Below are 72,089 nucleotides of genomic sequence, written 5' to 3'. Positions count from 1 at the left end.
CGGAGGCCAAAACTCATATATATATATCTATATATATATATATATATATATATATATATATATATATATATATATATATATATATATATATATATATATATATATACACACACACACACTATCGGAGGCGGAAATCATAGGTGTATTGGAAATTATTACAGGTGGAAGTTTTAATGCTATCGGGCCCATAGAACCCATATAGCATCACCCCTGTGTACTTACTTGTTTATCACCAAATGCCATTTACACAGAGAAACCATGCTAAACACTTAGCGGATTCGGGAAAGCGGACATGAAATTTTATGCACGGGAGTGTTGAATCTTATCGGGTCCGGCACATATTATCGCATCACTATAAGTGAGTGGCCTACGTTAAGGTCTAGACCTGAACCTTTGCGATTTGTGATTGTTGACATATATCGCATCGACACTTCAAGAGTGGGAGTTATAAAGTGTTAAGTGCCACATTGCAATCACCAATAGCGATTAGCGATATCGCATCGGACCTCTGCCAGGGGATAGCGCTGATATAAGGGCCTTGCGACTGTTGATTGTTGATATGGCAATTAAATCCTGACCATCCGATAGGCCAGATCTCGATCCGCGGCATTAATACATATAATTGGTTAAAAAGGCCAAAGATGCATATAAAACACACCCGATAGTTCAGGAGGCCTGAACAAAAGGCCGACTGTGATTGCGATGGTGACGTGGTAGGTAGGGGCCATCCTGATTGGTATAGTCTCTCTGTTAAACTACAAATACCTGTGTATGTCTATGATGATTGGAACAAGGAGTGTTGCTAGAGTTTTAACATGGAATATGTGTTCTCTGTGTATTATCCGGTCCTCGCCGTTGAATCAATGTGTCCCAGGAGTGTGGGTGAGCACGAAGAGGACAAGCTAGCGGAGAGGAAACCAAAGTGACGAAGAGGACAAGCCAGTGCAGAGGAAACCAAAGCGTTGAAGAGGACAAGCCAACACAGAGGAAGCCACAGTAACCGAAGATCAAGTGAGACAGAGGAAACTACAGAGATCGAGGAGGAAGCCAAAGAGCCAATGAAAAGAGGAAACCGATAGTCAGAGGATTAGGAATGTATACAACAAAAAAAACAGAGAACAATGCAGTAAAATATGTTGTTGTTGTGTAGTTGAACACTATTGAAATAAGTCGGAGGAAACAGAGGAAGGAGGAGGGTCCAGCAGAATAGGAAAGGGCCGAAGGACCAATAGGACAGGAGGCACTCAAAGGATGAGCATCTCTATTGATTGTATCACCCTGTGAAAGACTCAAACCTATGATGAATTAATCAGGTATACAATGGAGTGTGAAGAATAACTCTGTGATGTAGTGAATAAAGTTTTTTCTAACATTGTTTGAAGGGAGAAGTAGCCAGTAAAGAAGTAGTCATGCTGAAGCATTCACTATGACATTAGAACAGATGCTTGAATAGAAAGTTGTTCTTTATGCAGAGCTTAGTGCAGCTAAGAGTTGATTGACTAAAGTTGTGTGAAGACATTATCAGAGAGCATGAATGCTATTGGAGACTCTGTGTGGAAAGTATGAAGAGTTGTAAGGACTCCTTCATAAGAAGACTAGTTGTCATTGATGCTGTAGCATGGAGACTATAGTGAAGCTATAAACAGATAAAACTCAGTAAAGAAGAGTTCTAAGAGCATAACATTACTATCAAACATGCCTTGACAAGATTGGGTTGGAACCCTTAGGGCTGATGCCTCTGAAGTAAGAAAGATCAGAGTCCTTGGGGCTGATGACTAAGAAGTAAGAAGGATTGGTGTCCTTGGGATTGGTGCCTCCGAAGTAGGAAGGATAGGTGTCCTTGGAACTGGTCTCTTAGGAACTGGAAGGATTGAAGTCCTTGGGAGTTGGTGCTTCTAAGTCCAAGATTGGTGCCTTGGCGAAATAAAGTTGGAGCATTGGAGGTTGGAGCCTCACAAAAGTCCAATTTGGTGCTTGGAAACTGATTGCAACCACTTATATATTGTATCTATTTTACTCCAAAGATTATATTAATAAAAGCATTTATTCTTGTTGTTCATCTTGTGTTCTGAATATAAATGTTTTAACTAGTAAAACAATAGTCGAAAAAGGAAATACTGATTCACCCCCCCCCTTTTAGTATTTCCAACAATTGGTATCAGATCCAATACCTTCATTCAAAGCCTAACAACTTGAAGGTTGATCTTTAGAACACAAATGGCGAAGTCAAGGAAGAAAGTCTGCAATTCTCCTAAGGGTGTGTCTCCCTCTACTACTAAAATAGAAGACAATCAATTTGAGGAGGATACAAGGCTCAATGGGAACTTTAATATATGGGAAGCAAGAATGAGGAATTTCTTATAGACTCAAGGCATTGAAATCTGGAAACCAATGATTTTTGATAGCAGGATAGATGAAGAATCCAAGGAGTACAATGCAAAAGAAATGAAGGCAATCTTGAATGGGCTACCTGATTCTATAAAGAACAATCTAGGAAAATATTCATCAACAAAGGTTATATGGGACAAACTTCATGACCTCCACTCAAAAGGAGCATTGACCATAACCATTAGTCAAGAAGATGGTGAAAATCAAGAATGAAATCCAGAAGCCATCATAGAAGCTGAAAACGAGAATGATGACATCAAGGCTAAAGAATACCTAGAAGACAAAGAGAATGAAAAGTATTTTCTAGAACTCCTCGCTCAACTTATGGTTGCCATGGAAGAGATTACAAATTTGAAAAAGGAAAATGAGGAACTTAAGAAGATAGCACTAGTTGGTGACCAAGATCAAGCAAGGGAGAAAGTTGACCTTGTCAAGCTTCAAGTACAAGAAAGGGATGAAGAGCTTGTCAAGCTTAAGAAGGAATTTCATCAAAGGAAAAGAAAGCATCATGAAGAATTCATATCCATGACAAATCAATTGGATAAAGCAAATAAACAGGAAGATACCTTGTCAAGTCAACTTTAACAAAGGCACAAGAGCTTAAACAAACTTGAAGAAGAGATTGGTCAGTACAAGGTATAGGTCTCCTCTCCCAAATCTCAACTACAAGAAGCAAGGAAACAATCACAAGGAGCTAAAAAGACCATGGAAGCATTGGAAGTCATAGAAGGATAGGTTTATGAAGCAGGAAATGTAAGAAACACCCTGATCTGTCAACTAAAAGAAAAGGATGAAGGAATCTTCAAATTAAAATCTAACATCAAGCTTCTCAAAGGCTGAAACATGTAAAGCTACAAGGATCAAGGAAAAAATGGAGAGCATTGAAGCAAAGAATGAAGAAATCTTCAAAATGAAGTCAGATATCATCTCCCTTAAAATAGAAGCAGATGAAGCTACTCGTATCAAGGAAGAAACTGAGAAACAACTTGCTAAGAAGAATAATGAGTGTGAAATATTGGAAGAAGAGATTGTCTTTCTCAAAAAAAAGGTTGAAGGGATGAACAAAATCTTGAAGAGCTCTCAAGCCTTGGATGACATGCTTAGCTATCACATATTTCCATTTGATAAACCATGTCTCGGGTATGCAGGTGAATCCTCAGACAACAATGATAATGCTTCAAGCAAAATGGATATGAAGAAGCCAAAAAGAAATCGTGATGCTCCCAGTTCCAGCAAAGGCAAGGACAAACATCATGGCTACAATGGAAGAAATCTTGCTCCAAGAATAAATGTAGATGCTGTCAAAGATTTGAGAGGAAATGGTTATCATCAAAGGATCTCAAGACAGAAAGGATTCAGAAGTACAACAAGGAAATCTCCATCTCCCAGGTACCAAAGTTCATTTTTTGGCTATTGTTATTCTTGTACAAACTTTGGTCACATGGAAAAAGACTGTAAAGAATATCATAAAGATAGATTTTATGGTCCCCAACCATCTCATGGAGATAGATATTACAGTCCCAAACAATCTCCAAGAATCAATTTTGCAGGAAGAAATCATGAATTCTTATTCATGAACAATGTAGAATGCTTCAATTGTCATAACATTGGTCATATGGCACGTGATTGTAACTTAACTTGGGCTCTTACACAAGCTAGAACCATGAAAAAGAATAAAGTTACATAAGTATGGATAAGGAAGCAAATACAAATCAAAAGTCCCTCGAACTCTCCATCCAACAACATATGTCACTGGCCTAAATTTTAACAATATAAGCATTTGATGGAAAGACTCTGCCAAAAGAGATGATGCATACACTTAGGGTGAGCCAGTGATTCTTGATCATTATTGCAGAAGCTATTAGTGAAAGGGTTCTATGAAATCCTTGTTGAGCTATATTAACAGTCATCCTTGGATAAATATCATTTCTCAGTGGTACTCCATTGAAAAATATGATCATGTAACCATTATTTGGATTGTTGTTAAAGATGATTTCCACTTAATCACTAAGCATTATTTGGAGCAACAGAGAAAGTCATCTAATGCTAGAGAAATAGGGCAAATAACTATGGTGCTGATATTACAGATGCTAAATGTCTTGACTCAGGGATTTAATGTGATAATAGATAAATTATGGACACTAATAGAGGAAATATTCAAACAAACAGATACATCTGTAATGGAGTTTGAAGTAAGAGCAACTGGAAGAATATAACAAAACTGAAGCATTGCAAGAAGATGAAAATCAACAGAATGATTTTAAAAGACAGTCACAGATTGGATATCTAAATCTGTTAGGGAAATAACTTGCTGAGATATGTACAAGAACACAAGGAAAAGATGGCTCATAGAAAGGAGAATGTTGTGCTGTCAAATATAACTTATGCTAAGACTGGTCACTAAGAAAATATAGCAACAATAAGGCACAACCTCTCACCACTTCATCCAAATGCAGTGATGTTGAATACTGGATGGCAGTAACTTAAGGAGAAGAACAAAGACACAAAGGAACTCGGATATGAAGAAAGATGACAAGAAATAAAATTCAAGTGGAATTTTCTCTTGATTCGGACTATGAAGGCCTCTCAATTCTGACTATGGAGATAACAATCTGGATCGAAGCATAAAAAGTTGAACTTGGACACTTGGTGTATGGCTATTTTCAATTTGATTGAAAGCATTTAAGTAGAGCATCTTTAAGCATTGTTGAAGCCATGATAAAGTAGTTCCAAGACATGAAGAGGGAATAATGTGCTAATTGATGATAAAGCATCAATCGTTCTATCTTGAGTAAAAATAATAAGAGCACTATGACAGGGGGAGTCACAGACCCATGAAGATCTACCATTCATGAAGAACAAAAGCAGTTTGATAGGGGGAGTCCCAGAGCACTCCTTTGCCATTGCTATCAAAGGGGGAGAGAAGAAGAATATTTCCATCAATAAAAAAGGGGGAGATTGTTGATATAGGTTGTCATTGATGTCAATATGGCAATATTCTAGATACTAGATGATGATATGAAGCCAAGGGGAAGAAAAGTAGATCCATGAAGAGACAAAGCAAGGCCATCAGGATAGCCAAGCAATAAGCAGGAGTTTGTTAACGAAGCAGTCAACAAGAGAGGCATACTGCAGAATATCAGAGTAAGAGAAGCATATCAGAAAAGGCAAAAGCCATCAAGGTATGAGGTATCAGAGGAGGACTTTGAAAGACATTGCCAAGCTAGAGGAGGCACATTGGAGCAAGAGGAGCCATAATCGAAGCTACAAGAGAAGCCATATATATATGTCATATATATATTCCATAGAAGAATATATCGAAGGATCAAATGGTATACAGGGAAGTAAACAAAGCCATTGGAGGAAGCAAACGGAACTATCGAAGCAAGAATGCCAAAACTCATATATATATGCATTAACACTATCAAGAGGCCAAAAAGTGTATATGTATATATATATATATATATATATATATATATATATACATACACACACACACATATACAAATACACTATCGGAGGTGGAAATCATAGGTGTATTGGAAATTATTATAGGCGTAAGTTTTTAACACTATTAGGTCCATAGAACCCATATAACATCACCCATGTGTATTTAGTTGTTTATCTTTGAATGCCATTTACACAGAGAAATCACGCTAAAAACTTAATGGATTTGGGAAAGAAAACTTGAAATTTTATGCATGGGAGTGTTTAGTCTTATCGGGTCCAGCACATATTATCACATTGCTATAAGTGAGTGCTCTATGTTAAGGTCTAGACCTAAACCTTTGCGATTTGTGATTACCAACATATATCACATTGGCACTTCAAGAGCGGGAGTTATAAAGTGTTAAGTGGCCCATTTCAATTGCCGACAACGATTAGCGATATCACATCGGACCTATACCAAGGGATAACACCGATATAAGGGCCTTACGACTATCGATCACTGATATGGTGATTAAATCCTAGCCGTCCGATTGGCCAGATCTCGATCTGCGGCATTAACACATATAATTGGTCAATAGGCCAAAGATGCATATAAAACGCACCTGATATTTCAGGAGGCTTGAACAGAAAGCCGACTACAATTGTGATGTTGAGGTGGTAGGAAGGGGCTGTCTTGATTGGTATAGTCTTTCTGTTAAACTACAAAGTCCTGTGTATGTCTATGATGATTGAAAAAAGGAGCATTGTTAGAGTTTTAACATGGAATATGTGTTCTCTGTGTATTATTTGGTCCTTGCCATTGAATCAACGTGTCCCAGGAGTGTTAGTGAGCACGAAGAGGACAAGCCAGTGCAGAGGAAACCAAAGCACCGAAGAGGACAAGCCAACGCAGAGGAAACCAAAGCGCCGAAGAGGACAAGCCAGCACAGAGGAAGCCATAGTGAGCGAATATCAAGAGAGGTAGAGGAAACTACAAAGACCGAGGAGGAAGCCAAAGAGCCAGCGAAAAAGAGGAAGCCGATAGTTAGAGGATCAGTAATGTATACAACAATAAAAATAGAGAATAATGCAGTAAAAGATTTTGTTGTTGTGTAGTTGAATGTCGTTGAAATAAGTTGGAGGAAACAGAGGTAGGAGGAAGGTCTAGTAAAACAGGAAAGGGCTGAAGGACCAACAGGATAGGAGGCACTCAAAGGATGAGCATCTCTGCTAATCGTATCACCCTATGAAAGACTCAAACCTATGATGAATTAATTAGGTATACAATGAAGTGTGAAGAATAACTCTGTGATGTCGTGAATAAAGTTTTGCATAACATTGTTTGAAGGGAGAAGTAGCCAGCAGAGAAGCAGTCATGCTAAAGCATTCACTGTGACATTAGAACAGATGCTTGAACAGAAAGTTGTTCTTTATGCAGAGCTTAGTGCAGCTAACAGTAGACTGACTAAAGCTGTGTGAAGACATTATCAGAGAGCACAAAGGCTATTGGAGACTCTGTGTGGACAATATGAAGAGTTGTAAAGACTCCTTCATAAGATTACTGGTTGTCATTGATGCTGTAGCATGGAGACTACAGTGAAGCTATATATAAACATAATTCAGTAAAGAAGAGTTCTGAGAGTAGAACATTACTATCAAACATGCCTTGACAAGATTGGGTTGGAACCCTTGGGGCTGATGCCTCAGAAGTAAGAAGGATTGGAGTCCTTGGGGCTGATGCCTCAAAAGTAAGAAGGATTGGAGTCCTTGGGATTGGTGCCTCTGAAGTAGGAAGGATAGGTGTCATGGGAACTGGTGTTTCAAGAATTGGAAGGATTGATGTCCTTGGGAGTTGGTGCTCCTAAGTCCAAGATTGGTGCCTTAGCAACATAGAGTTGGAGCTTTGGAGGTTGGAGCCTCACAAAAGTCCAAGTTGGGGATTGGAAACTTATTGCAACCACTTATATATTGTATCTATTTTACTACAAATACTATATTAATAAAAGCATTTATTCTTGTTGTTCATCTTGTGTTATGAATATAAATTTTTAGCTGGTAATACAGTAGTCGGAAAAAGAAATACTGATTCACCCCCCCCCAGTATTTCCAACAGTGTTGGGGCATCTTCTCAAGCCTAGTGTAGTAATATGGGCTCTGATACCATTTATCATGAACCATCCTACACTAAATTTTTTGTTTTTTTCTCCTAGTTACTATTTGTGTGATAGTGTCTATTGGCAACATGGTTGGATATTATTACTTATCGTAATCCCTTGTTACTTGCTTACATGGATTTCATGATGTGTTCTTTATAAATATATGATTCACTACAATTATCTAGCTATGACTCCAATATTAAACATATGTGTAGGTTAGGTGCCATCATACCTTGGCCATCTATGATTAAACCTTCATTCCTGTTCAAAATACTAGGGCCACCATTGTGCTATATTTCATTTTTCCTAGTTGTTGTATGTGGTGTAATTGTTTCCATAGTTTATGTCAAGTAATATGCATGAATCAATGCTATGCAAATGTGTACACCTTTTTTGAATTATTCCATTAACTACTTCCATTGTTGATCCCTTATGTTACATTATTATTTTTATAAATATGTTGGTGATTGAACTAATACCTTAGTTTATGTGGGATTAGAGTATTGACACATCTATTCCATGGTTGGGATTTAATGATTCTCAAGTGCTGTTAATCCTCGTGCCTTACTTGGACCCTCCTCCTCGTGACATTTTTCCTTCCGTGCCCACCTTCTCCTACCATATTTTTCCACGTACCCTAGATAATGTGATATGGTACCTAGGCACATGGCCTCTGTCCTCGCCAGAGAGATGGAACTTCAACGATCTAGATTCATGGTTTCACATATACTATGAACCTTTTTTTAACTCAAACCCTATCCCTCCATAGTGTTCTCTATGCCCTATTTCAGTTCAATGCCCTGTTGCTGGAGTTGAGACCTTGGTCACTGTGATTCATGCATGTAACCCTATTCTCTGTTCACCAAATTTTGTTCTTGTCACCTTGTCCACTGCCTGTTACGATTGCCACCAATAGTAGCCAAAATCCTAGTCTTTCATGGTGTTTTTCTTTTTTTGGGGGGATTTTGTGATCTTCTTGGCTTATCGTCAATACATGTTCCTCATTACCAAGGCGAAACTAGAAAATAAAAACCACACATCTCTACAGGTATCTTTCTTATGCCTAGGTAAACCCTGAAGTAAAATATCAAGTTTTCTTTTATATTTTAATCCTTACATGCAGGACCAAATGCTATTTGTATATGCATAGTTTAGGGGAATGAATTCATTGGAATTTTAAAATGGGGACTCAAGAGTCCCATTCGTAGCTGCTCTCATTCCTAAGAAACTGTGTGATATTCTTCCCTGGTCATTTATAGTTTTCCTAGCAGTGGATTTCTACACATAACCACTACTTTGTTTCTCACATTGACCATTTTTTCTTATGTTCTCTGATGCCTAGGTTCAACTATCTCCAGATCTTATCTATCATGTGCCCTTGTATAGGCGTGACTATACTAGCCTCCCTAGGGTTAATGGCTTACTACTTATTTGTTGAATTGAATCATGGGTACTACTGATTAACTCCTATTTCCCTGTTTTTTGACAGGTCTAGGTAGTCCACAACTTTTCATCCCACAAATGTGATAGTTATCTTATATTCTCACCTACTAATATAGTGCTCAGCTCCCTCTAGGTTGGTTCTATTGCTTGAACCCCATCCTTCTGGAGTGCCTTAATGCAACTGCAAAGTCAAATTTAATGGTTTCATTATGCTTGTTGGGTTCAATAGGTGTTCAATTTTTTTTGTAAGATTTCAACCCAGATGTACTCCTGGGTCCTTAAATGGTGTATTGTCCAGACCTCATCAGGGTTATACCTTGCTTCTGGACCATGAGACTTCTCTTGGTTTCTAGGTGTATTATAGTTAAGCTGACCTCTTGTAATGGGCTACAATTGTAATGAACTTGCTATTAACTGGTAGTTCTCATTTTTTTGTTTTTGCTGGATATTTCTATAGAACCCTCTCTTATGGAGGTACCATTTTCCCATTTCCTGTATATGAGACACTGCCCGTGTTATGTCGTTCGATTATATTCATAAGCCTCTAAGTGAATTTTTCCGATGTTGTTTATATTTACTATCAAGTACTTTTGGCTCATGTATGTGTCAGTACTGATATGTTTTTCTTTCCAACCAATTATCAGAGAAAATACCCCTATAGGCTAGTTGGGATTCTCCACAATTTTTGTAATTCCCTTGATAACTATACTCATTAAATTATGCATCTGTGATAGACAAAATATGGGTTTGATTATGAAATAACCACTCAAGGATTTTTAATTTGCTGCAGCACCTCATAATTTCATGTACCTGTTATGCTCATGGTTTTCCATTTCAATGAATGGTTTTGCTTACCCCTTTTCAATGTTGGCATTTCACTTTGTTAGGATATTCCGACACATAGGAAATGGTTAAGTACAACTTGGTCTAGTATAGAGTTAGGTATAGAGTTAGGTAAAGTGTGTTTCTTTTCTATGTACATTTTGTAACTTACAATCCGACGGTCACGATATGTAGTGATCCGACGGTTCATTCTCTCCTCGGTATTACCGACACTTGATCTGTGGCTTAACACCCGATTGGTCCATGATCTCTATTTAAAGAGCATGGAGGGTCATTTGTAGGGTAATCCGTCTATGAGAGAAGCATATGTAAATTTTCATTCTTTTATTAATAAATTTCCTGAAGTGGCCGCGTTGGCTCAGGCCGTGGACTGTTTCCCTCTTTGAGGGTTTTAACCACATCAAAATATTCGTGTATTGATCTGTGATCTATTTGTGAGAGGTGTCCTTTGGTGTTCTGTCTCAGTAACTTACCCTGTAAATTCCTACATGGTATCAGAGCTATTTGAGGGCCGCGTCCATTGGTGATTCAAATCTGAAGCCGTAGAACTGCATCCGACTGTTTCCTAGATCTACTGTTTCTGACTGCTTTCGGGCCAAGAGGACTACTCTGTTGTGTTGGGAGAATCTGTTCCAGTGAGGAACCCCTTTCGTTTCACGCGAAAAGGTTTGCGGTAGCCCTAGCTGCATCATTTTTAAGATCTGGAGGTATACAGTGTTTATTTGCAGTTTACAGTTATTTTCTCTCTGTTTATTTCGGTTTCGATTTATTTAGCTTTCTTTATTACCGGATCTATACCTTTCATTTATGCATATGCTCTTTGCCCTACGACTCTGTGTGATCTGAGCAAATCAGAAACAGAAACGAAGGATTTTTCTCATGCGTATGCTCTTTTTCGCTGTGCCTTAGTGTGATCTCGGAAAATCAGAAACATTCAGGAAAATATTTAGCTTTCGGCTAAAGCTAACTTCGAGCCGCAAGGTTCATTTTTTTTTGTATGTCTGTGTTGTGTTTTTTGTTTTTTGTTTTGTAGGGAAAAAGAGCTTTCTCAAAGCAAGCATGCAACCCAAAGCATCAATCCCCCCCCCTCTCTCTCTCTCTCTCTCAAAATTTTTATATAGCTCACTTGGTGCAAAGCTAATTTATGAGAGTAGAGGTCTTGGGTTCAAGTCTCCATTTTGTGGGGGCAGATTTTTTTCATTTCCGCACATTCCCGCACTTCGTTGGCGACTTCGTCAAATTTTTTTCAAAAAGCCATAACTACTTCATCCAGAAGCCGTTTTCAGAACCGTTTTTTTTTTAAACGGCCTAATTTTTTGAGATATTTCCATTGGTACACTTAGTTTCAACATCTACAGCTTCAGTTTCTGTTAAAAATGGAAAGTCCATGCCAAGTCATTCTTGATAGCACTAACTACTTCCAATGGTGGTCCTACATTGTGGATTTACTTAGAAGTAAAGGTCTTTACAGAATAGCCACAGGCCAAGAGACCAAACCGAAAGATGAAGATAAGGCAACTAAATGGGAAAATAGGCAAGACCAGGCACGTGGGTTGATAGGGATGTCTATTTCTCCAGATCTTAGATTCCATATCGCAGAACTTGATACTCCTGATGAAGAACTGCAACAAATTACTAAAGTCTTTGGAATTAAAAATGAACTTAAAGCCCATCAACTTGAAAATGAATTGCTTACATTGGACCCCAATAATTTTTCTTGCATTGAAGATTTTTTGTCCAAGTTCAAGACCCTTAGACTTCTCTTAGAAGGTGTTAAGGTTAAGAAAGAAGATAGTAGCCTTATCTACTCCATTCTTACTAAGTTAGGACCAGCCTATTCTGTGTTTGTTTCCACCTTCCATTCTACAAGAGAAGCCTTCATTTCTCAAGGACAAACCTACAAGTCCCCTTCCTTTGATTCCTTTTTTGATTCTTTGATAAGAGAACAAGAAAAACTCTTACACCTTGGTCTTCTTCATCTTGGAAACTCTTCTAAGAAAGCGTTAGCCGCCCAACAGCAACCAAATCCAAAGAATCCTAAGAATTTGTATCCTAAAAAGAATGGTCCTCAACCAAACAACGGTCCTAAGCAATTTCAGCCTCAAAATGAAAAATCATTTCAACAAAATGATAAGACAAATAAAAACAAAGGGAAGAAGACTGATAGACATTGCAACTTTTGTAATCGAGATGGCCACTTAGAATCCAAATGCTTTAAGAAGATGGAAGCCTTGGAAGAAACAATGAAGAAGCATAACATCCATTTGGAGCAATGTTCAACTTCAACTTCATCTTCAGGAATGGCACTTTCTGCATGTGGTTGTCAAGCATCTTGGTCTGGCTATGCACTAAATGTATCTTCGTGTTCTCATTCTCATGAGTGGCTCATTGATTCTGGAGCTTCTTATCACATGGCCAAAAACAAAGCCATGTTTTCTTCTTTAAATGATTGTAACACCAAAATATATATGTTGGTGATGATAGATCTCTTAGTGTTGTAGGGACTGGAACTGTTCATCTAGACAATGGTCAGTTTAATGATGTATTATGTGTTCCAACCTTATCCTGCAACCTTCTATCTGTATATCAGATAACCCATTCAGGTGAAGGTAAAATCATTGAATTTTCACCTCATGATGTTGTAATTAAGGACCTAAGAGATCCTAGACAAATTTTAGCTACTGGCATTGCTGATGATTCTACAAGGTTGTATACGTTTCACAACTTTGGATGATCAAATCTTCCCTCAGTATTTGTTGCTCATAATGATGAAGTGAGCAAACTATGGCATGAGCGATTTGGTCACTTAAACTATCGCTCTCTTCATAATCTATGTAAAGAAAATATGGTGACAGGTCTTCCAATGGTATCTTGTAGAGATGGTGTTTGTTATAGATGTGTACTCGGAAAACATCATTGGGACAGTTTTGAAAAATGTGCCTCTTGGCACGCCTCAGCCCCTTTACAGCTCATGCATAGTGATTTATGTGGTCCACTTCCAGTTGCTTCATTCTCTGGCTACAATTATTTCTTAACTTTCATTGATGATTTCTCCAGACGCACTTGTGTATACTTCTTAAAACTCAAGAGTGAAGTATTTAACATGTTCTTGGCCTTTAAGGCCTTTGTTGAAAAACAATATGGACATCAAATTCTTAAGCTAAGATCTGATAATGGCGGAGAATATGTTAAAAACACATTCATCAACTTTTTCACTGAGAATGGAATTCAAATGCAACATATTGTTCCATATACTCCACAACAAAATGGTGTAGCTGAAAGGAAGAATCACACCTTAAAGGAAATGGCTAATTGTATGCTTCAATCTAAAGGACTTAGTCTTAATTATTGGGCAGAATCAATTAACTGTGCAAATTACATAATAAATCACACTCCTACTAAGGTTTTAAAGAATATCACTCCAGAAAAAGCATGGAGCTCAAACAAACCAGATGTAAGTCACTTTCGTGTTTTTGGAAGTGAAGCATGGGCCCATATTCCAGATGAGAAACATAAAGATTTAGAACCAAAGAGTGAAAAATGTATTTTTGTTGGATATTCTGAAGATGTCAAAGGATATAGAATTATTCCACTTAAGTCCAAAAATGTTATCATTAGAAGAGATGTAAAGTTTGATGAAAATATATCGCCCTGCAAGCCTAGTTCGGCGGATGTGCCATCTCTCCCTATCTCTTCTACTTTTGAAAATATTTCTTATTCAGATGATGAAAGCGAGGATTAAAATCCTCCCCCACCTTCTCAAGATCCTCCTTCAGCTCCTCAGCTTCCAAAATGGGTCTGTGCTACTCAGGATGCAGCACGTGATTTTGCCAGTGATCCTATATATCAGCGACGTACATGTTCTCAGTTCGAGAGAGCCTCTTATTTACCGGCTCAAGCTTCAGTGAATTATGATCCTGACACCTTTGCAGAAGCTTCAGGCCATCTAGATTGGGAAGCAACTATGAATGAAGAATATCATACATTATTGGCAAATGATACATGGGATCTTGTTCCTCTACCAAAGGGACGAAAACTTGTTAGATGCAAATGGGTTTACAGAACCAAGTATGGACCAGATGGGAAAGTTGATAAACATAAAGCTTGTCTTGTTGCTAAGGGTTTTTCACAAGTTGAAGGCATTGACTATACTGAAACCTTCTCCCCTGTTGCCAAAATGAACTCTATCCGCCTTGTTCTTTCCCTTGCTGCCTCTTTCAAATGGGAAGTCCATCAGATGGATGTTAAATCCGCCTTCTTGCATGGGGACTTGCATGAAGAAATCTATATGGAACAACCTATTGGCTTTATACAAATAGACTCCAGCCTTGTATGTCGGCTTAATAAATCCCTTTATGGTCTCAAGCAAGCTCCTCGAGCTTGGTATGCCAAAATGGATAACTTTCTTTTAGAATCTGGCTTCTCTAGGTGTCATTCTGACAATACTGTCTACACCAAGAAAGTGGGCAAGTATCTTATCATTCTTGTTCTTTATGTTGATGATCTTATCCTGACTGGTAGTGATCCCAACCTTATAAATCATGTGAAGTCTAGCCTTAAAAGGAAGTTTGAAATGACAGACTTAGGACACTTACATTATTCTCTCGGTCTTCATGTCTTGCAATCCAAGGAAGGTATTTCCCTTTCTCAGTCCAAGTATGCCTGTGATATTCTACGCCATTTTCACATGGAAGACTGTAAGCCAGCCCCTTCTCCCTTTCAGTCTGGAGTCAAACTTTCAGTCACTTGTACTTCTCCTGAAGTTGATGCTACCTTATGCCATCAACTTGTAGGAAAAATTTTGTATCTAACCCATACTCGTCCTGACCTTTCCTTTGCTATTGGCCTCGTTGCTCGGTTTATGCAAAACCCACGTGAAATTCATTGGAAAGCAGCTAAAATAATACTTCGTTATGTTCGAGGTATAGTTTAGTTTGGGATTCATTACAGTGCCGAAGCATCTCCTCTATTGGCTGGTTTCACTGATTCCGATTGGGTTGGTGACACTGATGATCAGAAGTCTACTGCAGGTTATGTGTTCACTCTTGGTTCAGGACCTATTACATGGGATTGCGAGAAACAAGGTGCCATTTCTCTTTCTTCAGCAGAAGCAGAGTATCGTGGTGCCGTAGAAGCTAGTAAGGAAGCCTTGTGGCTTCGTCAGATCCTGTCAGATTTTGGCTTTCTACAGCGGCATCCGACTATACTTTGGTGTGATAATCAAAGTGCCATTCAGCTATGCAAAGACCCAGTCCAACATCAGCGCAGAAAACACATTGAACTGCACATGCACTTCATCAGAAAGCTCATTCACGACCATGTTCTTGAAGTGCAATATTGTTCAACAGATGATCAAGTTGCAAACATCTTTACAAAGGCTCTCACAGAGGCGAAGTTCACTAAACTTCGATTTATGGTTGGAGTTCAGGAAGTTGTCAATAAGGGGGGATAGGCTCTAGTGCCTCCTTCCTTCTCCTATTGTGTCATATTTGTAAATCCTTCAATCCTATACCAAGTTGTTCTTAAGGGGGGATGTTAGGATATTCCGACACATAGGAAATAGTTAAGTACAACTTGGTCTAGTATAGAGTTAGGTATAGAGTTAGGTAAAGTGTGTTTCTTTACTATGTACATTTTGTAACTTACAATCCGACGGTCACGATATGTAGTGATCCGATGGTTCATTCTCTCCTCGATATTACCGACACTTGATCCGTGGCTTAACACCAGATTGGTCCATGATCTCTATTTAAAGAGCATGGAGGGTCATTTGTAGGGTAATCCGTCTATGAGAGAAGCATATGTAAATTTTCATTCTTTTATTAATAAATTGCCTGAAGTGGCCGCATTGGCTCAAGCCGTGGACTGTTTCCCTCTTTGAGGGTTTTAATCACGTCAAAATACTGGTATATTGATCTGTGATCTGTTTGTGAGCGGTGTCCTTTGGTGTTCTATCTGAGGAACTTACGCTATAAATTCCTACACACTTATTATAATTTTTCGAAGTGTTTAATTTAGACATCCCACAGTTTCTGAGATTTTTTCCTACTTTTCCCATATCAATGCTTCATGATAGATTTTCAACAACTATATGTGTCTCTATTGAAATCATACACAATATTTGTGGGTAACTAATTTAGGTGTGAATGTAGACCTATTTCGATGAATAATTTACTTATTGTTTGAGAATTTGGTGGAGGAATAATTGAACTAGTTGAGCCATTAATTGTTCTATGCTAGTTATATTTTTGTACTTTCATGTTATGTAGAAAATCATCTATTGCTAATTTTTAAATATTATACTCTCTATGTATATACCATATATTTTATTGTTAATTTTGACGTGCTTAATTTATAGCACAAATCAGAAGTACTAGTTTTGAAATTACCCTATTTAGCTCATAATGATTGCTTATCAATTTTGATATTTTGGGAATATTAAATTCTAGTGATTTAGATAAGTACACATCCCTGAATGTAAAGCCACTTGGATGATGGTTAGTTTAGATATGTTCGCTCGATGTAATAACTTAGTTTCTACATAGAAATTATGGTATGTTTACCTATGTTGTTGGTACAATAAGATAATTTTTCCCTCACCGATGCACAAATTTATGTTACTCCATCTAGACTTCCTTTTCCTCAAATACTCCTACCCTTCCATTCTACCTCAGAGAAACGACATGTAGGATTTCACTTCAGTCTACCTGTGTTGGTAACAGGTTCCCCCAAGGATAGTTTTGGGGCTAAAAGCCCATGTTTTGGGACAAATTTTGTAATAAAGTTGTAAAGTCTGGACATTTTGTGGTCACGGAGTGTGAAGGTGTCAAGAGTCATAAAGGGTTGGCTGCCCTTATTTTGTAAAATTTAAAGTCTACTGTAAAGACCCACCCATGGTCCATAGAGCATGGGATTGTATAAAAAAGGAGCTAAGTAAGTAAGCTCTAAGAAGTAATTTGGTAGACATGTTTTGGAGTCTTGGTAGAGAAGTCAAAGTGAATTGGGCCTTAGCGTAGGTAGAGGCTCTGCATTGGAGTGCACAAAGGCCTAGGGTGAAAGTCCGTAGCTGAGTGCGCGGACCCCTGCAGCTGTGTGCGCAGGGTGAACAGAGTCTGTATTAATATGAAGATATCAATAAATAGGAGTAGTCTGCATTTTTTTTATTTATTTCTTGTTAATTCATCTCGTTATATTGCGGTTTGGGTTTGATTTACTATGTTCATGTGATGCGCGAATGTATGTGACTGTATTGGTTAATTGAATGCAAGTAAGAATATCAGTTTACATGGCACTAATTGTGATTGTTTAGTAAGATAAGTAAAACACTTAAGATAACTAGGGAACCTATACAATACACTGCCATAGTAGCGCGAATGGGTTAAGGCCACTTGAAGGTCAATCATACACCTTTGCGAAGGTATTGAAGGGCGGAATAAAGGGGTAGATTGACATAGCCCTAAATCTTAGTGACCTATGTGAAAGTAGGAATAGAGGGTATAAAATGACATCACGGCCATCTTAGGGTGCGGAAACTTGGTTCCAACATCCCCCCATACTGCTTTGGGTGAGACTTCGATCTGTGCTTGAGACTTCGGTCCATGCTCTGTGCACTGATGCCGAAAGGGCCAGTAGTGTAGGGATTTGTTTGGCTAACTAATGTTGAACCTGGGTCAGGCCCCACCAAGCCAACAAATGGTTCCATTGTCGTGACCAGAATCTGCATAAGAGATGTGTGATGTCGTATCACTAAAATCCAACTAAGAAGGAGGTTGAAGACTAGTTGGATAGGAAGATCCATGAATTTCCGAAGCAGGAGAACAAAAATCCACGGCTGACAAAGGAACAATGGCTAGACAGGTACCTATATATAGAGATCCACAAGATCTTTTTCGGTTCCTTTCAAGTTGAGTTATACTAGTGGATCATGAAGCTAGCAGATAGCCAAGGAAGGTGGAAACTTGACGGTCCTATTGTCTGGACCCCGGAGTTGGTACAGATACTAGAAGCCTCTAAGGATAATATTTCTCATGTTGTTGATCATTGGCTTGATCGCATCATAGGAGGATTCGTGATTGAATTCGCGGTTGATACCTCAGTTAGTTACAGCGAGGCGGAGCGACACTTTTTGAAAGGTCCACGAGGTAAGTACTTAAAGTCTTTAAATACCTGGATTAAGATGTAATTGTGTGAAAAACAGGTTATGCAACTACCTTGATGTTGAGAGCTACATGAAGCAGAAAGACTTACATAAATGAAGGAAGAAAGGGTCCTGAATATAGCCCACTGATTTCACTGCCATTGGGTGATGAAGAGGGAGTAGCGTAGGCTTCTCTGCGAAGTGTTGTTCAGTTAATAAAATAGGGATTCCCATGACTACCACCTCAACCTACACCACCTCCCACTTCACCACCGTCACCTGTGACTTCACCCATACCACCACCACCTCCACCGTAGTCCAACATGGAAAATTTAGTGAAGCTGCATTTGTTCAAAGGCTTGTGAAATGAGGACCTGGACCAGTTTTGGTTCATCGTGAAAGCTATATGGGAAGCTTAGGGCATCACAGATCATCACATGAAGAAGACAACATTGGTTAGTGCTTTGCAGGATCACGCACTAACTTGATACATCAAGTACTCTAATGATAAGGCAAACGTTGGTTTGGCAAAGATCCAAACTGCACTCAATAAAGAGTTCAATAGGCCTAGATCAGAGGCACAGTCGATTGTGGGGTTCAAGGAAATCGTGATGAAACCAGGTGAGACACCTTGGGAATTGGATCAGAGGTTGAAGTGTAAAATCCATGAAGCTAATATGAACTTAACAAATGGAAAACACCACGAGTGGTTCATGGCTTCACTCCTGCCTCACTTAAGGGTTACACTATCACAATAGAAGATTACAAGTCAGGTAGAGGCCTTGGAGATTGCCATAAGATTGCATGAAATGCCAATGCAAGATCTAACTCTGGGGGTTCAGCAGATCCATGCGTAGTTGAAAAATATTTTCCTTGAAATGCAAAGTTTGAAGTAGGATATAATAGTTTGACCAGAGGCACGCGAAGATATATGGTGCTTAAAATGTAAGGCTCCGGGGCATGACAAAGACTATTGTCTGGTATTTTCGAACTATATTGAATGAGGAGGACCAATGCCTTTGAGGTCAGAGGCCCATGTAGGAACAAGTGCGGGGCCTACATTGTGGTGCGCTATATGTCAGGTAGCAAGGAAATATATGACGGATAAATGTCATTTGCTACAAAAGTTTGTACAAACACCGCAACAACTGTTCTGAAACTTCTCCAGGTCAGTAGGGCATGATGAGCATAACTGTCGAAGTTATGAATTGATGATGGATAGAACACCCATCTATAGAGTTCAGGCAGAAACACGCCCCCGTGACAAGAGCATTGGGATGGCGCAAATAGGCTTTCAGGGGCGCAGATGAGGCTGAGGTTGACGAGGACCTGATAGAGGTCAGGGACAGCGAATATGCTACAAATATGGAGGACCAAGACACTATGCTCGTGAATGCACTAACCAGACACGTCCATCGTGCAAATATTTTACTTAGTTTGATCATGAGATAGAGGACTGTCCTACGCTGATAGCAAGGATATGTGACAAATGGGTGCTACCACTTCAGCTGACTCAAACCTGCAGATGATGAGGTCTGAGCCTCGCGAAGAGGATCCGAATGTGAATATGGTGCTCCAAAGTGGAATTGCAATGGGCGTTGATAAGGGGAAACAGCTCAAAGACAGTGAATGGATTCACAAAGCTCCGATGAAGAATTTTGAATTTGATTTGGAGCACGCTCGCAAAATGTTAATGGAAGAAAGGAAGAGCTTCGTTGAGGCCTTTACCTCAGGGAGGAGGGTTAAGCCTGATCAAAAAATGGACCCTTCTATGCTTATAACCTTTCTAGAAACCTGCATGAAGTTTCTACGTGATAGCAAGGTTATGAAGGGATTACAGGAACTTATAAATAGATGCACCGGAAACACTCTAGGTGAACCACGGGTGGTATGGAATATTGGTAAGCATAAATCAAGGACAGGGCATGAGATGAGATTAATCACGCAGATAGGATAATATGAAATGGTTCAGGTTATTCTAGATCAAGGATCAGACATGAACGTTTTATCAGAGAAGACTTGGGAGCAGATGGGAAGACCTATGCTGTAGTGGTCTCTGATTCAGTTAAGGATGGAAAATCAGTAGAAGATCATCCCCATTGGACAGTTTCAAGGAGTAATTGTAGACATTGAAGGCGTAAGCACATTGACTAAATTCGAAGTGATAGAAATTGTGGATGATAGCAACCCCTACCCTGCGCTCCTTGGCATTGATTGGGCTACTGAATAGGGTAATCAATCTAAATAAGTGAAATATGATATTTGAGAAGGAATAGCTTCGTGTAGTAGTACCCGTAGATCTTGTTGAAGGATCGCACTATACTGAACCAATCCGCAATTACGAGAGTGATTCTGATTTGAACTTCATATATAAGATAACGGCTCGACACCAAGATTGGGTGAATCTGACAGCGGATGGAATAATTACACGCGATTGCGAGAGTTCCTGCACCTTCGACTCTAATGAAGAATTAGAGCACTGGAAGAATCGGCTACATGAAGTAACCAAGTTGAGTTGTAACATGATGACCTGTTCATTGCCCTGTGTATTGTCAAAGGTAAGCAATCTGCCCACTTATGATGGCCTGAATGACGTAGATGTAGTTTTGGGTGCATTTGAGAGGGAGGTACCAGAAAAGTAGCACTTCCAGGATTTGGACTGGGCACTGCGTGGTATGCCTACAAGATGGTGGGGTACACACAAGGGTAGCTTTAATGGTTGGCGAGAGTGTAGGAGGATGATGAGAACACTCTTTGGGAAGTCGAAGGTACAAATGATATACAAATATGATAGGAAGGATGATTAGTGCACACACTTGGCTAAATGGACTAAGGCTTATGGAGTGAAGCCCCAACCTGAATGGGTGCACTTGTTCTGTCACACCTTGGATGTCATCCTGATGAATTGGTACTTGGAAACAGAGCTCCTCCATGGCACAAGTGAATGGGATATTCTACGCAAAGGATTCATGATGACGTTGAGCTTCGAAGATGGGTTTGACTATATTGACGAAGTGCTAAAATAAGTTAAAGTAGCAATCTTTAGGATACCGCAGGATCCTTTGGATTTGATTCAACCCGATTGGACTAATCAGCTGAGCCACATGCTGGAATGATATAACATGCCTACTAAAGAAGAAGATGAGGATCCTTGAAAGATTAATATCCTTGAAACCGAAGGTCACTACAAGGTCGACGGACTGCAGAATGAGAATCCTGATATAACATGCCACTGAAAACGAAACAGGGAAATATTGGTATGGGGGCAAAGCCCAAATTCACAAATATTGGAGATTACTGGGATGATGTGATGGTAGATAAGGTCGCTGAATTGTTCCGCGAATACCAGGATTTGTTCCCTACCAAGTTTGCGAAACTAAAGGGGATAATAGGAGACCTGGGCGTTATGAATATCACGTTAAAAGCTGACAGGAAGCCGCTTAAGAAAAGACCTTACCATCTCAATCTGAAGTACAAGGAGAAGGTCCACTTAGAGCTACAAAATATGCTCACGGCAGGCATCATTGATCCCATAGAAGAATCTGATTGGGTGAGCCCAATGGTGGTACAAGAAAATAAGTAGAAGGATGAAATAAGAATATGTGTAGATCTTAGGAAGTTGAATGATGCTTATGTACATGATCCTTTCCCGACTCCAGTATTGGATAATGTAGGTGACCAAGAAGCGTACTCGTTCACTGATGGGTTCTATGGGTAGCATTAGATCAAAATCACGCTTGAGGATAGAAGCAAGACAACCTTCGTCACTGAATGGGGTTCTTTTTAGTACACTGTAATGTATTTTGGATTGAAGAATGAGCCTGCAATTTTTTCGCACATAGTCATTACTGCATTCAAAGAATTCATTCATAAGTTTCTAGAGGTGTACTTTGATGACTAGACTATGTTTGGGTTGGTAAAATGCCATGTGGAAAGCTTGTGCCTAATGCTAAATACTCGTCGAAGGTATTAGATTGCGCTCAATCTGAAGAAATTCCTATTTTGTGCTCCTTTTGGGACTCTTCTAGGTCATGTGGTTTGTAGACAAGGATTAATGGTAGATCACATGAAGATCACAATGATACTTAACTTGGAGGCACCAAGGAGTGTAAAATAGTTGTGCGCAACCTTAGGACATAATGGGTATTACAGGAATTTTATCAAGGGTTATGCCTAGATCACTGTGCCTATGGAGAAGTTGTTGAAAAAGGATGTCATGTTATATTGGAATGAGGGTTGTAAGAAAAGCCTGGATGTATTGAAATAAAAAATGGTCACCGCACCGATTTTATTCTTCCTGAATTGGAAGAAGGAAATTCATGTACATGTAGACACATCATGTATAGCACTAGGATCAATACTGACACATTCTGGCGGAGGAGAATTGGACCATACTATAGCATTTGCAAGCAGGAGGGTATCCAAGGATGAGAAGAACTATTTCACCACCGAGTGCAAAGAGTTAGTCATGGTATACGCGCTCCAGAAGTTTAGACACTATTTGCTGGGTGGATATATTAAGATGTATACAGATCACTTTGTGTTGAAATACCTAGTCAATAAGCCTGTGTTGGGGGGGAGAATCTATAGGTGGTTGTTATTATTCCAAGAGTATGATTTTGATGTTATTGTGAATCCTGGATGAATGAACGTGGGACCAGACCATCTATCGTGCATCGAAATAGGGGAAGATCCCACTAATTTGGAGGAGGGATTGCCTGATGCACAACTATTTGCAGTGTGTGTTGCAGATGGTCACTTTGAAGACATCATACACTTCCTAACGACAAGAACTACCCTAGAAGGTCACACTATCCAGAAAATAGAGGATTTAGTGGTGCACGCAGCAGACTTTTCTGTCATTGTTGGATATCTATACAAAATAGGATCTGATGAAGTATTACAACGATATGTACTAGAGTTTGAAAGGAGAATTATCCTCGTGGACACTCATGGGGGCACCATGGGAGGCAATTATACAGTAAGAGCGATCACACTGAAGATTCTACGTGCAGGATTGTGGTGGCCAACCCTCCATTAGGATTCAAAAGCTTACTGCAAGGCGTGTGATGTGTGTCAAAGGACTGGAAAGCCATCATAGAGATACCCATTCAATAGATTTTGTGGGACCCGTTCAACCCGAAGGGAAGAAGACGAGAGCGCGATACATTATCACCATGACTGAGTATTTGACTCGATGGGTGGACACATAGCCTGTGAAGGACTACATAGGTGCGACTGCTGTGAAGTTCCTCTTTGAGTATGTACTAATGCAATTTGGGTGTCCAAAAATTTTGATGAGTGATTGTGGTATGCACTTTCTGAACGAAACAATCAGTGCGATGACAGAGGAATTTAAGGTATATCACCAGAAAATCATGCCTTATCACCCATAGGATAACGGGATGGTGGAAGCATTCAATAAGGTACTGGAGAATGCACTGACCAAGGTTTACAACACTCAGCAAAGTGATTGGGACCTATGCATACCCGCAGTACTATGGACCTATCGGACAACATGCAAAAAGTTGACTGGACAAACACCCTTTAGGATTGTATATGGTGTTGAAGCAGTGATGCCCATGGAATACATTGTGCCTAGTTTGCGCATAGTGGCACTCACAGGTATGATGGATCGTGGAGCCCTAGAAGAGAGGCTCGCACAGTTGGCTGAGCTTGAGGAAGAGAGATTTCTAACCGGATTTCACCAACAGGTCCAAAATCAGCGCAAAAAAGCATGGCATGACAGACACATTAAGTTGTGTACCTTTAAGGTAAATGATCTGGTTTTTTTATATGACAACAAGTTTGATAAATTTCCAAGGAAATTCAGAATGCGATGGTTAGGGCCCTATTTTATTAAGGAGATTATTGACAATGGAGTAGTTTAGTTGGTTAAATTGAATGGAGATCCCTTCCCAGGAAAGGTGAATGGCAGCCAATTGAAGCCATACACCGATGATCTGGCCAGGTGGCTATATGAGGGTAGCATAGTTTTAGCGCTCCAGGTAGCTGAAAGTAGGTGCAAGGCTATAAACCACAATGCTTCGTTTGGGGAACTGTGTGATTGGAGGATTGACTGGGATGAGGAAATGTCACAAGGTTTTCGATAGCACGAAGGGAGTTGTGCTACCCAAGGAGAAATTGTAGAGGTCAACAGGAAAGTGAACGTTAAAGTCACTGTTCATGATTTAATGATAGGAATGTGGCCAAATGGAGGAGGTGACCAACATTAAGACAAACTTTATGTTTAAGATCCTTGGAAATCTGTCGCTAATCTGGAATTAATGAACCGAATGTGGGGGGAACAGTCAAATTTGAATTCAAAATTCCCTATAAATTACAGGTGGATACCTAATGAAAAACACTTAGCATTTTGAGAATTGAGTTGTTGGGCTCTCAGGCGCACATGAACCATGAAAACTTTGAAGCCTTGCTAGCAAGTTCAGTATTTGAGATGTTTCCAAAGGATACACAGGAGTTGTTGCATAGCATCATGTTAATGCCTACATAAGCTATGGATACCAAAGCAGTGATAGCCAAGGGGGCTGTGCCAGAAGTTGCTAGGGTGGTAGAGGGAGCTGCTCCAAAGGTTGTTGAGGTATTGACTAAAGTTACCAAATCACCACGGATTCCTAGACTGAATCTGACCCCAACCAAGGAGAGTGCGAAGGATAAGAAGGTCAAGGAGGTTGCTATATCGGTCTGCATGTCGTCGAGAAGAAACCCATCGAAGGACAAGCCCACCACACTAGACAATGTCAAATCCATTAACCTGGAGCCAGAGGAGGAAGAAATTGAGGACATCCCAATGGATGATGAAGAATTAGGGGAAGAAGTGGAGGAGGTTGAAGTCCAGGGTATTAACCCTATCACTAAGTTGCCCGAGTATGTCCCTCCGTGCAAGGGCAAGACTAAGGTGACAAAGGACATTAACAAGAGCAAGGTCCCCTTGCAAACCTCTCTGCTACCATATGAGATTTACTTTGAAGGACCACGCTTGGGGCAGGTTCCTCTATTAAAACAGGAAGATTGGGACTTAGATGACCATGAGAAGTTCCCTTACTTAGTGACTGAGCAGCTAATGTGCTGCATTATTGACACAACCACTGGGATGATTGCATTGGAAACACAGAAGTGGATCAGAGGAGTAGACAAGGCAGGTCTGCTCAACCTGCTATGGGTTTCGCACTACAATCACACCCCCATTACAATATTGGTTATCAAACAGCTACTATGCTTGGTGCTCAATGGGTGTCTGTGGATGGAGGAGCGAATACCCATCACCAACAGATTGATCCAGAGGATCACGTGGCTACCCTACACAGGGGGAAATCCGGCCATGATGTTTGGTGGAAAAGGTGGCCAGTAGGCCCTCACAGAGGCCATGAAGGAGAACTTCAAGCTCATGAAGAAGTCGCAAAGCTATGCCATCTCGAGAATCTATGACCCTCCGGTCACGGTGGCCACACAGATTTTGGTAGGAAAGGTTAAGAGTAAGTGTCACACAGATGAAGTCCTCACACTAGTCGTCGCTCTTGCAACCCAATGCATTGAAGGAGTACAATTTAATTGGGTGTGTTATCCCTACGGTGAGTTCCTTGCGAAATTCCACGAGGCATAGGAGCTCAACAAGACCTTCCACTATGCGTGTCTCTTACTGTCTATTGTGCTGGTAGCTTGGGAGCAGCTGGAAGATAGTTAATTCCCCTTGGTCACATTGGACCTGCCAGAAGTAGTGAAGTATGCTTCATTGTGGGTAACCAAGGATGCTCAATGCATCAAGGATAGTAAGATCTTCTACATCTTGATGGAGATGAACATCCGAATGGCTATCAATCACAAACTGAAATTGTCACCTACTGTGTTTTCCAAACTACAGGGGTACATGGAGTTCAAGGAAAACTTTCACCGTGTTTCAATCAGGGCACGGAAGGACCCTGTGCAGACATGGTATGCCTTGCCTTACTTGGCAACGAACAATGCAATTGATGCAGTACTTGATCGCTGGCCGGCAGAGTGGTGCACTACCTCAGACTTGGCAGTGGGGTCGAGAAAGTCCACCGCGCAACACAAAAAGGAGGAGGCTAAGCTCAAGATGGCGTAGCTAGCTGAGAAGAGGAAGAAGGAGGCCACTGACAAGGCCCTGGTGGAGCTTGATGCCGCCCAACAGAGGGTAAAGCAGACATGCAAAACAAAGAGTGGCTTTGAGAAAGGCGTGAGGTCACCTTCACCTGAAATAGAGGAAGAAATGGCCAAGCAAATAGAATAGCATGGTGTGGACCCACAGACAATGTCAGACCACATCAAGCGTCTGAGGGAACAAGAGAAAGTGGGGTCGAGGAAGAAATCCAAGGCCACTAAGGCGTCGCTGGACCCAATCACCCTCACAGAGGGTGATTTTCATGACATTGGAGACACGATGTGGCCCACGGGATGTCACCGCGGAGGAACTATAGTAGTTCAAGTAGTAGCAGCAAATACTATTGGGGGCCATCCAGACAAGTCTGTAGGAGCTATAAACCCGCGCATCACAAGCTGACACAGTGTCCATCTGCCTCGCTATCGGCACTTTAGAAGTTGCCGAGATGCTACTTGCGAAGGTCTCTCGCACAGTAGTGCTGAAAGATGGAGCACTGACCACATAAAATGAAGCTGGTAGGCCCACTGTCAGCTTCCTCAAGGGAGTGGATTTTAACTTGGCAGTGCTACCTAGCGAGGTGCTCCACCTATTGCAGGATGGAGTGATTATACAGCTAAGGGCCCACGAAAAATGAGTTTTACAGGTCATCGGCGAGCAGAAGATTAATAATGAACAGATGGCCCTACAACAAGAGTCTTCGATTGCTGCTGTGACCGAGGTAACCGACCAAAACAAGCGCACAATTTAGGTCGTGGAGGAGGCATTTTGAATAGTCCCGGAGTTAGCCATTCCTGAGGAAGAACCGGTCGAGCTGCGCGTTCACAAGCTTGCTACACGGGTGCGTGAATAGATGGCTAGTGTTCAGCTGGAGTTGAACCTACAGATTGCAGATCTATAGTTGAAGGTCTAGCCTTCAACTCCAACAGAAGTGAAGGAGTAGCATTCAACCGTTGTCACATAGGCGATAGTGGTGGTAGACAGTGCAGTAGCAGACTGCACACAACTTTTTGAATAGTCATTCGAGGTCCTACTGAGCCTACAGGACGACCCTAATGTACAACGGCTGGAGACAGAAGTGCGAGAACTACAGCAGCACTATAACAAAGTAAAAGGTACAGCACGAACCGTCGCTCTCACACAGAGATTGGCAAAACTGAAGGGGGCCAAACAATTGAAAGAACAGGTAGATCCAGCGTATCACAAAGAGGCAGTGTTGAAGGTGTGATTGAAGCCCTGGTTGGATGAGGCTTATTCGGTCACGACCTCTATTGAAGGAAAGCTTGCTAATCTACAAGCTACTCAGTAGAAGCTTCAGCTTCACAGTTCAGGACCAACGATGGAGCAGTTGGTTGAAGAAGCAAAGCAAGCAGCCACACAGTGCACCACTGAGGTTGCCGTCAAATAGGTCGAGTTGGGAGGTCTTCACACCAAGATCTCCGCGCCCACAGAGTGACTCGAGGGTGAGTCACCATGTTTTTGTTGGGGGCCTGTTGGGAACGAGTTACCCCAATGACATTTTTGGGGCTAAAAGCCCATGTTTTGGGACAAATTTTTTAATAAAGTTGTAAAGTATCCACATTTTGTGGTCACGAGGCATGAAGGTGCTAACAGTCATAAAGGGTTATCTGCCATTATTTTTTAAAATGTAAATTTGGATGTAAAGACCCACCCATGGTACGCAGACCATGTGATTGTATAAAAATTGAGCTAAGTAAGCTCTAAGAAGTAAGTTGGTAGATGAGTTTTGAAGTCTTGATAGAGAAGTCTAAGTGTTTCGAGTTTTAATGTAGGTAGAGGCTCTATGACTGAGTGCACAGAGGCCTAGGGTGGAAGTCCATAGCTGAGTGAGCGAACCCCTGTAGCTATGTGCGCAGGGAAGATATAGTCTGTATTAATCTGAAGACATCAATAAAGAGAAGTATTCTGCAAATTTTGTGTATTTATTTCTTATGAATGCGTTTGGTTATATTCTGGTTTATGTTTGAATTACTATGTTCATGTGATGCGTGAATGTATGTGACTGTATTGGTTAATTGAACGCAAGTAAGAATATTAGTTTACGCAGCGCTAACTGTGATTATTTAGTAAGATAATTAAAACACTTAAGATAACTAGGGAACCTATACAATACGCCGCTATAGGAGCGCGAAAGTACCTAGTTCTCGGGTTAAGGCCGAGCGAAGGTCAGTCGTACACCTTCACAAAGGTACTGAAGGGTAGAATAAAGGGGTAGACTGACAAAGCCCTAAAGCTTAGTGGCCTGTGCGAAAGTAGGAACAGAGGGTATAAACCGACATCACAACCATCTCAAGGTGAGGAAATTTGGTTCCAGCATCCCCACATACTGCTTTGGGTGAGACTTCAGTCCGCGCTCCACAGGTTGATGCCAAAAGGGCGAGTAGTGTAGGGATTTGATTGGCTAACTAATGTTGAACCTGGGTCAGGCCCCACCACGCCAAGAACCTGCTAAACGCTTCTCTGATTCCCTCATTATCACTTTTCCCACACTCTAGTGAGATTAAAAGTGATTGTTGCATCCATCATTCAAATCTAGGCCTTTCCTCTCACCTAATGATTTGGCATACCTAAGATTTCACTATTGACTCGTTTTTTTTAAACTTTGTACCTTCGCTATTTCTAACCTGCTAAAATAAATCAATGTATGCATATAATTTTTAACACATAGAAATCAAACACTTATATGGAGGGGGCGATCATACAGTTCCCCTAATTCAACTCCATCTTTTTGCATGCAGCTTTTATACATCCAAATATAAACAAATAGTACTTTCCTTCATTTACTGTAGAAATTGTAAATACATAAGTGCTTATAATACTCTAAGTAAATTACAACCAAACTTTTCCTCATCTAACCTTTACACAATTTTCTCATAACTCGGAATTTTATATCTAATGATGCAGAAATAATTAGATTTCTCTCATACTGCAATTTCTCTAAACATAATGTTGAATATTAAGAATAATGATATAAATAGTAATCTCAAACCAGCAATTTAGTCTAGAAAAATTGTGGCTCAGAAACACCAATCCACCAAAACTTGAGTCAACTTTTATTCCCCCAGGATAAGATGATCTTGGCTAACATCAATAACCTTTATTGATTCTCAATAATGTCTTTTTAACATTATTCTTCCAACATATTTCTCCTTGGCAGTGTTCCCTTTTAGCCTAGGTTTCTTTAATTTTTCCTAAAAAATTGTGTTTACAACTCTTTTCTCAGTCTTTATCTCCCACCGAGTATATATATATATATATATATATATATATATATATATATATATATATATATATATATATAATTTTAAGAATTTTAACTCAAATTTAATTTACTTCAGATTTAGGCAAGTATCTTTTACTCTATTGTTTCCACCTCTACAATTCATAACTACCTTTCAAAAAAATTTATTTATTTATTTACCTCACTTTTCTTGATGCTCAACTTATCATAACTCATGGTCAAACGTACTAAAAATAATTACATATATAAAAAAAACCTTTTACCATAAGGAGACTTACATTCTCATTGGTTGGATTGGTGTTGTCCATTTGCAATTATGTCATTTAGCTAAGCCTGTCATTTAAATTCTAATTATTCTATTGGCTGAGAAACTTATGTTTTAGATTGTAATTCTTTTTAAATAAACATGCCCATCTGTTAGGGAGGCTTAGAATGACATTTCGCTAATACAAATTGATCAAAATCAAAATTGTTGCTCTAATAGGATTTCAAAAGAAAAATAAAATTCAAACAAAACATAAGTAAAATTCGAATATGGGTAATTTTCCAACAATACTAAATATTATTGTGTGTTATAAAGCTTAAAATAGCATCTTGAGACTCCATAATTATTAAAGAAAAAATTCTAAAATTGCTGAACAAATAAAAAACACGTTTTGTAGTGATCACACAAACAGATGATGTTGTTCCTACATCTGCAGAACATAAATTGTAGATGCTTTATAATAATATCGCCCATCTATTATTAGTCCCTGCCTTCGGCATAGCAAGGACTATGGCGTTCGATAGGGCGTTGACTGGCTATTAAGTTGCGGGTTGACCATGGATTTCTGTGGGTTACTCACTATTTAACCAAACTTTATGGTGGGCGCTTTGTTCGCCAGAAACCTTTAACCAAAGTTTTTAGTTTACCCTCTTATTGCCCACCTCACTTGGCCCGATGTGCGCACAACTTAGTTTGTCCTAAGGTTTTTGGTACCTGTTCACCGTGTCCTGCATGTAGTATCCTGCATCCTGCAAGTGCCAGATGTTTGCATATGTTTTAAGTATCCAGAGGTGTCCACGTTGGTCTAGAAATGCTTTCTCCGGAGCAAGTTCGAGGAGCAGAGGAGCAAATCAGAGAGTGTCGACCAGCTAGTTTGAGCAGAGGAGCAGAGAGTGTCGAGCAGCAGGATCTGTGAAGGGGGGAGCTTCAGCTTTACTACTTGTAATCTCGATTTTACAATGACCTAATTTTACTTTCTACGATTACAGAAGTTGTTTTTGTTCATGCCATTTCGTTGGTTTGGCTTCGACCAGTTCTTCTGCAGCTAGTAGACTCTTTTTCCATCAGCATGAAGGGTAGAATAACCCTTCTAGGACTGGTGGGAGCTCCTACCTTCCTTATCTCTTTCTACTGACTTCATTGTTCTGGAAAGGGCCCTTGCCTTGAAGGCCCAATTGTATGCGTCAAACTGTAAGTGGCTTTTTTAGTGCTGCCTATCGATCTTCTTTTGAAGGGTACTGTACTCTAATCTATGGGTTAGTAGTAGCACCAGTCGCGGTTGACGCATCATCAGAGGCCGAAGTATACCTTATGCTAGTTCCTGAGCCCCCTATTGCCAAAGCAAGTAGTCCCGTGCCATCTATATGCGAGCAGTCCCGTGACTTTCTTTAGGCGAAGGGTATATTTCTTTAGCGTGGTGCCCGTTCCCAGCAAAGGAACAATAAGCAAACAAGCAAGGGGATAACGATAAATAACTAAAGTTTACAGCTCTAGAAAGTAAATCCTCCAGGGAGTTATGGCCGAATTAACACCCTTTTAGATGTACCTGTGAGGAATTAAAATCGGGGTTATAATTAGTATCTCTGTTGCACAGAGGCAAATTCAAGAACGAATTGTGTGGTATTCTAGGGTTTCAAATGAACCTGTAGAGGATATATAGGAGAGCCACCGCTGTCCTACAGTTAAACATCGCAAGAAAAATAAATTTTAGTCGACCGAGGCGCCTTCAGAAAAAGGGAATAAAAACTTGAGAAATATAAAAATAATGATGTGTATATATTTTGACACTCTGAAAAAGAGAATATTACCTTAGAAGTCTTACCACGTAGTCTTTTGGTGTGATCGAGATGAATTCCAGCTTTGGAATCTCTTTCAATAAATCACCTGTGACAAAGTTGAAGCCATATCTCTTATAACATAATAGAATTTGACAAATTATTCGAGTAATTTTACTGCTAAATATTGCATACATTCCTCCAGGAATGCAGAGCTCCTGAATGAACCATGTCATTATTTACTAAGGTACAATCTTGATCGTTGAAATTGACAACTCATGTAAATGCCATGAGGTGGTAAGGAATCCAACCAAGTGTCAAACTTCATGTGACCACCATTGTGTTGGTAGGAAACTGAGAGGTAGATGTGTTCAATGTAACATAAGCCTTATCTTGCCATCGACGGAGAACATGAAAACCCTTGGTCAAGACCATCCATAGTAAAGATTTTACTTTTTGGAATACAATTTTTAGGTTTTTCATGGTTTACATTCTCTTAGTCTGTTTCCAACAAATTAATGGAGTTGAACTAAATTGCAGATTAATGAAACTTAACTACATTGTAAAAGCAAAGCAATGCCGGGACTGACTGTCATGCAGCTTTCCCTTCAAAGCAATTGCCCAAAATTATTTTTTTGATAAAAGCTAAAACGATTATTAATGCAAAGAAATATATATTCAAGAAATCTATTTGCACTGTGTCTTGCATCCGTATTTTAATTTTAATGCTTATTTTTCTCTCTTAAATTAATTGGCCAAGTTTTTTACAAAGAGCTTTTAATAAAATCAGTTTAGTTGACTTGAAACTGGAAAAAAAATTAAACTTAACAGGACTGGAATGTATGAATCTATCGAACAAAGATTAAAAGTAGTAAACACTGTTAAATGAACACACATAATCCACAATCTGCAGTATAACAACAAGAAGATCCATAAGCAAGAAGATGCCATACGCAGTGAAAAGTGGATGATACACAAGGCAGATATGATAGTATAGGAGAAAGAAATAAGAATTCATCAACGAGTAATCGCATGCCGAGTAGCCTCCCCTTGTCTGTAATAGACCTCGAGTTAGGTCAGCCCTCCCCCAACCGCCCCGTAAATGCGATTTCCCGGTCATCTGGCGCATTCCTGAGTTCAGGGTTAAGCCTTGTAATATCCAGTGGTGAACCCGGAACTCTTGCTTTCGCATTGGTTAGCTAGGAGGTAGACACGTTGGACATTCAAAAGAGACAGAGGTAAATACGTTGGGTATGCATGAAGGACGAGAGGCAGGTAGCTGGTAAAGTTGTGGGCCCCATGGTAGTTTACGTGTTTGAAATATGTTTTTGTATTATACATTCGTTTTTTCATGTGTGACAAGTGTCTATTTAAAAGATTTGTCTTTAACTTGTTTAAAAGATTTTTCTTTACCTGGTTACGATTTACTTTGTTACGATACAGTTTGTCTTTGCTTTTATACATTATGGTTTCAGACGAGTGAGTTGCTACAACATTTGAGGTCTAGTTCAATTTGACAACGTTTGCACTTCAATTGGCGATCTGTTGCAAACCGCGGTATTCTGGTATTCATTATTCTTTCACAATATTCACATATAAAGAGGCAGGGTATTTAATATTTCTAGGAAAGTTGGGAATTAGATAGATCCACTTCTAACTAGTTTATCAACTAAGCATATCCTTTATTTATTTATCTTTGGAACTATTATTTTAGGCTTCATTTATTTGAAGTATCTGCTAAAGAAAATGCTTGAACAGTGTCGAAGGTTCCAAGTCACTCCATGAAGTCTACTTGTTTTCTGTTTTCATTAGTCTTTTTTTGGGGGGAACTGATGGGGAATGATAGCATACTAGTTCTAGGTTATTCCATTATTGATGGTTCTCAAGTTGTCTTTTCTAATGTTGTAGTCCTAATGCATCCTTACCTTCGAGAAAAAGTTAAGAAAGGTGAAACAACGACTCGCTATCTATCGCTTTCTAGATTCGTGGCAATATTAATATTTCTGTGGGAGAATTTATAACGTAGTTTAATTTTATAAGTTGTTGATGAGGCATATCTAATACATATTATGCACCATGTAGGCAGCAACATCTTTCAGGGAACATAGCAAGTTTGTTCGACGAAGGCAGGTTGAAGCTTTGTTGTTCTGTTCAATTTAGCGAAACATAATGGGTCTTCGTCAGAGGTCAGTTGTTATCCATGCATTCAAGATATAAGTCGAGCTCCTTGCCCAATCAGAAAGCATATGATCTCTTAATATGCTCACTAATAGGAACTACTGTATAGCATCTGTGATCAATTCAATTCTTTTCCTTCTCCTGAGTATGGTTTTGCGCAATGATTATGGAGTATATTTGAGTTACAACTCACATTTTTGAGGACACATTGTCAAAATTCTGAATATCAGCCATATTTCTGCATTATTTTACGACTTGTCTCTGTGCTGATTTTGAGCCTAATCCAATTATCTATCGCATTCTAGATTCGTGGAAATATTAGTATTTATGTGGGAGAATTTATGATGCAGTTTCATTTTCTAAGTTGTTGCTGAGGCATATCTAATACATATTATGCACCATGGAGGCAGCAAGATCTTTCAGGGAACGTAGCAAGTTTGTTCGACGAAGGCAGGTTGAAGCTTTGTTGTTCTGTTTAATTTAGCGAAACAGAATGGGTCTTCGTCAGAGGTCAGTTGTTCTCCATGCATTCAAGATATAAGTGGAGCTCCTTGCCCAGTCAGAAAGCATATGATCTCTTAATATGCTCACTAATAGGAACTATTGTACAGCATCTGTGATCAGGTTTTTGATATCAACCGGAACCACTTCACTTCTTGGGCAACTCACCTAATCTTCAGTTGAATATGCCAGAGGAACCTTCTCTTCTTCAACTTATCATGTGCCTACTTTAGCTATGTCAGTTAGACAGGTTGGACCAACTGGTGTGGGATCTTCAGAACCACGCCTTCTTTAATTGAATCTGCATTCTAGTTTCGTGGCAATATTAATATTCCTGTACATTGCAAGAGCGTATTGTTTTAATATATATATTTTGTTCGAAACAATCATCTTCACTTGAAGTCTACATCTGAGTATTCCAGCTCCGATTTGATTAAGGAGTAGGCTTATTTCCCATGGATCAAATTAGTTTTCATTATAAAGAAAAGGTAACAAAGATAGAATATGAGCTCGTTTAATAGCGTTAGTCATTAGACGTTGTTGTTTTGAAGTTAATCTATTCAATCGGCCGGATAATATTTTTCCTTGCTCACTAATAAATCGACTAATTAGGCTCATATTTTTATAATCGATCAGATCTCCCGACCTAATAGGTGAAAAATGTCTACGAATTGGTTTCAAATATCTACGAATTGGTTTCAAATGTCTGCGAATTGGTTTCAAATGTCTATGAAAAGATTGCTTGGGTTTATCCATAGTCTGTTTCATGAACCTTTTGAATACTATTTATTCCAAATCTTTTTAAAATATTGTTCCATTAAAGATCTTGTTGAAATACCATTTCTTTTTATATCTGTGATTTATTCCTATCCATGGGTAGGAGTAGTATGTTTAATCTCTTTTTTTTATCTCTACATGAATGGTATGCTTGTAACAATAGGGACAAAATTTATTTCATTCCAATCGAATAGTTGTATTGCGTTGATTTTTCCGAGTCATGTATCTAGAAATCCCCGAGAATCTTTTATAAACACTATCTTGGGTACAACTAGTGCACTCCAAAGTAATTGTTACTCTTATATCTCCGCTCTTGGCCATAAACTTAGTCTGAATATTGGTTTTATCTTCCATGGATCAACTATCCTATTCATTAATGAATAGGATTTTGAATCCCTTAAATCTTGGGAAAAGACATTTTTTTATTTTAACTAACCTTTTGGATAAGTTGAAATCTTCAATGGGCCTTTTAGTAGCACTAGGACCACCCATACATGGTTCATCTATTGGAAATATGTAAAAAAAAGAATAACGAATTGATTTTGTAAAATTTTCAATGAATCTTTTCCTCTCCAAAGGAAATGAATTCTCTTCTGTATATCTTTGATCTTCTGTAAATAATTCTTTCGCCCAAGAGATTGGATAATCTTTTGATAAACACTTTGAGGACAAATCTGATTCTATTTTTGTTTGTTCTCTCTCAATAAAAGAAAGATCCCAAAGAATTGATCTTTTTCTTCATTGCTCAATCTTCATTTTATTCCTTGTGAATGGATCTTCACAAAGATATTTTTCACGTTTCCGATACTCATTTTCGGTTGAATTAATAGTTGAATCGATCTTCAAATTGATATCTTTCTCATCATTTTCCGAATGAGTTTCGCTCAGTCCTTGATTCTTCGAGATAATGGCCCTAGCGCTTATATTTGAGAATCCCTTTGTTTAATCCTAAAAAAAAAAAAGGATCCCTAGACCACGTCATTACATTAGTATTTCTCCAATAATTTACTTGTTAAACTGCAGGAGAGGCTGATTTGAATAATTAGCAAATGAATTATTCTTCCTATAACTATACTTTGGTCGAAAAGATTCATGACGCGTGCGGCAGGGAAGGGAGTGGATAGTGCAAGAAAATTCTTTTTATCCTTATAAAAGACCTAGGACTAAGTTAAGTATCCCAAATATTATTATCCAGAACTAGGTAGGATCAAATAAGAAAATAACAAAATTTTGTAGAACATATCCTTATCTATGAGGGGAGAGCGTATGAAAAATGTAATTGATCCTTTCATTTCCTTGAATTATTGGCCTTCCGCTGGGGGTTTCGGATGAAATACCAATATTTTATAAACAAATATAATAAATTCAAGTGTGGTGCTTAGTGTACTAATCTATTTTGGAAAGGGAGTGTGTGCGAGTTGTATATTCGAAAAATATGGTTGGACCCAACCAGCTGCACTTTGGAGATAGAAAAGTGCATAATCTCAACGAATTACTTCCGAATGGGGAATAGCGAAGAACTATAGCATTTCGTAATTGATTGGGAAATGAACTCTTAGTTTATAACAACCAATGAGGGAGGACCATTAGAATGGTTAAAGCTGATCTGTTTGAAGTCTAAGCACAACTAACTGGGCATTCTTTCCACCGCTGTGTCAAGATGAGATGGATTCAAAGGCATAGTTGGAGATTGATCCGATATATAACATTCATATCAATGGAATAATTTGATCTATTTACTAAAAAATAGTCCCAATCAGCCATCCAATTTTAGTTCCAATACTGAACTATTGACCTAAACAGAAGGGAATTTATTCGATAGAACAAAAAGGAGGAGGCACAAATTAATTGATTGAATGGAACGATTCAATTTTCATGAGGGAAGAAGAGGAGAGAAAAGGGGAAACAAAAACAACATAAAACTCTCTTGATAATTGCAAATCCATTTTGCTGGAAGAGCCCTTCGAAGATCTCGGTCTTTTATAAATTGATTCTAATCTTCCGTAAAAGGAACGGAAAGGGCAAGCTTGGTGTGAAGGGAACGTATACGTTCCTGGGAAATAAAAAAGAACTGAGCAGGAGAGTTGAATGAATCGAAAGATTGGTGTTCGGTTTGGGAAGAGATTACCCATTTGTCATCCAATGATGACACTTTGCTTTATTCCCCCAAAGATTGACGAATTAAATGATATTTCCATTCCAGTGCTTGTCTCTTCTTCTCTCTCTGAATGAGACTCTTTCTCACAATAATAGTTCAGTCGATACTATTACCTACCAAGAATCAAAATATAGATCAGATTTTAGATGGAGTAATATTATGTTGATTACTTTTTCTCTGCGGGGTATTGTCATTGTATCAATGACAATACCCCATAGAGAAATTGATGAAGAAGAATTAACCAAATTTACCTAATGTAGAGGCAATTAAAAAAGCTGCATAAGTGAATATATAACCTACGGAAAAGTGAGCTAATCCAACTAATCGTGCTTGAACAATGGAAAGGGCTACTGGCTTGTCTCTCCATCAAACTAAATTAGCTAAAGGTGTGCGTTCATGGGCCCATGCAAGAGTTTCGATCAATTCCTGCCAATATCCACACTAGGAAATAAGGAACATAAATCCAGTAGCCCAAACAAGATGCCCGAATAAGAACATCCACGCCCAAACAAATAAACTGTTCATACCAAAAGGATTGTATCCATTAATAATTTGTGAATAATTTAACCATAGATAATCTCTTGACCATCCCATTAAATAAGTGGAAGACTCATTAAATTGTGCTACATTACCCTGCCATAATGTTATATGCTTCCAATGCCAATAGAAAGTAACCCATCCAATAGTATTCAACATCCAGAAAAATACTAAATAAAAAGCATTGTATGACCAATCATGGCAGTCCTGTAATTCTTAGTATCCACGACATTGCTTGATTTGCGAATAGGGTGAATGATATGGTGGAAACATGAAGGGGTGGAAATTGGAACAAACAACCTCATTAAAAAGGATAGCAAGTGGATAGAACGCTCTCTGTACTGGTCGTGCTAATTGAAGGACCTGTCTGGGAAGATGGCAATGGCTTGCCAATATCATCGGGGCTTTTGGTTTCAGCTGTGCATCAATGCATGGTACAAATAAAACCCATCTACCAGTTAGCTTCTAAACAATTCAAAAACCAGAAATTCAATTATAATTACAATTTTGTATTGTTGTTGTGGCAGACCCCGGCAGGGACTACCGCCACGGCAGTGGCTCCCTTGTTTAACATGGTATTAGAAAGAAACACATGGATTATGTGTTTAACATGTGAGGTAATGAAGTAGGGATAACATCTTCTTTTCTCTTATTCTTTCAATGTCTATGATTAGAAAAAACAGTGTCTCCAACAAGAACTTGAAACATTTAAAAAACACAGTTTAATCTCGGTAAATGCTTAGGCTATCAATAATCAACCAAAGGCTTTTATGCTAAAGCATTAGATGTTCTGAGATTAATAATATTTTAATAAACAGTCAAGGGTTTTTGGTTCAAATTCCTTTCCTTTCACTTAATTTATTTTATTCACTATGGTCTCCGCATTCGATTCCTCTTTAGAAAACCTCATTGCCAACTTCCAACATTACATATGGTAACTTGACATTGCCCTTTCATATTGGTATAAATCTCATTAACCTATTATTTAACGTTTTGACAGCCATGCCTAAAAAATTCCAAAGAGTTAATGTTTGTATAAATATGTTTTTATAGTAATTGTTAATTTGATGTTTTTTTCAAATTAAGAAATTTTTTCGTATGATAATTAGATTGTCAACTACTTAATAATTTAATATAACAAGGAGCCACTGCAGTGGCGGTAGTCCCTGCCGGGTCTGCAAGGACAACACAAATGGATTGTATATTGTACGATTTGAAATGGGATTTGAAATGGAACTGAAATAGTTCACCTAGAGCTGTCAAATCGATGGTGATGTGTGGAATTTGATATGTAATTGGGTTTTATTCGAAACCTATGGATTTTGTTTTAGTTAGACCTAGTGATTAGCTAAAACAGATTTCAATATTTATTGACATATTTTGAATATTATGAAAGAGTTATTTTAACCCAAGCTCAATGTATATAATTGGATTTTATGGTGAGAAAATTTTGATGTCTTATCTTTCAGTGCATATGTCTTAGTCACACATATGTGTATTTTTAATATTTTTCCCAAACGTATAAATATATATTTAAAATAAAATAAAATTATATAATAAAAGCATATAAAATTATATAATAAAAGCTTTATATATCAAGCTTAGTGCATTGGGAGATCTCTTCCATGGTTTTATTGGAATGCTAGGGAAAAGTTTCCTACTTTTTAGGCGATGAAAAATAATGGTTTTGTTTTTGTTTTTTTTTTTTTTTTAATAAAAGTTTATATATATTTATGTGAACAAAATATTTTGTTTAATTTTCTTTAGATTAAATAATATAATGGTTAAAATGGATATATAATTTTATTTTATCTCTATTAACATTAAATAATATAATAGTTAAAATAGATGCATGCTACTACACATAAAAATAAATATTTTTTAAGACTTAATTCAGATTTAAAAACTAGCAAAGATGTTCACCACCTAAACTATAAGACATTTTTCATTATTCATAATGCAGTGCAGTGTTTTGAAGAAAAGAGTAGTGTTTTTATTGATTTTGCAATTATGTAATTGATCTGGATATTTTTAACTTGGGAATTCTTAAATCTTATACAATATTTTTAAGTTAGAAATTCTTAAAAATAAATATTTTTTAAGACTTAATTCAGATTTAAAAACTAGCGAAGATGTTCACCACCTAAACTATTTTTCATTATTCATAATGCAGTGCAGTGTTTTGAAGAAAAGAGTAGTGTTTTATTGATTTTGCAATTATGTAATTGATCTAGATATTTTTAACTTGGGAATTCTTAAATCTTTTACAATATTTTTAAGTTAGAAATTCTTAAATCTTTTTACATTTTTATTTGTACAAGTTTTTTATATTAAATATTAATTCTTTACATCATCCATTTTTTAGGAAACAAGATATTACAATTTATTATGTTCAAACTTCAATAAAACCAATAACATCATAAAATATAAAAGATTTTACACTAAAAAAATTATATATACTTAATCTTTCAATGACTTTCAATATATTTGATTATATTATATGTAACACAAAAAAATGCATAATTATGCATTTCATTTTTACTAAATAAATGGAGTTATAAAGTTATATTATATATATATATATGATTTAAATTACTTTAATTTTTAATGTAAAGAAAATTTCAAAATATTTATATAATTATATATATAATTTAAAAGAAAAAAAACTATAATAATTAACCAACTCTAATTAGAATCCAATACTCTCCAATTTCCCTAATAAAACAAAAACAAAAATAACAATAATAAAAATATTTAAAAATTCACGAAATCATAAAAATAATATTTTATATTGAAAAATATATATTTTTATAAGTAATTCCAATGCACTGTGTGATTACATTAACCAATAGGGAATCCCAAGGACATTGGTCCTCTACTTATTAGTATATTTCTACCATTCATGAACAATGCGTTCACGACATGAGGATGAATTGATATAATCACGTCACTTGTTTTCAGTATTTACTAGGATACCTTGAATATTATGAGAGGGTTATTTTAATATAAAATCAATGTATATAAATGAATTTTATAAAAATGTTCCAAGTCAGCATTGATTTTTGAATTCTGGAACTTATTGGAATGGTCTATTAAATGGAGCCACTATCTTGGATTATAACCCCCCAACATATCACACCACTGATATCTTGTTATTTAACGGAAAAAGTATGGATTGACACATGGGCATCCATGCAAAGCACCATTGAAACAGGTGGACAGCGATGCAAACCACTGTTGGCTCGAACATCATGAAAGAAAAACATAAATAACCAAATCATTTTTGTGCCATAGCTACTGCATCATCAGCCATAGCAACTGCCTAATCAACCAACTGCTCTGTTGATGCCCCTTTAGATATAGTAATCGAGCAGGTATAAATAGAAGTGCGAAAAAAGGAAATGGAAAAAAAAGGCATTTGTTACAGGTTGGACAAAAGGAAATGGCAGGTATAAATAGAAGTTTGAAAAAAAGGAAATGGAAAAAAAATGTACATAAAAGGTTAGAAAAAAGGAAATGTATAAAAAGGAAGAAACAAATGTGCAGAAGACACCTGAAGTACCTGGATCATATGAAGGAAGTTTTAGACCTGAAGGAGAGGCTAGGCGTAAACTGAAACAGGTTTTTCAAGAGTGTTATTTTTTGAGTTGCGATTGTAAATTGAAACTGGTTTTTCAAGAGTGTTAATTTTTGAGTTACAATTGTTGTTTTAGGGGGCCAAATTAAATTTATTTTCATTTAAATCAGAGTGAATTCAACTTTGTAAATATGATTGATTTAGTTGAGTTTCGGCTAACACGTTTTATTAAGGATATTGAAGTTAAAATTCTTTTCATTTAAATCACAGTGCATGCAGCGTTGTGAATATGCTTGAGTCGAGTTTTGTATAATATTTTTTATTAAAGATTTTGAAGTTGTGGCTTTTGAGTTTACATGTATATCAATTGTTTTAAGCCTAATCCTGGAATTATAAGAAGAATATTATAATTAAGCAAAGAATTAAATGAAAAATGTTTGTATTTCAACAAATTATTTAATAAAATTCTGAAGCCAAACATAAGTAAATTTGAATTGAATGAAAAATGTTTGTATTTCAACAAATTATTTAATAAAATTCTGAAGCCAAACATGAGTTAATTTTAGAGAAACATAGACATAATTTAATACTCCAATATTCTTGGAAATTTGAATCCTCCCATATTCTTGAAAATTCCAAAATTCAAAAGAAAACGTGAATAAATTTTATACCAAACATAGACAGTAAAGCAAAGAATCCTCCCATATTCTTGAAAATTCCAAAATTCAAAAGAAAACGTGAATAAATTTTAGACCAAACATAGACAGTAAAGCAAAGAATCCTCCCATATTCTTGAAAATTCCAAAATTCCAAAATTCAAAAGAAAACGTGAATGAATTTTAGACCAAACATAGACAGTAAAGCAAATATCAATCAATTTTAGACAGTAAAGCAAATATGAATAAATTTTAGACTAAACTTAGACAAAACTTTGAAAATTAAACACTAAAAATTCAAGAGAAAACATAAGTAAATTTTAAATCAAACATAAACAGACTTCAGTATTAATTTATAATGCATCAATATTCATGAAAATTCAAAAGAAAATATTGGAAGTTCAAGAACAGACAAACCAACTCTTATTCCGCCCTTTCTGGAGAGTGTTCTATTATGAGTTTATTCTATTCAACCTTGGATACTGGTTCAACTTGGTAAATGGGTTATGGAATGCTTTGACCTCTGCTACTTTACTTCTGGGTGCTTCCCCTAGAGAAAATGAAACTATTGGTAGTGCTGCTAAAACTGTTACTCTATCTACATCCTCACTTCTCCTCGAGTAAATGCAATTGCTGGGAGTGCTGCTAAAACTGTTAATCTATCTGCATCTGCACTGGAAAAAGCGTACAAACCACACCGAAGAACAAGGTTATTTGATGTTCAAAACCAGCGGAAATTACAGAAATTGTCTTCTGGAAGCTACTATGACTAATTAATTGGGGTTATCTGCATCACAAAGAAAAAAGTGCACTTGAAGATCGAGTACTAGACCCAATTCATCCCCATCCAAAAGTGAAGAGAGGAGCGAAGAATTGTTGTGGGAAGACCCAACCCCAAAAGCGAAGAGAGGAGCCACAAATTGTTGTTTTAGCAGTTGTGGGAAGCTTCATAGATGACAAATGGCTAACATGCCAACAGCCAGTTGTGGTTAACATAGCCTCTTATTCAAATTTTATTATTTTTAATATAACTTCGTTATTTCAACTTACATTCGTAACTCATACACTTGTAAATTTTATCAAACGCCCAATAATATTTATTTTCAATTAATATAATAATATAAAAATTATTTTATGCAATTGCATTTTTTACGGTGTCCTTAGTCATACAGCCAGATCAAATAATTGAGATACGAAAGATTTTAAAGTAAACAGTTATGTAAACTGAAAATATCAAATAGATCAAATAATTAAGATAGGGAAAGATTTTAAAGTTCATAGTTCGTTTGCATCGGGGCACGTGAAGCGTGCAATAAGACCTCCAATTCACAACTTTGGTTATAAATTTCTTACACCAATATTTGCAGAAATAAACTTTGGTTAAACTTTGATAGTGGATAAATTTTTTTGGTCAAAAGACCAGTTAATGTATGGTCAAAGATGGATCGATCGCTATTAGTCCCACGCAGGGACTAATAAGGCATTCCTAGACATAAAGGTTCAAAACACAATTACTAAGCAAATGTAATTCATTCAAAAGTTTAGAAAATAATAAAACATAGAATATATCATTGCATTATAGTCATTTTATTTTGATATTTATTTTAATTATATATATATATATATATATATATATATATATATATAATTTGTTTATTTTTATAAAAAAATATTATTCATTACTTTTTGGAGAAACACATTTTATACCTTAGTATAGGGCGAAGTGCAAATATGTATGTATAATAAAATAATAATAAAAATTAATGTGGCTTTAAAGAAAAATGAAACAAAATCTATAATAGAATTATTTGATGGTTTTAATAGTTGATGTGGCTCTAAATAAAAATGAAACAAAATCTATAATAGAATTATTTGATGGTTTTAATAGTTCTTTTATCATATACGTTGAATTTGAATGGATCATAAATTTACCTTCAACCTTTTTTTAACCATATTAAAATTATTTTAAATACCATACCATTTCCATTGAAGAAAACGATTAAATCAACACAAATAATAGAAAATAGTGCTCCAAAATCTACGAAAAACCATATCCTATAGATATATTAAAATCTTTAAAGATATTATAAATACTTTCATGTGAAAATTGTAATATTTGAAAATATTAATTTGATGTAGCTTTATTATAATTTTTATTATTATGCCATGTAAAAAACATCATTAAATCCAATAATAATATTAGAAGATTAATAATCATACTAATATTATTAAATCTGATATTAATATTATTAAATTTAATCACTTTGGATTAATACAATATCAAATTTGTTATATTATAATATATATTAATATATCATGATATATATTAACTCTAGATATATTTGGGAGGGAAGAACAAAGAAACAGAGTGATAGAAGAGGAGAGAAAGAGGGACAAAGAAGAGGAGATAGGGAGGAGAGAGAGAGAAGGATGGAAGAAGAAAGACATAGAGAGAGGAAAGTGGAGAGAGAGAGAGAGAGAGTGACAAAAGAGATGGAGAGATAGTGTATGTTAGGGGTGAGATAGGAGACAAAGGAGAGATGGAGAGGAGAGAGAAGGAGAGAGGGAGGGAGATAGTGGCAAAGTTGAAGGGATGAGATTGAGAGAGAGAGAAATGAAGGGGAGAGAGAGAGGAAGGCGGGAGAGAAAGGGAGAGAGAGAGGAAGGAAGAGAGAGATAAAATTTATAAAAAAAAACTACTATAATGTTCACATACAATATCATTGAAATCTAAATAGATAAATATACACACCACTCAAAGCATCCAAACATAGACGTACAACCATTCAAGGCAAGCAACATACACTAAATTAAAGAACAGAAGAGGAGAGCGGGAGAGATAGAGATAGAAATTTTAAAAAACTATTGTAAGATGCACGAATTCACAAACAAGCGGGAGAGATAGAGATAGAAATTTTAAAAAACGATTGTAAGATGCACGAATTCACAAACAATACCGTTGAAATCCAAATAGATAAATACAAAACCACTCTAAGCATCCAAACATAGATTAAATTAAAGAAGAGAACGATATAGTCATGTCAAGGAAACAAAGCATAATGTAAATTTCAAAATATGAAGTTTATGTCAATCATATACATAATAATAATCTCAAAATATGACATTGTTTCTCTCAACTAAAACTAGTTTAGATCTATCTAACTCAGATATATCATAAACAAAGAAATATCAAATCCCTCTAAATATAAACGGTTACCAAATTCTACCCTCCAAAAAATTCTTGAAAATCAACCTCCCACACCTTTGACTTTGATTTGGGTTAGGAAGGGAAATATGCCCCCGAAACAACAAAGGTCGAAGTACCTCTTCCACATCTAGTAAATTACTATTATCCCTTGAAACCCACTTCACATGCAGTAAATAACTATTATCCAGTAATCCTACCTAGCGTCCAATTCACTAATGGTGACATCATTTATGGAAGGAACCAAATGACTGTATGTAGAGGCAGACGAAACGGATGATGCGGTGGCAGACGGCCGTGACTGCTGAATCCCACTGCTAGAGCTGCCGGCTGTGGATCCTCCGTGGCCGCTGTCACTATTTTTCACAAATGCGGGCTTTGTTGGATTTGCTAATGTCACCGGAGCGCTGGAGATCATCAATATAACATTAGACATGATTGGACGGAGGCCTGCATCAGCTTGCGTGCATAGAAGGGCAACATGAATGCATCTTAAAGCTTGCTCCTGCCTGATTGTTTCCGCCAATGTCGAATCTATCATATCTGGAAGACATCCTCGCTTGTATAATCTCCATGCCTGCATTACAAACATCCAAAGAAAATACTGTTGCTCATCTCCATTTGCTGCATTACAAAAATCTCCATTATTTGCAACCATTGTTGCTCATACAAAAAAGTAATCATGATCCATTGAAATGTTACCCATTCTAATAGGCTTTGCATTTCATCCGGAAAATTTCGTTGAGTGCTTTTCCTTGCACTCACAATCTCAAGGACTAGCACTCCAAAACTATAGACATCAACCTTTACTGATAGTTGCCCCCGCATTGCATATTCTGGAGCCATGTAACCGCTACATACTCCAACGAATTTCCTCAAATGATTGGGGTGTTTAATGTGGGTAAATCACACGACTCCATAAATGTAAATTGTTCATAAATTGAATTAGCAAAGGGTAGAGGTAAATATTCTCACCATGTCCCTAATAAGTGTGGTGATTGTACCTAAATCACACTATTGCATAAATGCTTAACTGCTGATAAATTGCATAAGGGAACGGTAGAGGGAAATGTTCTTACTATGTTCCTGCAGCTTTTGTTTGGATGTGACTCTCGTCTTCAGGAAAGAGTCTTGCTAACCCAAAGTCTGCTATCTTCGGATTCAATCTCTCATCAAGCAAAATGTTACCTGCTTTAATGTCTCTATGAATGATTCGCAATTGTGAATCCTGGTGAAGATAAAGAAGACCACGAGCTATACCCGTTATGATGTTGTAGCGTTTATGCCAATCAAGATGCCTCTTCTTCTCTGGATCTGTATTTGTATTTCAAGAATACCAAATTTGAAAACTCTTAAATAATCAATCCCATCAAATTTATAAAGGATTTATCATCTTTCTCTCACCCATTTAAAAAATCCGAAGTGACCTACCAAACAGAAAACTGTCAAGACTCTTGTTCGGCAAATACTCGTAGACAAGTAACCTTTCTGGTCCCTCGGCACAACACCCAAGCAGCTTTACAAGATTTCGGTGTTGAACATTGGCCACAAGCTTCACTTCATTCATAAACTCTTGTTTGCCCTGTCCAGACGTTACAGACAGCTTCTTCACTGCTATTTCTATTCCGTCTCTGGTTGTTCCCTGAAAGAATCAGTCCCGTTACCAACCTAGTGAAAAACCCCTCTTCGTCTTCATGTGATGTCAAGTCATGCAATTTCATGGGTTAGAAACAATAATAGATACATACATACCTTGTATACAGGACCAAACCCTCCCTCTCCAAGCTTCTTGTTTTCATCAAAATTATCCGTTGCTTCTATGAGATCTTCTACGGTGAAGAGTGTTTGCGTCTGCTTCAGTTGCGTCGATTCTGGATCACTCTCACGTGTTTCTGTGTACACCCAAAAAAGGGTTAATAAAAATTTAATTTCATGAGATTAACATAAGTTTGGTCGTTCGAAACACAGGCCAAAACTCCAGATTCTACCTTCATTCTGCGCACGCGTTCCTCGCCTCTCTGAGATAGATGATTTCATTTTCGTCCATATTGCAAACAAACAGGCCATTAACACTAGAAGCACGCCTCCCACAATCCCCATTATTATGGGTAATGTTTTTGAAGAGAAACCATCTGTAGAATAAGATCATGGAATACATAATATTGTTATATATAAAACAGAAATTACAATCAAATTGTATAATCTACAAATCATAAAGCCGAATGCAGCAGTGAGAGATTACTTGACATGGTGGATGAAGTGCCATTCGCCAGAGGAGCAGCTACTGTGGGAGGGTTTGCACCCGAGGGGGCGGAGGTTGGAGGTGGACTAGCACTACTGGTGTCAATGAAGGGGTATATTTCATATCGGACCAGGCAGCTTCCAAGCAATGCTCCTCGGCTCATAGAATAATCGTCGCTGATGTTGTTAATTGCGGTTTGCAAACAAGATTTGCAGTCCGTGATTGATAGATCTCTCCAACACTGAACTTCACCGTAAACGGTACCATTAACAGAATATGTAGCTGATCCTTGAGCGAATCCCTTCTTTGTAAAATTGTAAGCCTCATCAGACAGGTTGAAAAGGAGATTTGAAGTAGTGGTCGCAAAACTATTTATATCACCACTAATAATATTGCTACTGTTCACCAGACGTTTATACAGAGTGGTGTCTAGACCTGAGAAACTAAAGTTCTCGTATCGCAGGTAGCAGTCGTCCAGCAATAGTCGACCACCTCTTTTCTGTGGGCAAAGCTGGCGAACGGTTTCGTTTGCTTTCTGTGAACAGGTTGAACAGTTTTGTTCAGATATGTCACCTGCGCACTGGAGGAGGCCATAGATTCTGTCGAGATTTTGTCCATACGAAGAAGTGTTGAACCCTGTTTGAGGTGTATTATTCACCAGATCACCCATTACCCTATTCAGATTGCTGGAAAATGTACTTCCATCAGCGTAAGTAGAAGCATGATCATTGCACATATACGGTGGCTGCGAATCTGATAAAACTGAAGTAAAATTGCTCATGAATAATAAGGCAATCAAATGAAAGAAAATAGTTGCCTGCTTACAAGAATTAGCGAAGTATAAACAATTATACTTATATAAGTTCTTCATAATGACCATCAGATAGACAAGAGAGTTGCAAAATCGATGTAATTGCTCTGAAATCGTAGGCGACCTTTCAAATACGGAAACACTGAACTAGGAACTAGGAATTGGAACGTGAGAGCATACGACATTTTCTAAGTTATAATTTTATTATAATTTAGTTAATTTTTAGGATAGTTTTTAATGTTAGTAATTTTATATGTATCATGATGTAAGTGTTTTGATACATAGATATTTATTTTATATGTTTGAGTTAGCATATGAGTTAAACATATATACATTTAAAAAAATCATGTAACAAGATTTTTAATCATGAGATTCACTTCTACTTTACTATGAAGATTTTTAATTTGTTTGTTAAAATATTATGGAAAATACCATAGTTTATGAGTACTACATGCCCAAAAAACCATAAATCATTTCATAATCAAAATATTTAATTTAATTTTATAACTTTTTTTTGATTAAGTACAAAAATAAAAATCATATAATTATCTTTGAAATAAATCTCAATTCTTTACTATTAAAAATATTCTATAAATATTTTATACAAAATAAATCCATATGTCTGCCTATTGATTATTAAATTAAAATTTTAGAAAACCTATTCTAAAATAAACACCTCTCTCACTGTAAATATTACAAGTTCCATGGTGGTCTTCTTATTCTTCGATAAATTTTAACATATATACATATACGTGTAGAGTTGTAAAATAAATACAATATTTCACTTAATTGGAGTCACCAAGAAACTTGTCGAGAAATCTTATATATTTTAACAAGAAATATAGAGAAGGATGGAAAATTATAATGCTCTTTCAACTTCACAAAAAATTCTTTGGAGTTATTATTATACTAGCATTTGCACCAGATGTTGCAAAGGAAACGCCGTAAGGCATAAATTGAGGAACAATCGCAACATGGGAATGGGAAAATCTAAATAAGATGCAAAGATGTAGCAGAAATGAAATTCGAAAGCTGTATAAACTGAAATTGATTTAGGGTACCTCTCTCTTCCAGCCTCTCTCTCCTCCCCTCTCCCTCCCTATCCCTCTGTCTTCCAGCCTCCCCCTCTCTCCCCCCTCTATATCCCCACCTTTATCTCCAACTCTCTATCACCCTCCATACCTCTCTATCTCTCTATCTCTCCTTACATCCCTTCCTCTCTTTATCACCCTCTCTATCTCTCCTTGCATCCCTTCCTCTCTTTAGCACCCTCTCTTCCCCCCTCCTTCATTCTCTCTCCTTGTCACACCCTCTATCCCTCCCTTCGTCTCCTTCTCTCTCACACGCCCTCTCTCTATAATTAACCCCACACATTAAACTTTGCCTCTCTTTCTCTCTATTTTCCCCTTCATCTCTCCCTCCCCTCTCCATCTCTCTCTCTCCCACCCTCTTTATCTCCCTCCCTCGCTCCACCTCTAACTCTCCCTCTCGCCTACTCCCATGCTCCGTCTCTCACACTCCCCCCTCCCCTTATCTCTCTCACTCCCTCTATCCCTACCTCTCTCTTTCACTATCCCCATCCCCTTCCCTCTACATGTTTCTTCCTATCCCTCACTCCTTCACTATCATTCTCCCTCTTTGTGTGCCTTTCCCCCTCCCCTTCTCTCTCTCTCTATCTCCCCCTCACACTCCCCTTCTATCTCTTAAAAATTCCCAATCATTTTCTCTCTCACTCTTTGTCTCTCCCTCTCCCAATCTCACTCTACCTCTCTCCCTCTCCCTCTCCCTCACCCTGCCCCACTTTCACTTCTCCCACTCCTCCTCCTCCTACCCCCCATGCCCTCTCTTCCTCAACCACCCTCTCCCTCTCTCTCCATCCCACCTCTCCCTTTCACTCTCTCTTTTTGTATCTCTCTCTCCTCCTCCCCTCCCCTCTGTCCCCTTGTCCCAACCTGCATCCCTCTCCCCCTACTCTCTCACTCTCACACACACCCCTTTCACCTCTCCCACTCCTCCTCCACCTTCCCCCCTCTCCCTCACTTCCCTTTCTCCTCTTGCCCTCTTCCTCCTCCCCCACTCCCTTCCTCTCTCTCCCTCTTCCCCCTTCTAACTCTCTCTCTCCTCCACCTTTCACCTTTCCTCTCTCACTTGCCCTTCATCGCCTCTTCTTTTTATTTTTCAATTAAATTTCCAAAATTAATAATTTCTTAATTAATATTATTAGTACATATACATAAAATTATAATTTTTCTTTCCTTAACATATCTAGACCCTAAATGCAAAAGTATGCATGAGGAAATTTAGTAGCATATTCTTTAAAAAAACATAAATAAATAAATAAAAATTAAATATATATCCAACTTTCTTTTATTATTAATGTCTCTTTTAATATATAGATATGACACAAAGTATGTATACCATAATTAATTTTAATATGGCTTAACCTCACCATATGAATGGCAAGTTTTATATCATAACTTAAATTCAACTTTAATGAAAGTGACTATAAGAAAATTAAAGGATGTTGTTCACACTTTTTATTTTATATATATAGACAGACAAAGTATATATATCATAATTAATTTTAATATGGCTTAACCTCACCATATGAATGGCAAGTTTTATATCATAAATTAAATTCAACTTTAAGGAAAGTGACTATAAGAAAATTAAAAGATGTTGTTCACACTTTTTATTTTATATATATATAGACAGCCAAAGTATATACATCATAATTAATTGTAATATGGCTTAACCTCACCATATGAATGGCAAGTTTTATATCATAAATTAAATTCAACTTTAATGAAAGTGACTATAAGAAAATGAAAGGATGTTGTTCACACTTTTTATTATTTTTTATCCATTTAAGTAGATTAATTAATATTGAATTAAGAGTTACTCTAATTTAATATGAAGGTGATAAATGATTCTTTTCGTCTCAGGGAAACATAAAATAGATTTAAATAAAATACTGCTTGGTAAGATCTAGTGTACATTTGAACTAAAAAATATATAAAAACCATCTAGATAAGTGGATAAAAGTCAAAATAGATTGACTTCAAACTACCACAATATATGCATTTTTGTTTTGACTTAAAACATAAGCTTACATTTATATTTATAGTTTGGACGCTTGTGCTGAGAGTGCTGAAGAGCTTTGCCATGGTATTGGCAGATACATCTCACCAATACATAGGTCCACCATTGTAATTACAAAGAAATGCACACACAATATTGAAACATGTAGAAAAAGATATTGCGAAGGCGGAGGGAGGGCATGAGTTCGAATCCTAATCAACACTTCGAGGGCTTGATCTTTTCCATCGTTAATATGGGAAAAATCATAAACTTCATGGAAATGGGCGCAAAAATCATTAACTTCATGGAAATGGGGGAGAATTTCAGATTGGTGATGATATATAAAAGCATAGGATTATGATGAGCGAGATAATGTGGTATCATATCTGGTAAAGCTTGTTATTTCATTTTTGCCGATGATACCGCTCTACAAACCCGATTATCTGTATACGATCACTGTTGTTATTCTTTTACCCTTACATCGAGGTTTCAATCTTAACTACGTTGAATTGCACACACCATACAACTAGGCTCGACATATTAGATTAAGATGCATTAAAATTATTACCAATCAACAATTATTGTCGATCAGCTTAAAATTAGTGTGGGTTTTGACACCATAAAACTTCGAAAGCAACAGATTGCAAAAGTAAATAAAAATCTAGCCATAACCAAACCCTCAACAAAATTTATGTTACTCTTGTTTTTCAAAGCCAAGAAGGCTTGATCCAACGACCTTAACCCCCACCCAGAACCACGGACAACGACTTCGCTGAAAATACTTGTAAAGTTTTATCGAGGAAGTTATTAGTGGGCAGTTATAGTGTGTCACTAAACCCAGGAATACCATTGTCTGGAAATTCTGTTCTAATCATCATTCCTCAATTTAAGTTATGTTTGCGGGTGTTGGAAAAATGAATACAGTTAAAAAAACCCACCATTCAAAACCTATGTCCCTAGGTCAGTGAATGCAGTCAACTGTAGGCTCAATAAAAACACTGAGACATCAAATAGAGGGCCGACACATGGCATCAAGCGTATATTAGCCATAATCTCAACAGCAATAAGTGTGCCCTTACTGCTGTTGTACAGATCTACTATTGTACCTGGTCACTGACTATGCCCTGCTACTCTAGAGAACACTGCCAGAGCAAAACAAGGTAAAAATTAAAAAAAATAAATCTAATTATATTCTATTGTATTCCACTTCAAGCCATTCTAACTCTGCAGGATTTACGAACATAATGTTTGGGAACTTTGCAGGGTTGTCCTGCAGCCAATCAATTAACATGTGTTTCAGATGTAGGGAGGGTGAACCTAGTATGTGGTCACTGTCTTTTGGGTTCATAATGTATCATTCTTGATTTGCATTTTTCTTGTGCAGTAGTGAAATATCAAATGTATTATTCCCAAAACAAGTGATACAAGGCTGAAGAGTGTGGCCATACCTTATTGGATTCTCCTTAAGATTTACCTTCTCTGAATGGATGGCAGGCTCTCTAGTTTTAACAACATTGCATACTTTATGTTGTGTGTGATGAGTCATCATGGCCTATATGCACGAGGAGAGAAGCCTATTTCAAAATTATGCTAACAAGAACAATCTGTATAAAAGGAAATATTACTGTGTCTAATCTGAAAAATAGTGTGACATACAATGAATGGAACTGCCCCACACCTGTCATCATGGCCTATATGCACCAGGAGAGAAGCCTATTTCGAAATTATGCTAACAAGAACAATCTATATAAAAGGAATCTAGAAAAGTTAAGACAATTGTCTAAAAAATAAGAACTAATTCATAATATAAAACTCTAGTGAACCAAATTTCTCCAAATTTACATATTCTTCGTTATTTTCAACACTAACAATGGTTTCTTTCCATGGAAGAAAAGCTTTTAGCTGTCGAATTTTTCATTTTGAGTTTGAGATTGGTGAATGGGTCCACAACGGAGCTGATCGAAAAATTTAAACAGGTAATTTCGCATGATGGAAAATTTTCCACAATCCTCTCGAAAAAAATCGTTACCTAATACATATAGTGGATTCGACGTCAGCCACTCTCTATTGTATCAGCAATTTGTGCAGACTAGCTAATGTTGGATATCATTTGGTATATGTCTAGAATGATATAAATCATCGCTGGAATTCAGTCAATATCTGGTGTTCTGAAAAAACTGCGTTTATAATAATCTTCTAAGACGTAACAGAGATATACACTGGTTTGGAATACAGTTTTGCGGCATCTCCTTAGGTCAACGTTGTTGGGCAGTGGGTAAAGAACGGGTTATACAAACATAGCTGGTTCATCAACAATGGATGAAATGGAATAAGAAAATTCAGTGACACAGAAGTTCTTGGTTGGTTCACGATCAAAGAAGGATATGGGTTACAAAAATTTGATGCCATAAAATTTCCTTTGCACTTTGACAATGGCAGAAATCTCCTTTCCATTTATGTGCAAATTCATGTTACCGGATATATATATATATATATATATATATATATATATATATATATATATATATATATATATATATATATATATATATAAACATTATTGCATCAAAATGCCTTCAAATCTAGAGTACAATGAAAAACATTATTGCATCAAAATGCCTTCAAATCTAGAGTACAATGATGTTCTTATTATTTAGGGGATTTGGGTTTCTTCCGGGGAAATTAGAGGAGTAGAAAGTAAAAAAAACTACACATTTTGGTTAATCAGTACAAAACCATATATGCCAGTAGATTTGTAGACTATTAAGAGTTAAAGGAAATTTTCACTCAAATGGGGAGAGAAAAATATCAAAGTCACATTGAATAGAATAGGAAGGCACAGAAGTATCAAAGTCACATTCTCTACATGGGTCAGCCTTGTATCCATCCAATGCATGAAAATATGTTGATTCCTCAACATTCTTTTAATATTCTCCAACTAAGCAAAAACATTGTATCTCTCCACTTGTTTATCATTCATCATCATACCAAGCTGGGTCTTTATCTTCTAGTGTGTAATGAAATTGAGTTGGGGTCTTTGTCTTCGAGTGTAGTGAAATTGAGTTGAGGTATTTGTTTCTCCATCCACTAATATGGCTATGATCGGGAGCCCAACAAGAAATCTCCTCCATTATCTTAGAGTCCGAATAAGATTGCCTCTCATCATCCACCATGGTTTCCAAATTTCTAATTTCTCAAGGGACAACAATGGAATAAGTTTCGACTGAGTCCTGGACAAATGTCTAGGCCTTGCCTTGACCCTGTGAGTTGCTTCCGCTGCCACCCCTCCTACTGGATTTCAAATTACATATTATAGATCTGATCAAACAGAACATGTACCTACAACAAGAAACAAAATAGGCTCTAACTTCAACATCATGTAGACCTGTTAGGAAATAATCCAGTTCGGAATAGAATATAAAGGTTTACAAAGAATGGCTACAAGAATTTCCGGATATTCACAACAGTCATGCGTCCTAGAGGTTCCTTGCAAAGAGAGAATCGTCAAAGGAAATCAATAAAATACAATAAGCATCCTTTCATATATCTATCTCAGAAACTTAACCACGAGACTGGCCACCAGAAAAAGACCCTCTGAGCAAATTGGAAGCTGTTGTGCCCAATTTTGTCTTGATTAAGTGACCTCTGCTTCCGCATAGCACATGAGTTGATTCTCTAATGACTCTGTCATCCCCAAGCTGAAGAGACCTGCTCTGATCATCCTCTCCTGCTGTCTGTGAACCACCATCAACCGCAACGATTAGAGAGGCTCTTTTTGTCTGAACCTGGACACTTTTGGATGTTACTGCTTTACACCTTTAATTTTATAAGGCTAGGGCAGCCGCTGGCAATCGTCACAAGACCTTCATCAGATATTGGGCAATTTTTCATGTATGACAGGATTCATCTTTGCAGGCATTGAAATACCAGAGGCCAAGAAAATTCCTGTCATCTTTGCAGGCATTGAAATACCAGAGGCCAAGAAAAAAGAGAGCATGAGATAGTATAGAAATTAGATAAATTAAGCATAGCCAAAAAAATTCTACATGTACAGAGACACGTGCAGAATGCAACAAGTCAAAAATGTAATTAAGATTGTTAAAAATCACCAACCCAATGGAAACGGACCTAAACGCTGTAGCTATAACTTTGAATGCCGGCTGACCGATTATACAAGGAAGAATCTTCAAAGACAGGAATTGCCTGCTTACTGAAAGATGGTGAAATGCACTGAGATGCATGGATCTATTCTGGAATTTAATTTTGTTTCGGGCATTGCAAGGAAGCCCTAAGATACATGACTGAGTTTCATAAACAAACAGTAGTGTTCTGGAAATACAATATGAGGCACTGGATTTCAAATTACATATTATAGATCTGATCAAACAGAAACATGTACCTACAACAAGAAACAAAATAGGCTCTAACTTCAACATCATGTAGACCTGTTAGGAAATAATCTAGTTCGGAATAGAATATAAAGGTTTACAAAGAATGGCTACAAGAATTTCCGGATATTCACAACAGTCATGCGTCCTAGAGGTTCCTTGCAAAGAGGGAATCGTCAAAGGAAATCAATAAAATACAATAAGCATCCTTTCATATATCTATCTCAGAAACTTAACCACGAGACTGGCCACCAGAAAAAGACCCTCTGAGCAAATTGGAAGCTGTTGTGCCCAATTTTGTCTTGATTAAGTCACCTCTGCTTCCACATAGCACATGAGTTGATTCTCTAATGACGCTATCATCCCCAAGCTGAAGAGACCTACTCTGATCATCCTCTCCTGATGTTTGTGAACCACCATCAATAGCAACGATTAGAGAGGCTCTTTTTCTCTAAAGCTGATAGACACTTTTGGATGTTACTGCTTTACACCTTTAATTTTATAAGGCTAGGTGTTACACTAAAAAATGTCACCATGAATATTTACAGTTAGTATGGCTCAATCAACAGTCATGCTACCCTCTTAGGCAAGTCTTATGCCTCTGCTATCCATCTCAAACTCAAAAAAGGGAGAAAGTCTTGTAAAAAATGTGTTTATCTCTGGGGACGCAGGTTCTCTCTAGCCTTACCTGCGGGGACGCTCACAATGTTCACAAAAACTGCGTCTTTGGACGCTCTGTATGTCAAGGGACAGGTGCGTCCTTCTGTAAAAGGCAAAATGCGCAAGTTTCATCTTAAAAAAGTTACTTGTGGTTACTTCTAGAACTTTCTAGAGGTCAGTTTGATGAAATGGATGCGCCTCCAGCTGGTTCATGTATCCCTATTAAGGAGGAGCTTATCCCATCAATAAGGGAGCTATCCCACCCAAAGAGGGGGATTATCCCATTGATGGTGGACCTGAATAACCTCTTTACAGCACTATAAATAAAGGCATTGGGCCAGAAGGAGGAGAGGTTGGAAGCTATACATTGCTAAGGGTAAATGCTGCAGGAATTAGGACTCCCATTTAGAAGCTTGTGAGGAGAGATTGCCATCTTTACTTGTTCTATTTGGAAGTGGGTGAGCTTTGTCAAAGTAGAGGAAGACTCTTGTGGACCCTGGAAGGAGCTTGCACAACACCAAGGCTCAGGTTGTAATGGTTCCTTTTGATTACCTTTAATGCAAATTGGTCCATTCTTCTCAATAACTTGTTGTTTATGGGTTATTTCATGTACTCCTTGGTCTATATGTTGAATATGCTTTGTTTTATGTTATAATCGGGTGCTATTTAATTGTTTGACTGTTGGTGATTGCAGGTTTTGGAGAAAAGGAGGAGCTCATCCAGATCAACAAAGCTTGGACTTCTACAACAGCGTTTGGACAAAGGTAAGAACGAAACACTTGATTTCTCATATCATAATGCATGTTTAGAGAAGGATAGCTCTAGTTTGTTTTGTTTGTCATTAGAATGTCTTAGACTTCTAGGAAGGTCGGTTGTGTCCGCACTCTTGACTGATTCTGTGTGTCAAATTGGCGACCATACTGGGGAATCCATTAATGTGAAAGTCTTTTCCTTTGTGTGAACTTTGCTCTGAGAAAATCATTTTTATTTTCTGGTTTTTGACTGTGAGAATTAGTATTTGGGTGGCTTAGCTTTAGATTTAGTTAGATTTGGTTTTTCTTAACTTTTCCAGAAGGACGCACCCTCTGAGTACTGCACAGTGCGTCTTTGGACGCGTTGTTGCCGTTTGCACAGAGCGGGCCCGCGCCTGTTCTAACGGGTTGCCTGCGTCTTCCTGTAAAAATTTAGGAAAACTCCATTTTTGCTTTAATTGCTTTTAGATTTTGGTTTTTCTTAGTGTTTTCTGCCCAGATCCTTTAGTACCCTGTCAAAAATTTTCACCTGAACTTGTTTCATTAGCATTCCTGCTTTTAGCTTTCATCAATTGGGTGTTTTGAGTCTCTTTCTTGAGAAATTCTTGATTTGATTTCCTTTGATCATTACTTGGAGGTTTGTCTCAGTCTTTTCACAATTTTCCATCTTTTTGCTTCTGTTTTTGCAAAAAAAATTCCCCCTCATTCGCCGGGGGGGGCTAAATTGTGTATGAGTATTAATCGCCTTTGAGTGTTTTATTTTTGATCTTTGGAACTCTCACCCAATTTTCTCGACTTGCACTTGATTGGTTCTTAGATCACATTAGAATCATCTTGTGTTTGAGGATCCTCTTGCATAGATCACATTTGCATAATTAGAATTCTCATTTTCAGAATATTATTGAAAAATGTGCATAGATTACATTTGCATACTTTTCAAGTGAATTGTGCTTAGATTAAAATTGCATAGTTTACATTCTGAAAAATCAATTGTAGATTTAGATCAGCTTTCTTTGATTTGAATTTACACAAAAAATAAAAATAAAAAAAATGGTTTGGAATTGATTTGCATTAGTTTTTCTTGATAAAATTAGTGCATTAGAGAATTTGTTATATTTTCTCTTAGTGATCAATTTTTTGCATTGTTGGAAGTGAATGGAAACTCTCTCCTTACTTTAGTTAGGATTCATCGAATTGAAAAGATTACATTATCATATTCGATTGCATTCAGTTGAGTCGGGTCATAACACCATTGGTTTCATCTCCATTTACCCCTTTGAGTAATAACAGCCTTAATAACACAGCGCTTAATTAAAATTCATCTAGTAATTTTTACATTTCTAGGGCTCTGATACACCAATATAGCTTAGGCTAGTGTCTTGGAGTAGGTGAGTACTTAACTCTCCAAGACAGTAAAACCAAACAAGTAGCTGATCTTGAGTTAGAATCAAATCCAATTGTTACATTTACACTCTGGGAAAGCTCCTCTTAAAGGAGAAGCACGAGCTCGTTTCCAAACCAGTGAGGGGATCAATCCTCCCTCGTTGGGAACGACGCCAGACAGTACATATTATAAACGGTAAACCTCGGATTAACCATTGTCGAGGAGCCAGGGGTCACTTATCGGTAAACCTTGGATTATTGTCAAGGAGCCGGTAAGGGGATTGAGCTTGTTACTCTGCCCTTGCGTGCTGTCGGAGTTTAGACTGTTCCCCCAGGTGTACTTGTGGCCATTGGTAACCTTAGTGACCATAATCTTTAGGATTCTACCCAAGGTGACGGTGGAGGGAAGGTCCCACTGTACCTGGAGCAGACGTCGGTTATACTCACTTGGATTTTCCGGGGGGTTCGCTTCACTTCGAGACGGTTAAAGTGGAGGAACTTGGTCCGGTCTATTCATTAAGCAGGTTGCCGGGGTAACTGTTCCACCCACCACTTCTGTACTGAATTCGGCGATGTTGGGCTTCATCACCAACTAGTGTTTTCGGTCTGGAAGGCTACTGTTTGTGTATGGTTTGACTCCTAGATTTGATAGCGCGTGTTAATTTGTTTGTTTTTACTTTTAGAGACCATAGGTGTGAATTGTGAATTTTAGTTGTTAAGTGTGAATTGTGAATTGTTAATTTTAGTTTTAAATTGTTAATAAAATTCACTGAAGTTGAATATAATGGAAAATGCTCCGGAATTTATCAACCTAGGAACCCCTCCCAATGAAAATCGTAGTACTTTTCCTTACTTTGGAAATGTTGGTCCTCCTTATATGGCTACTTTGTCATTACCTGGATTTACAATAGGATTACCGATATGGTTATTTTCAACTTCGTTGGCCCAAAATACTCCAATTGTTCCATCTCAACCGGATGCTTCACCTCAACAGAGTTCACCATCTCAACATCACCAACCTTCTGTTGACCCTTTACCTTCTTCGCCTAATTTTTCTTCCTCCATTTCTTCCTCTTCGCCTGGTAAAAGCCTTGATGCTAGTAACCAGGAGGCTAAGAAGAAGAAGAAAGGGAAGAAGAAGAAGAAGAAGAAGAAGCAAGATAAGAAAGAAGTCAACCAACCAACCATGGCTGTAAGTGTTAGTTGTGTTGAGGAAAATTCCGACATGCACCGTAAACCCAAATACCCTTGCAGGCTTTGTAAGGGTGACCACTTCCTTCTCAATTGTCTTGGTATTCCAAAGGTCTTGGAAGTATGGTCAGAAAAATCTCATCAACTTTCCATTGATCCATCAACCAGTGATAGTTAGGTTCCTGGGAAAAAGGGTAAAGTTAGGTTTCCTTGTAAGTTATGCAAAGGGAGTCATCAAAATCACATTTGCCCTCACATGGATGAAGCCTCAACATTGTTGGAAAACCTTATTGTTCCACAGCAAGAATTTCCAACTGGTTACCGTAAACTTTCTCCCAACCTACCGTCAACTGACGGAGTGATTGATCTAACTTCAAGTACACTCAATCACACTCTTCCATTGGAGAGTGAAACTCATGTCACTCAGGTTGATGATCCTTTAGTTGATCAAGTGGTCGATTCAATTTCACATTCAGTCGATCACACTCTCCTTTTCGAGAGTAAATTTCATACCGCTGATGTTCTTCTTGTTACATCAGATTCTTCTATGCCGAGGGGCATTTCACCTGTTTCTACAGAACCCCCTCCAAGCACTGAGGTCTTTTCCTTTGATTGGAATAGACTGACAGAACCTCGTCTTCCTTCCTCCATCCCTTTCCAAATCATTGTCAAGGCTGGTGGTAGGGACATACATCGTACTCAGGTAGATGAAGGTGCTTCTGTTAGTATTTTATCCTCAACTGTTTGGAAAGCTTTGGGTTCCCCTCAGCTTGCCCCTATTACGCAGAATCTGAAAGCTTTTAACAGAACCATTAGTGAACCTTTAGGAATCCTTCCTAAGTTTTCTATTACCTTGGAAGGTAAAACTGTCTGTATTGATCTTATGGTAGTTCGAGGTCCCTTGGATTTCAATTTACTCCTTGGGCGAGACTATGTTTATGCAATGAAAGTTGTCGTATCGACACTCTTTCGCATGATGTCTTTCCCTCACAATGGCAGTATTGTGACTGTAGACCAGCTTTCGTTCCCTAGTCTTGTTTCCCCTACCAATAATATGACAACCCTAAATGTTCCTGATTCTAGAGTGGTATCTACCCTACCATGGGTTAATTATGTGGCAACTGATCCCATGTTTTCAGTTACCGATGTACGTGAGCCTCTCACTGTTTTATCATCTTCCTTTGAGATAGATCCGGTAATTGACATGGAAAACTCTATGGGATTACTTGAACACGATGTTCTTATCCCTTTTGAGTCCCTTGACATGTGTTCCTTCCAGAGAAGTGTTCTTCCTTCTGATGAAGACCTTTTGGAAGCCATGATCAAGGTGTGTCCATTGACATGTCTTTCTTCCAGTTGGAAGCCATGATCAGTGAGTACGAGGATAGTTTTGTTCCTGTGTCAACCTCGTTAAAAAATGAAATAGGGTGTTGCGAGGATAGTTTTTTCCTGTATCAACCTCGTTAAAAAATGAAATAGGCTGTAGTGAGGAAAGTTCCTTTTACTGTGTCAACCTCGTTAAAAAATGAATCAGTGAGTTCGAGGATAGTTTCTTCTAGTATCAACCTCGTTAAAAAATGAAACTGGAAGTCATGAGCATAGTTCCTTGTCTTGTGTCAAGCTCATTAAAAAATGAAACAAGGAGTTATGAGGAAAGTTCTTGTTACTGAGTCAACCTCATTAAAAAATGAATCAGGTAGATAATAAATTATATAGGAAAGTAGGATTAGCGAGGAAAGTTCCTTTTACTGTGTCAACCTCGTTAAAAAATGAATCAGTGTGTTCGAGGACAGTTCTTTTACTGAGTCAACCTCATTAAAAAATGAATCAGCTAGATTTTAGGATATGTAGATAGATTGTAGAAAGTAAGTGTGTGCGAGGATAGTTCCTGTTACTGAGTCAACCTCGTTAAAAAATGAATCAGGTGCGAGGATAGTTCCTGTTACTGAGTCAACCTCGTTAAAAAATGAATGAGGATAGTTCTTTTCTTGTGTCAACCTCCTTAAAAATGAAACAACTCCCTTTTCAAGTTAAATATTGAAAATAAACCTTCATTTCATCCAGCCGGTTGAATGCAATGAAGCCTGGGGGGCATGTACCTCGCTTTGCATCATTGTGCTAGGGGCATGCGAACTTTTTGAGCATAGTTCCTTGTCTTGTGTCAAGCTCGTTAAAAAATGAAACAAGGGTAGGTTAAGTAGGTAGATTGTAGATAGTAGTCATGAGCATAGTTCCTTGTCTTGTGTCAAGCTCATTAAAAAATGAATCAAGGATCTTAGAGCATAGTTCCTTGTCTTGTGTCAAGCTCGTTAAAAAATGAATCAAGGTTTTTAGAGTAAAGTTTTTTGTTAGGTAGATTGTAGAGAGTAGTTCTGAGCATAGTTCCTTGTCTTGTGTCAAGCTCGTTAAAAAATGAAACAACTCCCTTTTCAAGTCGAATCTTTACAAGATCTTGAAAGTAAAGCTCCATTCCATCCAGCTGGTTGAATGAAATGAAGCTTGGGGGGCATGTACCTTGATTTGCGTCATTATGCTGGGGGCATGTGAACTTATAACAAGCATAGTTTTTCGTTTCAAGCTTGCGTAAACATGAAACCGAATCCGAGCATAGTTCTTTTCCTGTGTCAAGCTCGTTAAAAAATGAAACAAATCCTCCTCTACTTGAGTTGAGAGTTTGACTAGACCTCATAGATGTTAAGTTGAATATTTAGGTTAGTTAGTTTTGCATAATTTTCTTATAGTTTAGGTCGGGTCTTACAAACGAGCTCGTTCATGAACCTTCATTTCATCCAATTGGTTGAACGAAATGAAGCAGGGGGGCATGCACTCTAGCAGTTACGCTTAGGGGGCATCAAGCACAGTTTTCTCTCTGTTTCAAGCTTGTGTAAAAATGAAACTACTCTGAAGCATAGTTTTTCTCTGTTTCAAGCTTTTGTAAAAATGAAACCTATATCGAGTCAATTTCAGTTATTTTCAAGACTCGTTAAACTCATGAAAATACCGAGATTATTTTGCTATCTTTCATTCTCGTAAAACATTTGAAAATGCCGAGTTCTTTTCGTCTTTTCCTGCTCGTAAATTAAATTGAAAGTCGGCCATATGAGTACATTTTTATCATTTTTTCGAACTCATTAAAACTTACGAAAAAATGAAAACCATGAGTACATTTTTATCATTTTTTCGAACTCATTAAAACTTACGAAAAAGTGAAACCTCAGAGTCATCTTTTAAGCCCTTTTCTGACTACTAAAACATGAAAAGATTGTCGAGCGTTTCTTTTGCACTCGTTAAAACGGAATTAAAAGACGGTCCCCTTTTAGCTCTTTTCTGACCGTAAAATCAGGAAAAGATTGCCGGGTTTTTGTCGTTTCAAACTCGATAAGGAAATAAAACGGCGTGTCCTTGATCGCTTTTTACTTTTCAGGTCAACGACACTATTATGAAAGTACTCCTTGGTCGCAAGATCAAGTGGTTCCCCCAGGTATTATTTTATACTTTTTCGGGCTTGAGGGACACAAATGTACGAAAAAGTTCAACGTGGAGTCTCCTTTAGTTTTTTCAGACTCTCTAAAATTGAAAAACGCCGAGTTTCTCCTATACTGGACTCGTTAAACTTTTACAGTAGAGGACCTGTTCAATTACAAACAGGAACGAACCACTCCTTCCTAGGGTTCGAATTTAAACTAGGTTGGACTCGTCCGAAGGATGAGCTTACAATCAAGCATATGTTATCCTCCTCAATCTTGTTAAAAATAAAGAGGTACTTGCCAGAAATGGTGGGGGAAAAGAGAGAAAAATGAACCTATTTGTCACCCTTTGTCTCAAAAGAAACTTTATTACCACTCTTGAACACGACACTTTTTCATTTCACCTGGGTTGGGAAATCTTTTACCTCACAGTTAACCAAACCACTTTGAAAATCTTTAGCCGGATTTCGGGAATCACTTTGAGTTATTCGTCACCAAGCCATCTGTTGTGTCGTTATGTGTTCAAGAGGTCTGCGAGAAAAACTTTCATCTGCAAAATACTTGTCATCCATTTGACCATCCCTGAGTCAGTCCTCACAGCAACATTTCTTCAACTTGAACAATGATTTCGTGTTGTGGGCTTGCCTGCAACGGGTCGCTTTCTATCGACATCGACACATTATCTAGAAAGATGACTTAGGAATCGACAGTACCTTGAAGTCTGCATGCATCAATGGCAGGTTTCTCGCCTTTGACGTCAGTTTACATCATTGACTTTCGATCAAAGGATTCCGTGAAGTGTTCGACATCAAAACATCTATTCACATTTCACGGGTTGTGCTTGGTACTTTGAGAACCATTGACATTACTGGTGGTCTCTCTCACACTTGTTAACAGTTTACATCATTGACTGGTAATCAAGTGGTTTCTACCATGTTCGACATCAAATCATTTAATCACATGGCTAGAATCGTACCAATTCGGGAAGTAGAAGTGAAGACCCTGGATCTAGTTTCTACCATCCAGGCTGCGAGGAGTTTTGTATTCATTATCTATGTAGACTAATCATAAACAGATGGCTGCGTCCATACTGTGTCTACAAAAGTCTATAAAAATGATGTATTGCAAGATCATTCCTGTATCAGAGTAGTTAGTCCATTAGTTAAAGTTTTGAATCTGAGAATGGGAATGCCTACCTCAGTGATGATATAATCTTATACATGTATTTTGTGTTGAAAATTGCAGGTTCCAACCAGGTCATCCACAAGACAATCCTTGAAATGATAAAGTGCTTCACCCTTCCTAGAATTACAAAACCCTAATCTATTCCAGGCTTCGCACTTTAGGGGGCAATCTGTTACACTAAAAAATGTCACCATGACTATTTACAGTTAGTATGGCTCAATCAACAGTCATGCTACCCTCTTAGGCAAGTATTATGCCTCTGCTATCCATCTCAAACTCAAAAAAGGGAGAAAGTCTTGTAAAAAATGTGTTTATCTCTGGGGACGCAGGTTCTCTCTAGCCTTACCTGCGGGGACGCTCACAATGTTCACAAAAACTGCATCTTTGGACGCTCTGTATGTCAAGGGACAGGTGCGTCCTTCTGTAAAAGGAAAAATGCGCAAGTTTCATCTTAAAAAAGTTACTTGTGGTTACTTCTAGAACTTTCTAGAGGTCGGTTTGATGAAATGGATGCGCCTCCAGCTGGTTCATGTATCCCTATTAAGGAGGAGCTTATCCCATCAATAAGGGAGCTATCCCACCCAAAGAGGGGGATTATCCCATTGATGGTGGACCTGAATAACCTCTTTACAGCACTATAAATAAAGGCATTGGGCCAGAAGGAGGAGAGGTTGGAAGCTATACATTGCTAAGGGTAAATGCTGCAGGAATTAGGACTCCCATTTAGAAGCTTGTGAGGAGAGATTGCCATCTTTACTTGTTCTATTTGGAAGTGGGTGAGCTTTGTCAAAGTAGAGGAAGACTCTTGTGGACCCTGGAAGGAGCTTGTACAACACCAAGGCTCAGGTTGTAATGGTTCCTTTTGATTACCTTTAATGCAAATTGGTCCATTCTTCTCAATAACTTGTTGTTTATGGGTTATTTCATGTACTCCTTGGTCTATATGTTGAATATGCTTTGTTTTATGTTATAATCAGGTGCTATTTAATTGTTTGACTGTTGGTGATTGCAGGTTTTGGAGAAAAGGAGGAGCTCATCCAGATCAATAAAGCTTGGACTTCTACAACAGCGTTTGGACAAAGGTAAGAACGAAACACTTGATTTCTCATATCATAATGCATGTTTAGAGAAGGATAGCTCTAGTTTGTTTTGTTTGTCATTAGAATGTCTTAGACTTCTAGGAAGGTCGGTTGTGTCCGCACTCTTGACTGATTCCATGTGTCACTAGGGCAGCCGCTGGCAACCGTCACAAGACCTTCATCAGATATCGGGCAAATTTTCATGTATGACAGAATTCATCTTTGTAGGGATTGAAATACCAGAGGCCAAGAAAAAAGAGAGCATGAGATAGTTTAGAAATTAGATAAATTAAGCATAGCCAAAAAAATTCTACATGTACAGAGACAAGTGCAGAATGCAACTGAAACAAGTCAAAAATGTAATTAAGATTGTTAAAAATCACCAACCCAATGGAAACGGACCTAAACGTTGTAGCCAAAACTTTGAATGTCGGCTGACTGATTATGCAGGGAAGAATCTTCAAAGACAGGAATTTCCTGGTTACTGAAAGATGGTGAAATGCACTGAGATGCATGGATCTATTCTGGAATTTAATTTTGTTTCGGGCATTGCAAGGAAGCCCTAAGATACATGACTGAGTTTCATAAACAAACAGTAGTGTTCTGGAAATACAATATGAGGTATTGGATTTCAAATTACATATTATAGATCTGATCAAACAGAAACATGTACCTACAACAAGAAACAAAATAGGCTCTAACTTCAACATCATGGCTCTAACTTCAACATCATGTAGACCTGTTAGGAAATAATCCAGTTCGGAATAGAATAGAATAGAAAGGTTTACAAAGAATGGCTACAAGAATTTCTGGATATTCACAACAGTCATGCGTCGTAGAGGTTCCTTGCAAAGAGAGAATCGTCAAAGGAAATCAATAAAATACAATAAGCATCCTTTCATATATCTATCTCAGAAACTTAACCACGAGACTGGCCACCAGAAAAAGACCCTCTGAGCAAATTGGAAGCTGCTGTGCCCAATTTTGTCTTGATTAAGTGACCTCTGCTTCCGCATAGCACATGAGTTGATTCTCTAATGACTCTGTCATCCCCAAGCTGAAGAGACCTGCTCTGATCATCCTCTCTTGCTGTCTGTGAACCACCATCAACAGCAACGATTAGAGAGGCTCTTTTTTTCTGAACCTGACAGACACTTTTGGATGTTACTGCTTTACACCTTTAATTTTATAAGGCTAGGGCAGCCGCTGGCAATCGTCACAAGACCTTCATCAGATATTGGGCAATTTTTAATTCATAGCTTCTTCAATGCTATGAACTTACCTGAAATACAAGACATCTCCTTGTCCCCAACACTATCACTGTTGCAGAGTGCCATTCTTTCCAGCACAGGGAAATTGGAAGCCAAGGCACTCAAACTCTCAACCGAAATAGCAATGCCCATCAAGACAAGTTCTTGCATCTGAAGACATTTGTTTGCAATGGACAGTAACTCTTCCTCGCCAATTCTTTTGGACTTGCCACTATCAAGGTGCACCTCTCTCAGTTTCCTACATCCATTTGCAACTGCATAAATACCTCGATCAGGACAATCAGACACCCTGCCAATATAAAATACTTCCAGCTTTGAGCACTTTGAAACAGCCATCAAACCTCTATCACCTAAATGCATGTTTTCAATTTGCAATTCCGTCAGCTATTGCAAGTTTCTAGTGTAAATGCATGTTTTCAATTTGCAATTCCGTCAGTTGTTGCAAGTTTCTAGTGTTGATTTCCAACAACTGATCCCAAGACCTTGAATTCCGTGATAAAATGAGCGTCCTTAGACACTTGGATCCCGATAATAGTGGGGCAAATAGCTGCCCGTTATAAAGATCTTTAAGGCACAATCGTTGTAGCTTACCTTGCCCTGGCCCTATTCTTTCTGTTTGAACATCTAATCTTCTAAGTCTTTTAGCTGTAAGATCTTCCAGTTCGTTGCAATTCTTAAGTATTGAATTCAAACCCTTCGCTCCAAATCCACATGACCCGCATGAAAATTTCTTAATAGGACCACATACAAGTGAGAAGGACTCTAGACCCTCATCAGTAATCTCGATGCATCCCTTCAGTTTGATCTTATTGAGATGAGTGAAACTCTTTCCAATTAAAGAAAGTGCCTTGTTGTCAATACTGGGAAATTTTCTGGAGCATTTCAGAGCCAGAACAGTCACATGTTCAAATCTAGTGATCAGGGCTAGAAGCAAGGAGGAAAGCTCAGTTCGAGCAAGGAGAACTAGGCGTTGCCTGCTTTTCGATTCAATGCGGTGCCATCTAATGTAGACTAGGGAAAAAGCATTTCGATCTTCATTTGTGAGCTTCTGGAAAATCGAGGCCAAGCATTCATCCGGTAAATATACAATGAGATCCCGCTCTAGATACACACCAAACTGTTCGACCTTGTTCTTCTCCAGAAAAAGGCCCATTGGTGGAGGAGCTAAAGAAGAGCTGGATTGACCCATCAGACCTAAGAACTCAATCAGAAAATATTCAATTAGCTTAAGATAAGTTTATGGGTTAAAAAACAGAAGGAAACAAACAAATTTGATCTGAAATTGCGCTTGACAAATTCTTAACCGCCTAACAAAGGGAAAGCTGGATATTTTCGGCAAAAACCTAAATTCTGAGACTTGAGGTAACAGTTCCTAACAGTAAAACCAAGAATTTCATGTAAATCCCCAAAACCCTAACTCGGAAAGCACACTAATTGACAAAAGCCACTGATACAATGGAACCACCAAACAAATCGCTACATCATAGAACCAAATCAATGTGTTAAAAACAGAATTCATATCAATATTTACCTCAGCTGCTAGGTATTCAAGCACAGCTGCAAGAAAAATGGGGGCTCCAATCCCAACCCTCTTGGCATATCTGCCATTCTTCAAATACCTGGCGAGCCTTCCAACAGGAAATTGAAGGCCGGCTTTGACTGATTTCGTGACGGGCTTTTTCTTGGATTCTCCCTTTCGGCCCCCTGCACCTTTCCCTGACTTAGCAGAGGTTTCCATAGGTAGCGCTCTGTCAGTTTACAACAATCCAGGAGTTACACAGTACACAATAATGCAGATGCTATGAAGCGAAGACACACCGTCGATCTGCTGGGTCGCATCTCATTTTTATAATTTGTAGTTAAATAAATTGGATGGGTAAGATTATTTTAATCGTCTAACAATTAAATCAAAGGCTCAGAATTGTACACGTAACCCCAGAGGAAAGTTGATTTCAAAGGGAAACGCCTTACGACATAATTATAATTATTGTATATAATATAAAGTTAGATGAAATGAAGATTTTTGAGGAAGACGGAGAGTCTTTCATAAAATGTGAAGTGAATATATATTTTTCTTACATATATGAATGTTTGATTCAATGGAAAATCTAATTCCCATGTCTAACAGTGGAATTAGAATACGCCTTAACTCTATGATTCTTGCTTAAAATCATGTTTTTGATTTTTTTCGTGTAAATCTTCTTCTTTGTTATTCTGAGCTTTGCTCGCGAGTAGTTTTGATCCCATCATACATGTCTCCAACATTTGGTGTGCATGTATAAACACCCCTCTATTTATTCTCATGCACTATCAAATTATGTGTCACACATTTGATTCAAATACTCATCTCTCTCTCTCTCTCTCTCTCTCTCTCTCTCTCTCTCTCTCTCTCTCTCTCTCTCTCTCTTCCCCCTCTCTCTCGACATTGAAGAAACCCTCGTGAAATATCTCTCTCTCTAATATCCATAACTCATTGTTCATGCAAATTATTTCTTTATGTACATTTCGACTTGTCCCACACCCATTTGTAACTCCTAGCATCTGTTAGGCTCTTCAAGCTTGGCTCTTCTCATCCTTATGCATGAACTCTTCCTCTTGAAGCTCTATAATGTGAGAACTCCATATTTGCATTGCTTAAGATCTAAACCCTCACGGGGAAACCCCTCCATGTCCCACCTAGTGCATAATTCCAAGTTTTCTCCTCCTACGAAGGGAGGAATTCCGTTCATTCCTACATATTTTGGATTGTCTTCATTATGATAATTGACATCATGAGAATTGTTTGGTCAATGGTCAAGAAGAATCTTCTACTTGGTCTCATCACTATGTAATATTCACATTTTTATACTTACACGCCATATAATCAATTCTTAGAAGATTCCATTTTCCCTAGTCATTTCCATCAACAAAATTTGGATAGTTATTTCAATGAACAAAAGCCATTATCTTGTTTCTCTAAATTGAAAATGCATTCTCTAATCTCCATTTTTGGCATAGTACTAACTAGAAAGAAGAACTACGAAGAGTGGTCTAGAAAGATCAAACACACTCTAATATTTAATGATTTGTAGGATGGAATATGTCAAGGAAAAAATAACACCAGTAAAGGAGAGGAGGATAGTGGACCTAACAAGATTGCATCATGGAAGGAGCTATCCATATGGAAGAATAAAAACATGAAATAATATGGCATAATGATTGCAATAGTAAGTGAAGAGGTGAGCCATCATATTCTTCCCATTGAGTATTCTTATGGTGCTCTGAAGCAATTAAAGGATTTGTATGACTCGCACTCAAAACTAGAACTTTTACAACTACAAGTGAGCTCTCCACCCTAGATTCGAAGGATGATAATACCATGGATTTAATGTTTGAGATAAAAGACATTATGCATGACATGGGTTCCGTTGTAGAAAACATAGAACCTCCCATCACAACCTTCATCAAGGTCATCTACCCTAGATATTCTTACTACCTTGAATTCCTGCAAGCTACTGATCAATTAAAGTTCATTACATTTGAATCTTTAGTGGAGAAATTTCTATAATGTGAGGAAGAATTAACAAAAAGAAAAAGACAACTTAGCACACTAGAGAGATTGTGTGCCTTCCTCATAAAGGGAAGAATGTAACACCATCCTCCCACACTTACCCAAGCTTACCGATCCACTAGTTAAATATGTAACGAAGAGTTACTATTATATGAATCAACTCCCTAAGCATAGTTAAGGAAGTGGGATAGACCAAACAAAACTTTATTGACCTCCCTCAAATGCGACACAACCCCTAGGAGCTAACTAACCACTCTAGGTACCCAACCCCTGAGTTAACTTGTATTTTCACTAGCCTTGACTCCAAGTCACTCCCATGACAAGGCAAGCTAGCAGATGAGAGCCTTCAATCACTCCCATAAGCCCGCACCCCAGCAACTATAGCTTAATACACCTTGAGATCTAGGCCGCTTTTTCAGGTCTAGGATATAGACCTCTACCCAAAACTTAGTGAAACTCTCAGAAATGATAAATAACAAGGAGATAATACCTCTAATGCAAAAATTGAATAAGGAACTAACTTGACTCATCATAACCATGAAAAAAATTCGTCAAACACATCATGAACATGTAATGTAAAGGTCGTAAATACACATATGAATATAGGGGCCTCATACTTATCTGAGAATTTTCAAGAATGTTTGATTCCCTCTCACAATAGGTGCATTATAATCTATTAAGTCATCCATTCAATAACCATTCATTTACTAAACAAAACATGATGAGAGCCATAACTCAATTTTATCATAAACCATGCTTATAACCAGCATATAACTAGATTAATAACAATGATAGATCAACCATCAAAGCCACATAATAACAAGCATAAATACTCATGAAATACAAAAATAAATGAGCTCTTATTAATATATTCAAATCCAACAAAGTCGAGGACTTCCACGTAACACCTGATCATATATTGGTTGAATCAAATCTTTCTTTTAGCTAATCACCCCCATGCCATATTCCAAGCATGAATATGGGACTCACAACAAAACAAACTAGGGATTCTAAGGGTTTACCTTATATCCCGCTATTACTGGTCAAGGGATTCCTAGGCTTGAAACCCTCATCTATACAACCATGCTTTTTGTGTATCCTGCCATTGCATGTCAAGGGATTACTATGCCCAAAAAAAGAACATACATTACTAGGCTTTACCTCAATCCTCCCTTTACCATTCAAGGAATCACTAGGCCTAACATGCATGGATTCCTCTGTATTTATTCACCAATACCTTGAGTAATTTTCTCAACTCCACCATCATGATTTATTGTGCATCTCTTCATTACCACTCAAGGGATTCCTATGCCCTTGGGAATTTTCTTGAGACCACCTCATCCAGTTTCAAAACCCTCCGATAATCAAGCTGAACCAAATGAAAGAACCCCATCACACCATGATTATTTGGAACTAGTAAGGCAAGGATGAAACCAATGTCACACCTGAAAAAACCCATGTCAATGATGTCAAGAGAACAAAATACGCACATGCATGTATTGTGCATGTCAAAACTAGCAAGGAAATCATACATGCAACTCGATACCTACAAGTAATATTGTTGTAGCTGTTTGATCCAAATCTTCCTTGCTTGATCCTTGC

General features: G+C 37.8%; 1 protein-coding gene and 1 pseudogene across 1 annotated transcript; both read right to left on the bottom strand.

Moving 5' to 3' along the window:
* Positions 1 to 45,623: 45,623 nt before the first annotated feature.
* On the bottom strand, positions 45,624 to 48,540 carry LOC149222947 (cysteine-rich receptor-like protein kinase 19). Its single transcript, XM_089387727.1, has 7 exons — positions 47,730 to 48,540; positions 47,416 to 47,559; positions 47,180 to 47,319; positions 46,859 to 47,069; positions 46,507 to 46,741; positions 46,130 to 46,280; positions 45,624 to 46,004 (listed from the first exon to the last, which is right to left on the bottom strand). Exons 1-7 carry the CDS (start codon positions 48,538 to 48,540, stop codon positions 45,624 to 45,626), a joined length of 2,073 nt encoding a protein of 690 aa, XP_089243853.1.
* A 17,710-nt stretch (positions 48,541 to 66,250) lies between these two features.
* LOC149222946 (F-box protein SKIP2-like) lies at positions 66,251 to 68,126 on the bottom strand (annotated as a pseudogene).
* Between the last annotated feature and the right edge of the window lie 3,963 nt (positions 68,127 to 72,089).

The sequence above is a fragment of the Pinus tabuliformis genome, chromosome Q (assembly GCF_031772625.1).
Source record: "Pinus tabuliformis cultivar Carrire ecotype Pingquan chromosome Q, CPIR1, whole genome shotgun sequence".
In the NCBI taxonomy this organism is placed as follows: Eukaryota; Viridiplantae; Streptophyta; class Pinopsida; order Pinales; family Pinaceae; genus Pinus; species Pinus tabuliformis.
Note: the sequence above shows the minus strand (reverse complement) of the source record. Positions and strands in the feature narration are given on the sequence as shown.

Bases quoted from the DNA above. Each gene is read 5' to 3' on its own strand.
- LOC149222947 (XM_089387727.1), bottom strand. From the start codon at position 48,540: ATGAAGAACTTATATAAGTATAATTGTTTATACTTCGCTAATTCTTGT. The intron at 47,070-47,179 runs GTATGTATGTAT...TGATTCTTTCAG, and splicing joins GGTTTGGTCCTGTATACAAG to GGAACAACCAGAGACGGAAT. The intron at 46,005-46,129 runs GTAACATTTCAA...TTTGTAATGCAG, and splicing joins TGCAAAGCCTATTAGAATGG to GCATGGAGATTATACAAGCG.